Source organism: Opisthocomus hoazin, chromosome 1 (genome assembly GCF_030867145.1).
Source record: "Opisthocomus hoazin isolate bOpiHoa1 chromosome 1, bOpiHoa1.hap1, whole genome shotgun sequence".
In the NCBI taxonomy this organism is placed as follows: Eukaryota; Metazoa; Chordata; class Aves; order Opisthocomiformes; family Opisthocomidae; genus Opisthocomus; species Opisthocomus hoazin.
The window spans coordinates 91,402,279-91,474,367 of record NC_134414.1 but is presented as its reverse complement, the minus strand read 5'-3'; the positions used below and the strand labels follow the sequence as shown (position 1 = coordinate 91,474,367).

Below are 72,089 nucleotides of genomic sequence, written 5' to 3'. Positions count from 1 at the left end.
TGATACGATCACTTGCTGTCCAGTGTGGGCAGAGTTCAACACTGCAAAACAGGGGAATAAATTATAGAGTTACACTGGGGGAAGGAAATCTCTCCTTTGATACATCAAAACCAGGTTGCCTTCCTTGCTGATCCTCAAAACGTGATGGCTTCTCACATTTTACTCTGCCTGCCACCACCTACCTCTTCTTTTACAGCTGAGATGCATGTACTTTGTCTGAAAGATACAGCAAAGCCAAGAACGGAGTTTAGACAGGACAATTATGAATGCAAGTTTTCCCCTTAAGAAAAAAAGAGAAAAAGTGTTGTCAGAGAGGAAAGGACTTGGCATGAAAGCTAAAATCCTTTCCCTAGAACATGAAAGGCACACATTGCAGACCATACATTGGAAAAGCATTCTGTAATTAAAAAAGATCCTTCTCTGTTGCTTTACAAGTTACATAGACCTGGGAAGCAGCAGGGGTACAGTAATCCCCTTGGATTTATTTTAACAGTTCATGCTATGATCAAGGTCTTACTACACAAGAGCATTTAATGTGGAATCAGTAGAGTCAGTGTAAACTTACAGAGGTTAATGCATCTTTTTGTAAATTAAATTTTTAAAAAAGAAAAAGCAAAAATGTGAAATGTTCCCAGAATGAGAATTTGCCTGCCAAGATCCACACAGACTTATTTTTTATGGACAAGTTACAACTCCTTTAAAATGTTTGTTTAATGGAAATGCAAATGTTGGTACAATTTAAAGAGGGTGAGTTCCATAAATAGAGAACTGAAAGGTCTTATAGCCTGTTCCAGGTGTTCTCTTCAGAATTGCCTTCCTTGGCAACTCTTCTTTGCAGTTTCCCATAAAGTTAGTTAGCACCTTGGTCTGGCTTTTGGGTATGTGAGCCTTTCTCCACCTTAAAGTTTTTTACAAGTTGAGGATCATTGCCCTTTGCTTGGCCAAAAGTGTATTTTTGTACTGAGGGAAAGCAGAGTGTTAGCAGCAGTTCTTCCCCCAGAGTCACAGACTGGCTGAGGCTGGAGGGCACCTCTGGAGACTGTCTAGTCCAACCTCCTGCTCAGAGCAGGGGCAGCTGCAGCAGGTTGCTCAGGACCGTATCCAGACGGCTTTTGAATATCTCCAAGGATGGAGACTCCACAACCTCTCCAGACAACCTGCTCCAGTGTTTGATCACCCTCACCACAAAAAGTTTTTTCTTACGTTTAAACAGAATTTCTTGCATTTCAGTTTGTGCTCCATTCAATTTTAACTCCAACAGGTAATAATGAACTCTCTCAACTCCACAAAAAGGAGCGTTGTATGAAAACATACACAGAGAGCAAAGCATTGAAGGTCTGGTCACCCAACAGAACAGGATGGTCATCCTGCTGCTAGCACTCACTCTTTGTATAAGTAGTATGAAATTTTGCTAAACAAAACAGAATCAAAGATTTCTCTTTTGGCCTGGGTACCTAACAGATTGCCTCCCACCTTTATCCCATTTTGGACTATAAATGCAACAGGGACACTGAGCTGGAATACAGGCCGATATGACATGGCTGTGCGTTTGTAAGCAGGAGGACCTGCATCATGGAATTCAGTAGGGCCAAATAACATAGCAAACATAAATATCAATATGTCATCAGTAACGATACAAGACACAACTCTCTAAATGTGTTTTCTTTTAAGAACTAGTGAAATGCATATTTCTTTGGTGAGTTGAAGCTTAGAAGTTAATCACAGAGATAAAGTTATTATTATTTTAATATCTTTCCTGGACCTTCAGTAGAAAAGATACTACATATTTCTTTTTTTATGAAGAAACTGCAATAGTCAAAACAAAATCTTACCCTGGGTGGTGTACTTAGTATTTGACAAAGTGCAAAATCACAGCTGGATAGACTAAACCTCCTTATTTAAAGATTACATATCTAAGAGATTTCTTTTACATATTGGTTCAGTTAACATTCAGCAAACACTGTGCTCATGGTATCCACGCCTATATGCTACTTTCTGACAAAAGAATATTAATAAGTAGTTATTCTATTAGAATGTTAGATAGGTGTATCTACCCTAAGGACTCTTTTGTAAGATATGGATTTGTTGGTCAGGCACAAATTTTGAACAGAGGCAGCCTCTTGTTCACAAACCGAGGCCTCAACTTTGTGCTAAATATGTGAAGCTTTAAGATTAGACTTAAGATCCTCCTCCCTTGGCATGTTTAACTCTTTTCAACATCACAGTTAGTCCTTACCATTTCCTTATTCTAAAATTGGCCACTTGTTTACATCTTTGCCATGCTGAAAGCAGAAAATAGACCAAAAGACACATAGATTATTTTATTTATTCTTCAGCGTTACCATCCATTTGAAAAAACACCTAACCTAGTACATGAGATTATAGAACAGAACATGAGTGACTGGGTGGGTGGGGAGCACTATGTTTCCATATTACACAGAGAAGTGTAACTGCTTCTTTGCACCTCCAGTCAGTTTCTGGTGTTCACAGAAACCTGTAATGTGGCAGCGAAGAAGACAAAACCCCACAAAATCCAGACCCACGCAAATTATCAGAAAGCTTTTTCACTTTGTTTTTAAATTGAGTAGATTTGACATAAATGGTGTTACATTACTGTGATTTATTGAAAGAGTCATTCCCCTAACTTTATGCTTAGTTCTTTCTAAAAGAATAATCAGCTTCAGTTCCCTGGGACTGACCATACACATATCACAGGGCAAAGCAACCTGCAATCCTGCACACTAGGGATAGGGAAGGAGTAGGGAGAAGAAAGCACAGGACAAGTCTGTCCCATCAAACACCTTTGTGAAACAACAGCATGCTAACTGCAGAGCATAAATGAAAAGGCAAACAGACCTCACCTTCCCCCACCACCTCTCCTCTTCCCTTTCTCTTACCGATTACTTGTGTTTTTTCCTACTGAGACATTAATTACATCACTAGAACAAGTCTCCAATTTGGATACATAAATTATAAACATGAAATGAATCCTGCAATATGTCACAGTAATGTCTTATCTCCCTAGGAGACACACATACACACACATAAATAAAGAGAGAAAGAGCTTAAAGAAAAAATAAATCTCAAACCAATTAGAAAGCATAATACGAAGCTCTGGTTAAGGTGAAGTTAATCGAAATTTAGGCACTGGCTTTCCCGGAGGCAGTGTTGGGGTTTCTACGTTCAATTTTGTTGAACACAGGTGAAAATAAAATGCTTGAATTGTCAAACCCTTGAAATCCAGGGTTTCTCTACTAGGAGGCTGCATAGCCAAACTTACGTCTACTTCAGTTTATGTATACTGGAGCATCTCTCCTACGAAGAAAGGCTGAGGGAGCTGGGCTTGTTCAGCCTGAAGAAGAGAAGGCTGAGAGGGGACCTTATAAATGTCTGCAAATATTTTAAGGGTGGGTGTCAGGAGGATGGGGCCAGAGTCTTTTCAGTGGTGCCCAGCGACAGGACAAGGGGCAATGGGCACAAATTGAAGCATAGGAAGTTCCGACTGAACACAAGGAAGAACTTCTTCCCTCTGAGGGTGATGGAGCACTGGAACAGGCTGCCCAGGGAGGTTGTGGATTCTCCTTCTCTGGAGATATTCAAGACCCGCCTGGACAAGGTCCCGTGCAGCCTGCTGTAGATGACCCTGCTTTGGCAGGGGGGTTGGACTAGATGATCCACAGAGGTCCCTTCCAACCCCGAACATTCTGTGATTCTGTATCTGTGCTATCATTTTCAAGCCCCTTGATCAGCAAATATCTGGAGAGTCTTCCAGCTTCAGGAACTATTAGTTTTATTCAAGATGTTATTAATATGATCATTTTGCATGGGGAGAGAAGATTTGCTTCCTTCTCTCCAAGGGAGTATCATTCTCTTTAACCTACGTATGTCACCTACCACTCACACTAAGCCGATGTTCAATATTGCACAAGCACACAATAAAGGAGGCATTGAGCAATTCGAATTAAGACAACACTTTTCTGGCATTTTCTCAAAAACGTGACAAAACTAATTGGACTGAAAAGTTCTTTATTGTTCAGTTATCCATGCTTGTTCCTCAGACCTGCTATAGTCTACCTTTTCTTGATAAGTGCATAGGACTTTGCCTTTGGCTTGCATGCGACACTGGCCAGATCCAGTGTAGTCCTAGAACTGTGTAGCTGCAGTACTGGTATCTGAATGAGTATAACAGATTTCATGGACTTTCCCAGCCAAGCACAGCTATAAAAATGCACGTTGGGAATGAAGTTCTTTACTTAGCCCTAGCTCCTAGGTCATGACCAATCAATCCTGTTTCATTTCTCTGTATGTTACTGGACACTAACCGGTTGTATGTAACACAGTTTAAATAAACAGATATACATTACTTACAGTGCTTTCCTTTTGTAAATTACACAGTATTTTGTCCTGATACATGAACTTGGCCTGAGTGGAAGGGTAATAGGTATCTTGAAGTAATTTCCCTGCCTGCAGTTACATTTAAATGATTGAAAATTCAGCAACTGGCTCACTTTTACCCAAAAGAATGTGTCATTTGTCAGAGGTGTTGGGTGCACAGAGCCAGTCATCTGTTTATCTCTACCCTGGTAAGTATTCACACAACAAGCAACACAGCAAGCTTACTAACCCTGCGCTGCCAACGTGTAACATGCCCAGGGGTAAGCTGGGCTTCTGTTTGTGACCTCATTCAACCTTTTTGCCTTTCTCTTTGAGACATCACTAAGCCACATTGGTAAAGCACAGTTTGTGGTTGTGTCAAAAGAGCACTGATGTAGAACCACTAGGCAAGTCTTTCAGTAGACAAACAACATTCTCGCATAACACACCCCTAGCATGAACTTCAGAACAATTTTCCTCTTCCTTATTGACCGCAGACATCCAGATCAAAAGTGAAGGAGGAGACATCATTCTCACATGTGGTGTAAGCTAGCAAGAGAATACCATTTGTGGTACATCAATGTTTGAGGAAGTTAAAGGTATTCAACTAAGCAGGGCACAGAAAGACAAATGCCTCCTGTTTTTTCCTGTGTGAGGAACTGCAAAAGCACTGGCCTTGTGTTCCACTAGATGCACACAAAAGCATCGAAAGACACCATCGATCTAAGCAAAATGAAAGAAGCCTCTTCATCTAGCCCCAACCCTTCTTTACCAATATTTCTCCATGAAATCCTGCTCATCACGCGGCCTCATCACACCCCGCACCCTCAGGAAGATCTGCCGTCTGTGCAGGTTGTGGGGTTTGTCCTTGTCTTTATCTGCAGCGACACTGAAAAAGAGTTGCTGCCCAAAGCTCCAGCCTCTGCCCCGGGACATGCAATGTGAGCTGCTCTCCCCAGCTGTGCCCTGGAGCTGATACAACCCCATGTATCAGTACAGGCTTGGGGTGGACCTGCTGGAGAGCAGCTCTGTGGAGAGGGACCTGGGAGTGCTGGTGAACGACAGGTTAACCATGAGCCAGCAGTGTGCCCTGGCTGCCAAGAATGCCAATGGTCTCCTGGGGTGCATTAAGAGGATTGTGGCCAGCAGGTCGAGGGAGGTTCTCCTTCCCCTTTACTCTGCCCTACTGAGGCCCCATCTAGAGTGCTGTGTCCAGTTCTGGGCTCCCCAGTTCAAGAAAGATGAGGAGCTACTGGAGACAATCCAGCGGAGGGCTACGAGGATGGTGAGGGGACTGGAGCATCTCCCCTACGAGAAGAGGCTGAGGGAGCTGGGCTTGTTCAGCCTGAAGAAGAGAAGGCTGAGAGAGGATCTTATAAATATCTTAAGGGTGGGTGTCAAGAGGATGGGGCCAGAGTCTTTTCAGTGGTGCCCAGTGACAGGACAAGGGACAATGGGCACAAACTGAAGCACAGGAAGTTCCATCTGAACACGAGGAAGAACTTCTTCCCTCTGAGGGTGACGGAGCACTGGAACAGGCTGCTCAGAGAGGCTGTGGATTCTCCATCTCTGGAGATATTCAAGACCCGCCTGGACGAGGTCCTGTGCAGCCTGCTCTAGGTGACCCTGCTTCGGCGGGGCTGTTGGACTAGATGCTCCCCAGAGGTCCGTTCCAACCCCTACCATTCTGTGATTCTGCGATTCTTCCCAGGGGCGACCAAACCCCCAGCCCACGCGCACAGAGCGGTTCCCAAACGTTTCAGTATATTAAGCAACTATAAAAAAAAAAGGTCATTGAAAATGCATCATTTTCAGAACATGCTTCATTGCAAGCAATTGAAAAGAGGGAAGAGAAGGGCCACGGCTGCGCCTTATGGCTGTCCTACCGATGGCGAAGTGAAGTTCGCTTACACCTTCAACAATCTGACCCGACTGAAGGTGTGAATCGCAAACGAGACTGAGCGAAGACTGCTAATTCTGAAGAACTACTTTTTCATTAAGGCTTAATGAAAGCCACCCCCCCCCCCCGTTCGTGGTCGCCGCTCCCCACGGCGGCCCGGGACGAAGCCCGCACCCGCGGGGCCGCCGGGCGGGGAGGCGCCCGCCGCCAGAGCCGGGCCCGCCTTGCGGGGGGGGCGGCGGGCCCCTCCCTGGCGGCCCCGCCGGCCGCCGCCGAGCCGGGCTCCCTCTCGCAGCGCCTCCCTCGCCTGCCTCCGCCCCCCGGCCGCGTCCAGCGGCTGCCCCAGCTGCGGGGCCGGCCGCCGCGCCTCCTGCGCCCAGTGCCGAGCGGGCAGGGCGGCGGGGCGGGCCGGGCCGGGCGGTCCCCCGGGGTCAGGTGAGCGGCTGCTGGGGTCTCGGGGGCAGGGACGGCCGGAGGCGGAGGGCGAGGAGGGGCCGGTAAGGCGGTGGGCGGCGGAGGTGAGATCGCCGTGCGCTGCCGGGCTGAGGTGAGCGACTCTCTGGGGCTGGGCGGCGGAGGTGCGCGGCTCTCCGGGGCTGGGCTTTCCCGCCCACCGTCCCCGGAGGGGCGGCCGGGGTGAGGGCAGAAGGGTCCGGCGGGAAGCTGCCTGCGCGGCTGGCGGAGGAGCGCGGGTCGGGACGCTTCGCCCTCCGCAGCCGAGCCCCGCGGCTGCCGCCCGGTCCCGGCGCCCTGAGGGATCCGGCAGCGGCACTCGCGGGTTTCGCCTGCTCGAGGGCAGCGCGGTCCGCGGCGCGGGGGGGGAGATCCCGCCTGCGCGCGCGGGGGGTGCGGTGCGACTCGCGGCCGGTCCGGTGCGGGGCGTGAGGCGGCGGTGAGAGGCTGCGGGGGACACGCTGCTGGCTGCGGCTTGTGGGGGACTGCTCCGCTTACCGGGTGCTTTTCTCGGTGCTGCCGGTGGAAAGGTTCCCAGCCCGATTCCGAGCGCTGAACCAGCGGCGGTAAAAAGTCGGCAGCGTGCTGAAACCGGCCGGAGCAGTGAACGGTTTTGACGGGTGGGTCGGCAGGGTTTGGGTGCGGTTTGCGACAGAGCGCTGGGGCTGCGTTTCGAGGCTGGGTCGGGTTTTGCTCCCTCGCACGTTTTCGGTGGGAACGGGGTGCGGAGAATGCGTTCAGCTCACCAGTTTTTGCTGCTTGTTCCTCGTACGTTCTGCGAAGTCACCTTTGTCACCGAGACTGAAATGACTTCCGAGTCTCCTGTAGTGCACAATAATTGTTTTGAGGGGGTTTTTGTCGTGTTTTTTTGTCTTATCCCTTTACACTGGCCAAGTAAGGAAGCGTCAGTGTACTGGAAGCATCCTTTCCCAGCTCCATTTATTTTTGCTTTGCAAATATATAGGTTTTGTCATTCACAGGTAGTATTTATAACAGTGCTGAATCTGTTGCTTTCACCATGTGATTGTCTTGCACTGATTGATGCAGAAACGTTGAAGAAATGTGTTTGTAAACTAATTCACTAGCCTTCCAAAGGCAAAGGCATGCCTGCCCAGCACATTAAATGTGTGATTGTACAAGCCCGGGCTGGTTTTGACTTACATGAAATTAGTTACAGTAATGCTGAAGATGCAGTAGAATGAGTCAAGTATAGAGTTTACAGCCTAAGGCATGCAGATCTAAGTGTTACTCGGTCCCAAAGTGAATTATTTGGGTCTTCAGCTCTGTCACTTGTGCTGCAAAGGTGAAGCTGACATTATGTGTCTCTGCTCAAACCACGTTTCTTCCGTTTGCTTTCATAGGCTGGCAGCGTACATCATCGTTAAAAGAGGGCTGCGCAAGTTGATATTCTTGTTCTTAAGCTTTAAGCTTGTGGCTTTAGCCCTTCCTTCCTAAGCTGGAAAGCATACTTCTGTAACTGTTGGCATGGGGGAAAGAAGCAGGAGTTGGTCCTCTGCCGGGTGACCGGAAATGTGTTCGTTGAATTAAACTAAAGAACAGAAAATGTGTCTTTGCTTAGGAGGGTCTCCAACCATTTGTCTTCACAGGGGAATTACACTTATAACTTATTGATAAAGACAGTCTCTAAAGCGAGATGCCTTAAAAGAAGATGCAGGAAAGAAATTACGTGTAAAAGTTCGCTCAGATGTGAATTGGGGCCAGAAAATTTTCTACTTACGTTGCAAGCTAGTATTATTTTATTTCTGCTGTGGCAGTCAGACACCAAGTGAACTAATACTATTAGTATCTTTATTAATTTAACTTTAGTATCTTAAGGTAATTCTGTAGATCAGGTAGAGTTTGTGAGCACATTTTTTCTCTTCAGTGCCTCCCAAATTTAATGTTAAACTTCTATTTCTATTACATTACCAGAAACTGGCTCAAATTAGATCCAGCTGGAGAGAGATGAAGGCCTAAATTCCCATTCTCAAGTTAATTGCTCCATTTATACAGTTTCTGTGCTGTGCATGCTTTTAGTCAGGTCTTCCACTCATAACTGTAGAATGTTGGCATATTGAGAAGGATTTGGACTTCATGAGAGAATAACTGCTGTTAAATTTGGACAATTTTTAGTTCTTAATATGTAACATGATCAGTGGCCTTGGCAAACACAGTACAGCTTTAAAACTGATCACTACACTAGAGTTCGGAATTTTAGGTTTTCAGTGGAATAGTAGATTAGATTATTTGAAGGCCAAAATCAGGGTAGCTGATGGAATTAATCTTGTTGACTTCAGTGGAAGAATTGGCATGAATAAGGCATACTATTTGGCCTGAAATGTTAGCTTTCTGATAAATGGTAAGTTTAGTAGTAGTATTGTATCTAGGTTCAATTAAAAGCTTTGCTTTTTTTCCAGATGCATGGATGTAGAGAATATTGATTTATTGCAGGATACTGGTAGGCGCTACTCAGCCTGTGAACAAGAAGGGAGCAGAGTGAATCGTTTCATGTTTAGCAGATAGGTGCTCATGATTATGAGGGTCTTATTCTTTCCAGTCATAAATTCCTAGTGGAATTACAATTTGGAAAGAATCAATACTTGCTCTATGAAAAGATAGGCTTGTGTAACTATACGGTAGTTAATAGGACTCAATTATTTGGGACCCTTGCATTCCTTTTGTGCCAAAATATCTTTGAAATGTATTGTTGTTCAGGGCAGACAAAGGATCCTTTGTAGTTGGTGTTAAATCAAAGACGAAAAAATGGATCTCAGACTCCTCCCTGCATGAGTCACTTGAACTTCTCTCCAGCTGTGAGCTGAACATCATGTATACCACAGGTGCTCAGCCTGTGAGGGTTACTTACACTGGCTTCCGGACAGTTTTGTTGCAGGTAATATGTAGTGGAACTCATACAAGATTTTAGAAGTGTATTTGGCAGCTAAAGTCCCAGCCTCAGCATCTTCTGTTTTTGTTTTATTGATGAGCACTGTAGCACAGACATCTAATTATTATTTGACACAACAGCTGCTTTTCAGGTAGTGCCTTATGAATACAGTGATTTTCTGTTCTTCTGTTCCAGGTTCTCTTACGCTCTTACGGAAATACAGTGTTTTTGACATCTCAGAGAAAAACCTTAGTTTGTACCATGATTTACTTATTTTTACTTGCTTTAAAAGAAAACTGTAGAATGACAGTTATGCTAGATGAGACAGTGTATGGAAAAGAAACAGTTTATAAATTTCCTCAATCTACTTAAAAAACTTTTTCACTCTGTAGAATTTGGAGGAAATTACTAGAATTTATCTCATTATTTCTATTTTCTGAAATTTGCATGGGATGAGTACCACAGGTGATGTCTTTGTTGCCAAAAAAGAGCAACCACTCACAAGTTAAGCACTGTGTATATTCTTATTTATGGTGTTTCTTAAAGGAATCATTGAAGGGTTAAGGCCTAAGAGATCCATCAGTAGGTTTGCCAGAAGCTGTGTTTGACAAGATGTGACACATTTAGAAATTGTACAAGTAGCAAGAAAGTTAGTGAGTATACTGATTATGGGAACATTATTGTGCACACATAACAAAACCAACACCTTTTTACTGATGCTTTTCATGTTTTAAATATTCTCTTAAAAATCCCTTTTGTATTCCTTAGAGAAAAAATTACTGTGGCTCTCTGCCTGGATTTGTTAAACATCTGGGCATGCCTGATTGTGAATGTTGCCAAATTTCACATTTACTTTCTGAGTTCCCAACTAGACTTTGTTTCTTCTGCACCAAATTAATTATGAACATAAGCTGACTGAATGGTTTTCTGATAATACTTGTCACTTCATGTTTTGAAGTCTGGGGGACTTTGTTCCATCATTATTTATTCATAGCATAGTCCAAAGATTCATATAACTTGAATTAAAAAGTTCTTTCTTCCCCCCTCCCCCCATCTATGTTTCAGCAAGTCAGCATTGTGGTTAAGGTGGTTTATTTGTAAGAAGGCTAATAATTTTTTTTTATAGAGGTGGTGATGATGAAAGAAGCCATGTGGAGTGTAGTTGTCTGAAGTAAATTTTCTGAGCTGATACATTTGTGGGGGGTGCACACAGAAATGGTGCTGGTTTAAATAAATTATACTGAAGTTGTTTTGAAGTCATCTACTCTCTTGTGTGACCACTTTCAAGTGTTTAAGAATGATTGCTATTGATTGACTTGTTTCAGTTGTATTAGTCTAACATGGGCTCCAGTTGGAACTTTGCTTTCCCTTCTTTTGCTGACAACTGATTATGGGGCTTGTCCTAGCAATGGTGCCATCTTTGTCCTGTGCTCCATAGACTTACATGGTACCTTAATGAGGAACAGTGTTAAAAGATGCCCAGAACACTGTTCTGGCATAATGCAGTTTCCTAGTATGTCTTAATACAGGACTCCCAAATGTTTACCCCATGCGAAGACTGAGGTGCCAGTGTGACTGCATTTCCTTAGGCTGTAGAGTGTAGTGATGCTGTATTCCTGATCAGAGTTGTAATGTGGCTCTTGAAGATGCTCACTTCAGTGCATCCATCTTTCAAAACTGATGAGCTTTACTTCTTTGGTACAAACTATTTCTTTTGGTCCCTGGGCTGTTCATTGAAACAGTCAGAGAGATTGTTTAAAAGGAGAAAAAAAACAAACCCAACCAACCAACCAAAAAACTCCACCAAATATTGTGCTGCTTAACTTCCAAAGAAATTTGAACAGCTCCAAGTGCAAGATCCAAGAGACCTGTTAAGTACATAAAGTGAAGTTTAGGATGAAATCACAATATAATTTCTTTTTTAAGACTTTGGGGGAGGAGGGGGGAGGAGGCATGCTGCTGTTCAAGCCAGGAGAGCATGGAGAGCGGGGAAGGAAAGTCAAAACTGAGCAGAAACAACTGTCGTCCCCCCCCCACCCCCCCCGATAAAATAAACTTTCAGATCTCATTTTTGAAAAGCAGGAAAATTGAAAGCATGAGCTGAACAGTCTTCTTTCTGGCATGCCTGGCCCTCACTTGATTCCTTACAGCCTGGTTACGTTGTTCACTGGTTTGAATATTCTAGCTTTAGAAAAGTCTTTGTCCTTCCTCTTTCTCTCTGCATGAAATTCAAGTCCTTTTACCAAATATAAAGGTTTTGCAAAACTTTGTTTACTTTTCTATGCTTATATCTTTGTACACCCTTCCTCATCCCTTTTACGTGGCTCAAGGTGCATGTCTAGCATTCTTTTTTCTACGTGCCCACTTAAATGTAGTCTTTGTTGTACTTTGTCTTCTACTCTGCAGAACATCTCTTTTGTTATTCCTTCCTCCCATGAAACCTGTATACCTCCATATCCAAAGTAGTATTAATGAAAATGTAAACAATCTGCCTGTAGTTGAAGTAACCAGACTTGTGACAATTAGAACTACTTTATCACATCTCTGCTGCTTATACTTCATCAGTACTTTGTAAACTCTTTGAAGTGGAAACCTGTACAGGTATTGTCACTGAAGGACTTTTTAGTTTGCTCTAGAAGGTTTAATAGAGTGTGTGGATAATACTGTTCTCTTGAGGGAACACACAATGCAGAAGAGGACTTTCTGGATAGTGTAGAACTTTTTTAAGAGCTAGAAAGAGGCCTCTTGTTCATCTTCGAGGTGGCTGCTGGATATGAGGAGATGAAACATCACCAGACTGGATAAGAGGGAATAAAATTTTGCTTGAAATTGAGATTCTATTTTTGCACTATATACAGTAACACAATTAAGTATTAAAAGTGCTTTTTGTCACTAAGGTCTGTAATGGAGAGCCATCCTATAGCATATTACACTCATGAATCCACTTACATAAACCTTAGTGATTAAGCTTACACCTTTACGCTGATCTATGGGGAGATCTGTGAGTTGAACAGAGTGCAGACCTTGGCTTACACGGCTTGGTATTTGTAAAATACAAAACCCCATATTCCTTCTAATACCCGTGTCCTGCAGCAGTTGAAAGACTAGACAAAAGAATGGATTTCTTGGAGAGTTTTTCCTCCTGTTTATTTCTGTTAAGAACTGAACCAATGAACTATGAGTTTTGCAGAAGGCTGTTGTCTGTAACTAAATGATTTCTTGCTCTCTGTAAGCCAACTTATTAAAAAGTGAAATATTTAATGTCTTTGAAAACAGTTTCAGGAGGACGTGTTTGGAAGGTCATTGAACTGGCTCTACGCATTGCCATTGCAGTCTTAGAAAAAGCTGGTATTCTACACAAAGTGACTAAATTTTGGAGAACACAGTATGCCTGTTTTACAGCCATTGATAAGTACTGGAGAAAATTAATGAAAACCAAGATATTATCAGACAGTAATAATCCTATTACTGTCTTCTGGAAAAACACATTAAAAAAACCCCCATGGAACTACTTTTTTAAATCAATGGTGCTACTTCTGCTGTTAAGTCAGTGGATACTGTATGTGCCAAAATTCACAGTGACATAAGACTTTCCAACATAAGCGTCCTCCCTATTACATCTAACTTGCTTCAGCCAAAATTTTAAAATAACATAAAAAATTTACTACATTTTAGTTCCAGTCTGGAAAATATAAGGGATTGATGGAAGAAGTCTACAGTCCTATGTTTCTGAAAGTAATTAAAGACATCAAGAAGTTCTCATACCTGGGCAGTATGATGTTTCTCTTGCTTTTTTCTGCCTTTTATCACCTGGTACAGATTTGAATAATGCACACTGTCACAGAACAACAGGATGCTGTTGGCCTTCTTGGCCACCTGGGCACACTGCTGGCTCATGTTAAGTCAGCTGTCGACCAACACCCCAAGGTCATTTTCTACTGGGCAGCTTTGCAGTCACTCCTCCCCAAGCCTGTAGCGTTGCATGGGGTAGTTGTGAGCCAAGAGCAGGACCCGGGATTTGGCCTTGTTAAACCTCATACAGTTGGCCTTGGCCCATGGATCCAGTCTGTCCAGATCCCTCTGCAGAGCCTTCCTACCCTCGAGCAGATCGACACTCCCCCCCAACTTGGTGTCATCTGCAAACTTACTGAGGGAGCACTCAATCCCCTCATCCACATCATTGATAAAGATATTAAACAAGACCGGACCCAAAACTGAGCCCTGGGGAACACCACTTGTGACCAGCCGCCAGCTGGATTTAACTCCATTCACCACCACTCTCTGCACTCAGCAATTCAGCCAGTTCTTTATCCAGCCAAGAGTACACCCACCCAAACCATGAGCAGCTAGTTTCTCCAGGAGGATGCTGTGGGGCACAGTGTCAAAGCCCTTACGAAAGTCCAGGCAGACAACATCCACAGCCTTTCCCTTATCCACTGAGTGGATCACCTGGTCATAGAAGGAGATAAGGTTGGTCAAGCAGGACCTGCCTTTCATGAACCCATGCTGGCTGGGCCTGATCCCCTGGTGGTCCTTCACATGGCCGGTGAGCGCACTCAGGATGAACTGCTCCATAATCTTCCCCAGCACTGAGGTCAGGCTGACAGGCCTGTAGTTTCTAGGATCCTCCTTCCAGCCCTTCTTGTAGATGGGTGTTACACTGGCAATCCTCCAGTCACCTGGGACCTCCCCTGTTAGCCAGGACTGCTGACAGATGATGGAGAGTGGCTTGGCCATCTCCTCTGCCAGCTCCCTCAGCACTCTTGGGTGGATCCCATTTGGCCCCATAGACTTGTAAGTGTCCAGGTGGCATAGCAGGTCATTAACGGCTTCCTCCTGGATTATGGGAGGTTTGTTCCACTCTCCTTCCCTATGTTCCAGCACTGCGGGCTGACTTGATTAGATTTGCTTAATTTACAAGTGAAAATTTTTTACCCTACTGCAAAAACTATGCAGATTCATGTTGAGCTCTCCGAGTCATGATATATTCATCTATTATAATGAACAATAAAATTACTCATTTGAACAAATGAACAAAATGAATAATCAATGAAAAAAAATCACTTATGCCTAATTCTGTAATGTCCACAACTATATATTTACAATTACATTACTTTTTAGGGTCATTATTAGGAGTAGAACTTTAGAATTCCAACACAAATAAGGGCTTAAATAAGTTTAAGAGAAACATAGTGTCCAAATGTTTTGGAATGTATCATATGATCTTTATTTCAACAGATATGGTGATATCATATTTTACATCTTACTTTTTTTAAAAAAATCTGAAAAAATCTGTGAAAACTAGCAGCATTTTTTTCTTTGGTAGTGTCTAAACAGCTTTGTTGCAAAAAGAAAGAAACACTAATGTTATTTTCCTAACTCTTTTACTGTATTTTTTATCCAGACATTGGAACAAATCTTGAGCTATCATAAATGTCCAAAGTCTTGTAAAAGCTCAGCTGATCTGTGACCATGTCAGGATTTCACTTTATACATTTCCTCACTTTCCTGGTATCTGGATTTTATTGCTTTCGCTGGGACTGTTAATCTGCATTCATGGCTTTGAATAGCTTCTGAGTTCTTGATGTGACTGTATTCAGTCAACAAGAAGTTGTGCCTCTGTCCCCATTTATTTTTGCTGGGCCAATCTCAGAAGTGAGAATAACGTAAAAAAACAACAAAAACAACAGAGGGGATGAAAACGTAAATTTGCTGAAAGTATTCATTACAGCCTTTCATTTAAACACTGGACAAATATTAGCAAAGCTCACTCTAGAAGGCCTCATTTAGAGGAAGGCCTGTTCAAATTCCTCAGGGCTACACAGGATTCAGGCAGAGCTGGAGTCAAAACCAGGAATTTCTTTGGTCCTGCCCTCAAATTTAGATTCCTGGAATGCAGTTGTTATTTCTCATGGATGGGGCACTACCATGATAGCCTAATGAGGTCTACCAGACCAAACAGAAGATGGTACTGGAGTAAACCTTTGTCCTAGTCAGCTCGTTTCATGTATATCTCTTTCCAGAATTGAGGCTTAAGGAGGAAACTAAATTGCAGGGGATGTAGGAGCATTCTGAATCTGTATTATATGTGATGCAGAGAAAGCAGTTTGCTTCAGTACTTACCAGCAATGACGGCTAAACTTATGGGTGCCACTGAGTGCTTTAGGGCTCCATCCCATTCACGTTTCAACTCTCGGTGACCAGGTAGTAGAGTCAAGGAATGCTGGAATTTGTGTTTGCTTTGTTGTCTAAATAAATCAGTGTGGATAGATGATTTACGTACAAAAGATTTCCCCATAAAATGGAGGAATAGATGTGCAGCTTGGTTTTGCCAGGAAGTGACCTAGTTTGAAACTAGAATGGGAAGCATGAGTACGCAAAGAAAGGAAACACAGCGTTTAGATGGGCGTCTCTTTTAACCCTAGTAAATTATATTGTAGATGCACAATCCTTGAAGTTTCGAGTATATTTAAGCATGACAGTTTTTGTTATTGGGTTCTTAGGATAATTAACGTAATTCTGCTACTTAGTTTACTGACTGAACAACTTTATAAATACATGATGTTTAGGCATTCAAGAGAAGCAAGCTGAAGACAGGTTTGGACGAGTTTCCTGTGAATCTTTAGAAAGCTAGCCCACCTTTGACATTTCTTGCTTTTTTTATTTGTTTTTGTTTGGTTTTGGTCTGTTCCTACATAGGATTGTGTGTATTGGTTATGTCTGTTGCTTTAGCATACCGTTTATTTTCTCTCAGCTTTAGTATGCTTGCTTTTTGCATTCCTGTTATCAATAGCCTTTCTTCCTGCTGGTTAACATCTGCAGCACCCATGAAGATGTCATTCATGATATTGCCACAATTTGGCTGTTGTTTCCTTACTGTATTTCAATTTTAAATGTAGCATCCAGAATCTGCAAAGTGGAAGCAGTATATGTCATCGTCTACATTGGTCTGTTTCGATGCAATCAGTATGTTCTTAGTTTTCTTCTAGAAATATCTCATACTGTGTAATTGTTGAAAACACTGGCAACAGTGTTGCAGTGCTCAAATTTTTAAAAAGCCTTTGTGTTTTCTATGTTACGTTATTATATGTGTATAATTTGTACATTTAATCAATTTGCAAAATGTTAATTACCTAGCAACTTCACTGTTTCTCAGTTTATTCCTCTAGCACTTCTCTTGGAGAGTTCAGCCCATAGTAACCATTTTATGCTAATAAATGTTTGCACTAATGTGAATGCTCGCAAAAAATACGTCTTCGCGCTAACCTGAACACAAATTTCCAACTGCTGAAAGAGTTCACAATTTACAGTCCCTGAAAAGAAGGGAACCTATTGCAGCCTGATACAGCACGTACAAAAATACAGTGAAGTTTGTGAGCAGTATGAGTGCTAACCAATACACTCACATATGCACAAAACTTGTGATGGCAAAGTCAAACTCCAGGTGTCATGTAGAATGCTCTGGTCTACCATAAAGCTAATACATTAAAAATAAACATTACATAAAGTTTACTGCTTTGCATTTGTTTCAAGAATTAATTATAGAACCACTTGTAACTATGTATCTCTAAACCTTTTTATTTAAGAAAGAATGCATGCAAAAAGCACATGAATGTTTCACTTAATGTTTCTTTCTGCATACAAAATGTTCAGATGTACCTTTTCTGAAAAGATCTCTTTTAAAAAAATGTATCATTTCATAGGACAGTATCTCTTAGAGTAGGAAGCATGTTCTTTTTATACCACCGTGTCCGCTTGCTCACTTTAGGCAACCTTCACTAGGAAGAAATGTGGACAAAGCAGGTTTTCATGATGTTCACCATGAACTTGGTGCCCACAGTGACTTGTGGCATTTCTAATTTTTTTGCAGTAGCTTCTTGCATTGAGAATGAGATGAGGATTGGAAATTAAACTCTTGCTTCTTCCTTAGGAGTTCACAGTGTTGCTATTAAAATGTCACATGATAGAACCTGTGGGTAGGGGACAGAAGAAATGTTTTCTGTACAGTTACTGAGATTAACAAAGCTTTTGGATAAGCTCTCCAAGCTTGCTCTATGGCTGCTTTTGGTTGGGGATTCTTTAGTGTGGGGTTTTTTTTTTTGTTTGTTGTTGTTTGTTTTTCAAATATTGAAAGACTTATTTGTGCAAGGACTCATGGCCATGCTCTGATATATTTGTGAGTCTTTGGAGAATTAGAGCTGGAGTGGGTTTTTTTCTTTGTTTTGTTTTGTTTTCAGCAAAAAAATCTTACTTTCTCAGTGACTTGGCAATATACAGAGTATTTGTGCATTTCTGTACGATATACCCAAGAGTAGAACAGGGCTGAAAACATTTACACTCTCTGACTGGAAACATAATTTGTCAAAATATCTGCACACCTGCACTTTTTCTAGTCACTATGGTTTGTTTTTTTCTTCTTTTAGAATGGTTGCCTGGGGAAAACAGCACTGCTGTGTTGGCAGAATACAGGACATTTTCTTGAGATTCAGGATTGTTCTAGCAGTCCTTTTACTTCATTTGTTCCTGGCTACAGCAGGCAAAGGTAAGACAATTTTTTCCTGATTTATCTAGTGTTGGTATTCCAAATAAATAGCACTAGTCTTGATGAATAGGACTTTTGAATATATTCAGAGCAGGCAAGTTTCTGCCCTCTTGAAATCAAGAGGAAAAACTGCCATCAACAAGAAATGAAACAGTTGGTACTTAGCACTTTGGATATACAAACCGTATGTTTGCAGTATTTATTTTCATAAAAAATCATGAGTAATAACTTTTTTTGGCTATGGATGAGGAGAGAACATAAACACAATACATAATAACAGGACAAATTACTTTCTTGCTAGTTTGTTTTGAACTGGAAGTGTTACTGTTTTCAGGATGTGTTCTTAAATCTTTTACACTGCTTTTACACAAACACCCCTAGATCCTTTGAGCTTCACTCTACTTAGTGCATGTATGAGCATAGAACATCTCCTGCATTGCTCCTGATTGTGGATCTGAATATGGCTAGGGAAAAGGTAGCAAGGTCCGAAACATATAACAGAAATGATGTATTTTAATTTGACAGTCTATACTCTTTATATAACAGTAAATGAAAAATAGATTCATAAGGTTCTTGTACAAATTGGGTAGCTGATATGGTGACGCTTTTCTATGATTTACAGTAGAATCAGAAGTTTGTGGTTTCTCAGTGGCTATTCTGTAAGCTGACATAGAAGTTTGTAACTACTCGACTTCAACTGATACAGACAACAGTGCTTGTCATTTGTAAAACTTTCTTATCTCAGTATTGTGTAATACATTTATCATGCTAGTCATGCGCATAGGATATTAAAAAATTAGAAGTGTTTTTTGCCATGACTTAATGGCTAGTTTTAGAAACTGCTTACTGTGTTGTGGCATGTTAGTTTACTCTAGAAGGACAGAGTTTCTTGCAGTTCAAATGTACTGAGTAAGTACACCTGCTTAATGACATTGTGCTAGCAATGAAATTTCATAGGTTTACGGACTAGACTAATTCTGATACCAATTCTCCAAATGTAGTAATTTTCATAAAATGAAGCTTTTATTGAGACAGAATTTGAGATTCAGGTGAGAAGACTAAGGTGGTGAAGTTTTATACTCACGTACTTTGAATAGTAAAAAGGACAAGGCTGCTCAGCAGATGGGCGGATGTCATACAAGGATTTTTCCAGGGAAAATTCAGCTGCATCTAAAGTTCTGAGGAAGTAAGCAAAGAGGGATTTTGTCTTTCACCTACATATCACTTGCAAGTGTCAGTAATCCTTGAACAAAAGCTAAACTGACTCAAGGGTTTATGGGTCCACCCTTTTTTTTTTTTTTTTTTTTTTTTTTTTGTAGTTTTTAGGCTGTTAGCACTGTCAGCGGCACCTCTGCTCAGTTCTCTTCTCATCTAAGGTGCCAGAGTAGGTTTGTGTTCTCCAGGAGATATGAAGAGAGAACAACTGCCTGTGTTCTTTCTGATGTCTAGGACACTCTGGATAATGTGGCGTAGTTTATCCGCAGATATCCAAATACAACTGTGAATGAAAAGGAAGGATGAAATTCCTTACAAGGAAACAGTTCTTAGCTTCAGATTTCCAAAACATTCAGCAGAATCACATGACCCACATGTAGAAAGTTTAGAGTTTCAAGTTAAGTTTTTTAGAAATTAATGACTATTGTTACCGGTTAAAAGCCAGATTGTGCAGACATCTAAACCTGTGACTATTTTTATTCGAGAGAATACTCAACTGTATTAGTGCTCAACTATACTGATACAGTAGCTGTTAGTAATGTCAGCAAAATAACAATGATGCTTGTGTACTGAGAGGATCTGCTCCTGTGTGTCTAATTCTTGCTGCCTGTGGTTGATAATCTCTTGTAAATATATCAGTTATTACTATCTGAAAAAGTTTGAAAAAAGATTACATTTTTGTTTAACGTTTGCATTACCTTGTCATTCTCAGAAAGTTTATTCTAAATGTTTGGAAGTATGTGCATACATTTCAGGATTTCTTTTAGGGCTTAAGAAAACATGCTTATTAAGTGGCTGCTCTGAGTTTTAGCAAGGGTAAAATCCATAGTTCTTGCATCTGTTAGAGATAAATATATTAAGAAGGAGCAGTTTGCATTTCTGAAAGAGGTTAAGTGCCCCAATACAGCAAATGACATTGAAAAGTCAGCCCACAATTACTATTGCATGGAGTGTCCTTGACTCCAAATTGTGATTTTTGCTTATTTTTGCTCTGGAGATGACTTGAGCATTCTTTCTACAGTGCTACCTTTTCTGTGCTGTGGTGATAAAGGTATATTCATGGCTTTATATTGTCTGGACCCAAAGGAAGTAATTGTAAGCCAGGAATGCCACTGTCAGAGCACAGCCAGTTCCAGCTCCTCGGTTCTATGGTCAAAGGTGGGCCGCAGCCCACAAGTACCATTACTATAGAAAATAAGCGATGATTAACAGAACTTCCGAAAGCTTTACAGTAATGTCATCTCCTACTTAGGTTGCATCCCCCACATACCAAACAGACTTAGCCAAGATCATGTTGATAATTTCGAGCTAATTTAACGCTGTACTCCGTGGGTTCCACTTGGAACAGCAAAGTGCATTTTCTGACTATGGTTATGATTTCCTTTGTGCTTTTTCAGAATTCTTTGGGTAGACTAACCATATAAATTTTTCCATGCCTTTCTTGTAACAATTCAGATAGTATTGGTATCTATTCTGTTAACTTTGGCACCCCTTTTTGGCACCTTTATTTGTTTATTTTAATTGCTTGGAGCAAAGTGGGCCAGACTTTCCCGTTTCCATAAGGGTAGACCTCTCTAAGTAAACTCTGTTATTAGTTTAAATTAATTCGTCAGGCCTTGCATACTGATCAACAGCAGTTTTTTTGAATGATGCAGACTAGGAGAATCATCAGCAGAATTGATCTCATTTTGCATTATTTCTGTTGGTTACCTGCCTTAAGACTGTTTCTGCCTGCAAGTTTATGGCCACTCTGACTCCCTTGACAGCTTCATAGTGTCAACTCCTCTAAAGAATGTAATAGGGTTTTGCAGCCCTTTAATTTGTTGGCACATAAGCACAGATTTAATGCTTAACATGAAACAAAGCCTCTCTCAGAATTTGTTCATTTCCAAAATCAAGTCTGCTGATGGTACTTCAAGTTTTGATTAACATTTTTGCTCAGGAATGGAATTCCAGTCTTCCAATCTGAATAGTTAATAGTGACTTCAAGTTTTGAAGCTATGTCAGGAAATTTTCTTAACTGGTCACTTTGGCCATCTCTGCATGCTCAAGATGGCTTACAGGAATTTTGAAGGGTATATGAGTTATGCAAGTATACTTCTGACATATACTTTCTGAGGAACAGCAGCTGCATCAAATCTTTCAAAAACTTCAGCATAATTCCTACTTAATAATGAAAGACTTGAGCAGTTATTTTCCTTTGGAGAGACTGTGTTACAAGTGTTGGCATATAACTGTATATCTAGCTAGCTGTTTCCTTTATAAAATCAGTTTCCTCATGATCTGTCCAAACTGGAAGGTAGCAGATCTATTTTAATTGTAGTCATCCTTTTACTGAAAAGGGCAGGGACATTTGAGTCTGTATCTAAAAATCTCCACTTCTGTGACACTTCCACCTCCTGCCTAATCTTGCTCATCTGAGCTTTTAAGTCATGGTTTAAGTCTAGTTCTCTGTGCTGAACTGTTCTCAGCTGAGTGTCCCAGAATTTGTCTATTAGGCTCTCATAAATGGCCAAATTGAATGAGTGAATTCACGCTTTAGGGTTGGGCAGAGGAGTAGCAGTTTTACAGGTTGCTGTTCGGTCAAGTATGTTTTTCTTCTCCATTGCCATAGAACCATGCTGAGTATTACCTCACCATTCAAAATCCACTGCCTGCTAGTTAGGATTTTCACCTAATTCAGCTGCACCCCGAGAGTTTTTTATTTGGTCTATAACCTTGTGTGGCACTTTCATGATGTATGTTGAACTTCAGGAATGATTCAGGCTTGTGAAAGATGCCTACAGATTTCTGCTAATTATCATCACAAAGGAAGTCTCAAAGCCATAGTATGCAACAAGAATAGTTATCGTTGAGTTTCCGTGGAACTGGATTGATACATTTTGTGTTTTGATCTTTGTCTTATACCTAGCAAGCTGCACTTGGAAGTTAGGAACATCCTCCTGTTTTTCATTTGTGGCTATTGAGACAGAAATTTGAGAGCCTTATGGTCGAGACAGAAAAGTTAAACACATTGCTGATTCAGAATTGGCCTGATGATAGCTGGTGCTCTGGTTGGTTAAGAAGATCACGGAAGAGCTGGCTGTGACCTTGACAGCTAACTAGTACTATGAATGTAACCCATCTTGAAAAAAAACAACTGATACAAGTTGCCTGGAAATCTGTGTTTTCACAGGGGAGCTAATGGAAAAGCTTTCTTCCTACACTGACCGATCTTTTCCTGTTGTCCAACCCTGACCAATCATGAATAATCACATACCTCTTCTGGAGTGTACATAAAAGCTCTGCATATATTGATAAATAAATGCTTCCTTAAAAGTGTCAGTAATGTATTCTCTTGCACTGACTGGGCATCTAACAGGCTGTTGCATTTTTCTGTAGTTCCATTTCAGGTCCCAGAGGAGTTTTTCTTAGTTTGGATTTATTTTGTTGCTGATAGGTGCACCATAAAGCAAGCAGTAATGATTGTGCGATTGGAATGTGTGTTTTTCCACAAAATAAGAGTCAACTCCAAAGAGCGCACATCTACAGCCACAAAAGCCTGTACTTTCCTGTAGTGGGACAGTGGAGGAAGTAAGGCACCTACAAGAACTTAACAGTTATGATTAAGTTCCAGTGTTTGGGGCATTCACTGGCACTACTTAATTTACCAGACCTTGTTTTCACAAGTAAATTTGCTGTTAGCACCTAAAATTCTATTTACTGTCACAGTTGAACTCTAGGTTGCTATCATCTCAATGCCTTAGTAGATTTGAGAGTCACAGACTGGATACCTCTGCAAGTAAATGTCCTGGTTGAGAACAGGGAATGGGGGCTGGATGGGATTAAATTTAAAATAAACCAGTGGCTCCAGAACACATTTGCTGAAAGTTATCTAAATGTATTCTCTTCCAGAATATGGCTGTTTTCTACCTTTCTTGCTGAAACTCTGCCAGTATGCAGCAGGGGATTTAAGAATCTCAGTGCTGGAAAAAAATGGCATGGAGAAGCATGAACTTGTTCAGAAAAGCAGCATGCAAGGCTTGGGCATGAGAAGATAGTTAAGGGCTATAGTCCCTTCTTCTAGCTCTGTTTCTGTATTTTATCCAGTATCTGTTAAATGCAAAATACCTGTGCAGCCCTGGGAATAGGAACCGGGATCTGTGATTCTCTTTTCCCTCCCACTTGTCATTTGAGTGCTGCCTTAGAGTGCTACATGGTCATGGTTTGCTTTGTGTGTGAGTTTTACTTTAAAGCTTTCATGAGCATCTAGGATTTGTTGACTGCCTCCAAATTTGCTACTTCCCCACCACAAAAAAAGCAGAAGAGAAGGATGCAATGTTGTTTCTTAATGTGTTGTCTTGAAAACTCCTGGTAAATGCCTAGGAACAGTACTATGTGGAAGAATAACATTTGTATAGATGATCCTTTCAAAAACAAAATCGTTTTACAAATCACCTTTTCTTTATTTAGATCAGGAGTATTTCCTAGGAAAATATAAAGCCGTCTTTAAGACTGCATGTGAAGATCCTTGGATTATGTCATCAAGAATTTCTCTGCATCCCTTGAAGGAATTCATTGTCTGTGTGCACATTAAGCTATATTCCCCATATGGTCCCTGGACAGCATATGTATACAATCAAGAAACATCTCACAGCAATCTCTCTGCACACAAGTATGATCTTGGACTTACAGGAGATCATGGTAAATTGAGGATATGGTTGTTTGGAAAGCAAATATATACAACAGCAAGACTTCATGAAAACACTTGGAACAAAATATGTATCCAGTGGAAAAGTGAAGATCAGGAGATGAAGGTGTTCATAAATGAAACAACAAAAGTAACCAGGAAACTACCTGGGAAAGTTAATTTCCCTGGAAAAGGGCAGTTCTCACTTGGTTGTTCAAAGCTGCCAGGTACAGCTATGTCACGTCATCTGGGTATGACTGGGGAGCTGTACCTATTCAGAATGTGGGATAAAGCAAATATAAAGCAATCTCTGGACTGCGAAGATAGTGGTGTTATACGCTGGAGAAAGGAGGATTGGGTCTATAATAAGACAGTAGAAGAGGATAACTCTTTGCCATGTGGTAAGTACCATTGCACCCCTATTTTTAAAAAAGTATTTTGGTCAAAAGTTGATCTGAATGTGTCTAACATTTCTGTTTTAGATTTTGCAAAGTCTTCTCTGTTGGTCATTTCTAGCTAAATGCTTAATGAGATCACGTGAGAATCTGCAGCTTTCACCAGCTTTTGTGCAAATGTAAGAAGTATAGCAGTAGTCCTTTAAAGACTTTCAATTTGCTTCAGCTTTTGTGTCTGTCTGCTGCCCATGTAATGGTAATGACAGCAGGATGCATCCAATCAAAACTCGCTGGAGCACCTGGGCTTTCCATCAATGTTATCTTAAAACAATTAATTTACACACCTTCTATTCAGGTAATAAATACAGAGTAAAAGCATTGGTAGTCCTCATTTTGCACATTTGCTGGGCCAGAACTTCAGCGAGTGCAAGTTTGCGCTGCTTCACTGGCACATTACACCATGTTTAGCTGGTAGGGTCTACATCTGCAAGGATTACTGGAGGCTCTGATTTCTTCTTGTTTCTGTATCAGTAATGTATTTCTTTATAAAAATGGCCAAATGGTTTCTCACACATTTCTCAAAATTCCTGAAAAAGAGCCATAAAAAGCTTTAAGCCAAAACAAAACATGATTTTATTTTCAGATAAATTTAGTTTTAATATAGTTGAAATGGAGTGAAAGCAAGAGAATAATCTTCCTTCTAGCTTTTGCTATCATATCTGTTGACAAGAAAGACAAACTTGAATCAAGCTTGGGTGCAATCCAATTTATCAACCATAGTAAATGGTATTACTATAATAAATGGTATGACTGTAATATTATGATCGAAGACCTTCAGAAATTTTAAGGTGACTAGCTCCATTAATTCCTAAAATTCTTATATAGCATTGGTGCTGCAGTTGAACTTGGTCTTTATCACTTTTATCCTTAAAAACTGTACCTATCTATTTTGTGCAGCCTAAAAAATATCATTTAGCTATCTAATGTGACAATCAGTGCTTGACTGGGTAGATTAAAAGTGTCTTAGTAAGGTCATTAAAATAAGGTGACCAGATTTCTTTTTCTGGGAGAGAAAGAAATCTCTCTGATAAACTAGGACTCATGGAGAATGCCTCTAACACTGGGTCATAATGAATGAAATGCTTCTGCTGGTCTGATGCTGTAGTTAGGAGCACATCTTTGTTGGGTTGTGTGATTTGGGAGAGGAGCTGTCTGTCTTTTGCTCATGTGTGACTGTGTTTGAAGGAACACAGTCCAAGGGCTGAAACGGGGAATGTTCTTGCAACCAGACATAAGTTTGGTGTAAAGAAAGTCTGAGAGAGATCTGTCTGGATCGTGGGATAAATCCTGGTAGGAGTGGAGCATAACAGGACAGCTTGGTAAGGCAATGCCAATCTCCATCCCCAGCTGATTAATGAGTTTAGAATTAGTTATTCTGGGGCTTGTGGAATCCTTTGCCTAACTGCAAGAACTCTCTAGTGAGTGTGTAAGATGTGTGGTTTCCAAAGCTCTCTTAGTTAGCCAAATTGAACTTCAACTATGCTGACAGAAGTTTGTTTCACTACAGAGGCCATCTCTTCTGCCAAATAGAAGTTATCTCCTCTAGATAACTTGGAAGGATAACAGCTTTTTGAAGAAAAGTTCATTGTTTTTTTTTTAACAGTTTATTTGCCTGTTTTCAGGAGTAGATGCATTTTAGCTGATGGCACTGCCCCCCAAGTCAGCCTGTGAAAGGCATATATTTAGCAAATATCAGTCGAACAATTAAACAAAAAAAAAAAACATTGATAGCAGGACCAAATAATAGTCAGTGTCAGTGCTACTAGTCTTCCAATCTGATTTCTTTCTGTAAGTACCTGTGTACAGCTATGTAAAAATTGTCTGATTTTGAGGGCTTCTCTGTTTTTGTTCAAATAGAAGGACTTTGAGTAGTAAGTCTTCAGAAAGATCTGATTTTGTATTTGCAAAGAACATTAACTGGCAAAGGGCTAAAGCCTCCTGTGTAGGCACAAAAGGTGAAAAGGAAGTGGTTCATTACAGTCATAATTGTGCCGGAGGACAAGTTTCAGATTTTTTTTTTGTGACCTGGTTGGCATTTTGTGCCTACGTAAAAGAACAATTTGTAAAATGTTCAGTCAAAGGTTACCATGATTTCTGTGATTTCTCCTTTGCTTAACCACTCAAAATCTTTGTGCAGTGTAAGCCATTATCTAATTGGTGTCTGACAGGCAGTGCTGCACTCCATGAAGTCGTCCAGGTTTACTTAACGTCAGATTGTTAGCTTATGATTCCTTGCCTTCTTTTCCCACCTTTCTTTTTATTGACTCTTTAGATTCTTTTTCTTTTGGTTTTATTAGTTATTTTTATAATATTAATTATTCAGATTACCAAAAATGTATTTGGTTTTCTCTTAACCATATGAAGTCTAATAAGGACCAGAATCCCGAGTCTGTTAAGACTTACAGAAGTGCTTAGCACTTAAAGGTGTGCTCAACTTTAACCAAGTAGTTCGCTCCCCAGAGGTGGGTGGGATTACCTTTGCAGTAGCTACGTTTCTTATGCATCTGAAGATTTGCAAGAAAGAACATACCTGACTGCTTCCCAGTTTGTGGTGAGGGCTGATTACATTTCATGGACTAATGGAACTTAGCAATAGAAAACTTTTGGATCTGAGTTAAAGATGCAGCTCTTGCTTCTTCCGGTCACACAGTCTTCTGGTTCTCCTCTGCTTGGTGTAGCCATTGCATGCTGAACAGGCGTAAATACTGCAGGTAGGGCCAAAGAGGGAAGGAGGTCCTGCACATTGTGAATCACTAACCTTCCGCTTACACTCCTCGGGTTCCTTTGATAATTCCCCTTTTACTGAGAATGAGAAGTAGCCTAGCAGCTGTGATATGGAGAAAGAGTGCCACAGATTGAATGTATGTCACTTTAAAGATCATCTGCTGGTATTGAAAAATATGTACATGAAGAAAGATGTGTTCACTGTTCCAGATGCCAACTTTGGAAAATTTCTTTATCTTGTTCCTTGATGAATGATTCCTATTTAGCTATATACTTTAATGCGGACAATATGGGTGGTATCACTATTGTCTCTGCATAATCCAAGAAATAAGTGTACTAAGTAAATATAAAGTTCTGGGTGATTTAAGAGAATACAAAGATGGAAGAAAATACGTGAGTTTAAAATGCTAAATGCTTGAAAAGAAACTTTAGTCTGCTCTGAGCCAGCTCTTCAGTTGTCGTTTTTACATGGGATGTTTGCAAGTTGCCTTTAACTTGACAACTAGAAGAAATGTACTGTTTAAATATTAGTCATTTCAGTTACACATTAAACAGTAACATTCTTAATCCAACTATAAATATCCAAACTGTTACACTGTGCATTTATGCAAGAAGCACAGAGTTGATGGGATATCTTTTACAAATTTCAATGAATAAATAAAATAGATGTTTTATGGCATAACTGTAAATAGTATCACTGAGAGTAAAGCACTGCTATCTCATTTGTGGTATCAGTGCCCTAATTTTTAGCAGGAGTCTAGTCCCTGTTGCTTTTGTTTGCATTTTTTTGCATAAATACAATTCAGTATTTATGTTGTGGCATTTTAGATTTTTCTCAACTGTGCTGTCCAACCTTCAAGATTAAGGTGTTGCCAGCTCTTTTCCGTGTATCCTTTTCACTCCTAATATTGCTGAGGCTGCTACTGGTGTTGCTGGAGGAGATTTCCAGGCTTGTGGGAACAAAGCAGTTTAATGCTGATGTGAGAAATGGGAAGTGACCAGTGCCCTATGTGACTATTTTGCCTTTGCATACTCAAGGAAGAAGAAAACGCCAGTTTGGGCTGTTGTTCTAGTTTACAGGTGTGTGCAATAGGAGGTATGATTTAGGCTCATGTAATCTCTAAAGATTTCCCGAGCTGTGTGCACTTCTGATGACAGGATCAGCTTTCCTGGAAGGGAGGGTGGAGTCCCAAGGCTTTACCTCCTCAGGCAGAAGGTGGAAATGTAGCTGCCGCTCATCCAGTCTGCGTCGCAGTCTGCTGGGTGCCAAACTTTGGGCCATATTGTTATGTTTACTGAGCGGATCATGAAAGCTGGAGATGAAAAAATAAATTATTTGCCCCAATACCATTTTCCTTCTAAAACTGTAAGGACAGAATACTACAGAAATTTCTAGAAGCTCTTAAAGGAAGTAAATGTGATGGGAGGGGGGGAAATACCTAACTCTGGAGTGCCTATTTGATGAGTCATGTACCACTCTACTTTGTACCTATTAACAGAATTGTTTGACCTTCCCTTTCTTTGCTCTCATGTCCTCCCTATTCTATGATATCAAAGAAGTAGCTTTCTGGAAATCAGCCTGCCAGAGAAGAGGTGATTTGATTCACCGCAGTCTCTAATGTACAGCTTTATACAAACAGATAAAAATAGCCTAATTTCCTAAAAACCTGTAACATCAAAGCTGACTTAAAAACATTGCACCTAAATTTTCTGTGAGAGATACTAAAATCAGCTGGCCAAAGTGACAGAGCCTGATGTGAGCAAGCACTTTCACCATTTTCTTACATTTACTTCTGCCCAATAACCAATGATAATTCATCCTTTCTTCCATGGTGCCACCGCTAAGAGTCAGAGCAGAGACAAGGTGTCATGACAGGCACTGAAACACAAAATTAAGATTGCACTTAGTTTTATACTATAAAACTGTACAATGTGGCTCAAAATCTAACATACATAAAAAGTTGATGTGGACTAATGTCTGTAGTGGAACAATTGGGGAGGATTTTTATGTGGTGTTGTTATTAATGCCTTGTGTGATGGGATGGTTCATTTTGGCAGAATGTTTGTCCAGCTGAAAGGTTTATCAAATCCTAAAGCGACCCAATCTCTTAGTAGAAAATGTGGATTTAATTTGAATGTGAGAACTGAATGTCATATTTTCAGTGCCTATTCCTGTAAATAGATGGATTTTAGAATAGTACCATTTTGAAATTTTGCTGTATGGACTACTCAGTTTTGTCCATAAGCAAGTCCTGTGAAACATATTAATGCCAGGCATTTTCATGTGGCTGTATCCTAGTAACACTGGATACAAATGACCAGTAGGTGCTGCATAGTATTGGTAACTGATGTAATACATACAGGTAACTGTTGCCTGTGAGAATGTTTAGAAGAGAATTTGTATAAACTTAAAAATGCTGTGTGGAATCAACTCTTTGATGTAAAATGGTTTTAATTTTTTCAAGCCAGAAAGTGATGTTGTGTCTCTATTTGGAATGAAGATGTCTACTTTGGCATTTCTGATGGGAATTTTTAATGCAAATCAATTCTTCTGCCTGAATCAGTTGAATTTTTGGTGAAAAAACTTTTAGCACTAAGTTTGCATTTACATCTCATTTAGAAAATCTGATTTTTATTAATTTCCTTATATTTTTGTGTGTATTTGTAAGTCACAGAATCACAGAATGGTAGGGGTTGGAAGGGACCTCTGTGGGTCATCTAGTCCAACCCTCGAAAAGTCAAAACTGATCTTATCAGCAATACACAAGTTGTGGTTATCTAATGCCATTCTGTGGCATCAGCCAAGTACTGTGGCACGGTAAGACCATATTATGTAGCCACCAAGGTGTCCCTTGGGATTCTTCCATTTGGATTATGCTGTTGATCTGTTTGTGAGAGCTGACATGGTCGAGGGTACCTGTAGTTTGAAAGAATAGTCCTAGGTGATGATGCACACTGTTCTCATTTTTGGCATGTTTTTCAATTAATACAAGTAAAATTTTAGGCACTTCATTTCACAAATCTGTCGTCTAGGCCCCGGAACATGTAAGTCCATAAATGTATGTTTTTCTAGCTGTAATGTTGTCTGTGTTTCTACAGATTGCCAGGGATGTTGTTTGTCCTTAAGTATTCAGTGCCTATTTCGTGTCTGGACCTGACTAGAAAGCAGCTGCCCCTTGCATTCTCTCCCTCTGTTTCCTGAGAGACAGAGGCCAGCAGGCACAACCGTTCTCGCTCTACCATCCGCTGTCCCTCCACACTACACAGACTGGGCAGAGTGGGTCTCCCTGTGGAGGCTCTAGTTCCCTGCGCTTCGGACTCTTTCTCCTTCTCCTAAGAAAGCACTCTAGTTGCTGTCTCAGGCTTGCTCAAAGGGTACTTTCTGCAAAAATTTAAAGGTGATCATGAAGTGTTAGGTGAAATATTAGTCAGCAGCAACAGTGTTCCCCTGAGACAGGGGGAGCAAGAAGCAGCTGCCAGTAACTTAGTTCTTGCATAATGTTGTCATCTGCAGCCAGGTTCTAGCTGCTTCTCACTCCTGCACCCTGGAAAAACTGAACTGCTTCTGGCAGAAGGGCTTGCTTGAAGACAGGCGAATCAGAAAGGGTGTTGCCTTTCCAATAATTTTAAGAAAGAATGTACTGATCGTAAGTTAGATTGGAGGTAGGGATAAGAAAAGGATATTTTTCATTCTTCCCATTGGAGATGGAACATTATACACTGTTCATGCTTTAAGGGCTTTTTCTGTATCCTGTGACTGAAAAAAAGGCACGCTATGAGTGACAATGCCTTTGGTGCAGGGACCAGAACCATCCATCCTATCATGACCACTGTGTTACGAAGCCTCCTTCTCCCTTTCTTTCCCTTTGGCAGAATTGATATTTGAATTGTGCTATGCTTGGTGGAACAGCTGCAGCGGGACTTGTGGAGATCATTCTATCGTGAAAGAGTCAATAGACTGATAGTTAAAATCTCTCATGCTAAGGAATGCTGTAGGCACAAGGCTGTTTTGTAGACAGGGCCAGGCACGAGTCTTTCTGAGCTACATCAGTTTCTGGACCTAGCCTTAAGTACTGTTATTAACGGATTTAGTCTCCTACCAGACTGGAGGTGCTAAACTGGTTCCCATTGTCATACAAAGTCATTATGGGAAGTGAAGGTTGTCACAGTGCAAATACTGGTTCCCAGGTAAGCTTTTTGCAGCTGTGCTATGGAGCAATGGGAAGAGTTGCTGAACAGGTTTCATACCAGTGGAACAGTTTCCTCTGCCTACACGGATGCGATACCCAGGTCTTGGCTTAGCTAGCTTTTCATGTCAAGCAGTAAAAGCGATGTGAAGGCAATAAAGGACTTGTTGCTTTGTTTCTATTGATGCATGTTAGTAACAGAAACTGGTACTTATTTCATGGAGTTGCCTTTTCCTTCCAAAAAAAACCCTCAGTTCTTGTGGGGGCCTATTCTGTCTCCCTTGCAGCGAAAGCAAAGAATAATACCGAATAATCTTATTTGCCTATGTATTTGCTGTTTGGATCCACACGAATGTTCTCTAGAGAAAATGTAGAAAACTGTTACTACAATATATGATGTCTTGTCCTGGAATAGGATATTGGATATATTGATTTGATGATCCTAAACTAACAGTGTTGCAAATAAAGATGCATGGAGCAAATAAAATGAGGTTTCGTATATATAAGGATTTTCTTGCTCTTATTAATAGTGAACAACCTAAGGGAAACAAATTTTCTGTTAGCTTATAACTAGCATACCCTTATTTTACTTTCATTTTTCCATGTCAACTTTATTTTAGAATGGACTTTAATCCTTCTCCAAATAAACCCTATTCACTTTTTATTCTAGTTCTTAAATAAAACAAAGGAGGAGGATTGATAAATATAAGTGAAATTAAATCACAGAATCACAGAATGTTCGGGGTTGGAAGGGACCTCTGTGGGTTATCTAGTCCAACCCCCCTGCCGAAGCAGGGTCACCTACAGCAGGCTGCACAGGACCGCGTCCAGGCGGGTCTTCAATATCTCCAGAGAAGGAGACTCCACAACCTCCCCGGGCAGCCTGTTCCAGTGCTCTGTCACCCTCAGAGGGAAGAAGTTCTTCCTCATGTTCAGACGGAACTTCCTATGCTTCAGTTTGTGCCCATTGCCCCTTGTCCTGTCGCTGGGCACCACTGAAAAGAGTTTGGCCCCATCCTCCTGAGACCCACCCTTGAGGTATTTATAAGCATTTATAAGGTCCCCTCTCAGCCTTCTCTTCTTCAGGCTGAACAAGCACAGCTCCCTCAGCCTTTCCTGATAGGACAGATGCTCCAGTCCCGTAATCACCTTTGTAGTCCTCCGCTGGATTCTCTCCAGTAGCTCCTCATCTTTCTTGAAGTGGGGAGCCAGAACTGGACACAGCACTCCAGATGGGGCCTCACTAGGGCAGAGTAAAGGGGAAGGAGAACCTCCCTCGACCTGCTGGCCACAATTCTCTTAATGCACCCCAGGAGACCATTGGCATTCTTGGCAACGAGGGCACACTGTTGGCTCATGGTTAATTTGTTGTCCACCAGGACACCCAGGTCCCTCTCTGCAGAGCTGCTCTCCAGCAGGTCCACCCCAAGCCTGTACTGGTGCATGGGGTTGTTCCTCCCCAGGTGCAGGACCCTGCACTTGCCCTTGCTGAACTTCCATCAGGTTCCTCTCTGCCCAGTTTTCCAGCCTGTCCAGTTCTCGCTGAATGGCAGCACAGCCTTCTGGTGTATCCACCACTCCTCCCAGTTTTGTGTCATCAGCAAACTTGCTGAGGGTACATTCTAGCTCTTCATCCAGGTCATTGATGAAGAAGTTGAACAAGACTGGGCCAAGTACTGACCTCTGGGGGACACCACTAGTTACAGGCCTCCAACTAGACTCGGTGCTGCTGATGACAACCCTCTGAGTTCTGCCATTCAGCCAGTTCTCAATCCACTTCACTGACCACTCATCCAGCCCACACTTCCTGAGTTTCCCTATGAGGATGTTATGGGAGACAGTGTCAAAAGCCTTGCTGAAGTCGAGGTAGACAACATCCACGGCTCTCCCCTCATCTACCCAGCCAGTCATGTCATCGTAGAAAGCTATCAGATTGGTCAAGCATGATTTCCCCTTGGTGAATCCATGCTGACTACTCCTGATCACCTTCTTTTCCTCCACTTGCTTGTTGAAGACCTCTAGAATGAGCTGCTCCATCACCTTTCCCAGGATGGAGGTGAGGCTGACTGGCCAGTAGTTCCCTGGGTCCTCCTTCTTGCCCTTTTTGAAGATTGGAGTGACACTGGCTTTTCTCCAGTCCTCGGGCACCTCTCCTGTCCTCCAGGACCTTTCAAAGATGCTGGAGAGTGGCTCAGCAATGACAAGTGCCAGCTCCCTCAGCACTTGTGGGTGCATTCCATCAGGGCCCATGGATTTGTGGGCATCCAGATTGCTTAAGCGATCCCTCACACAGTCCTCCTCGACCAAGGGAAAGTCATCCTCTCTGTAGGCTTCCTCTCTTGCCTCCAGGACCTGGGATTCCTGAGGGCCTGCCTTGGCACTGAAGACTGAAGCAAAGAAGGCATTCAGTAACTCTGCCTTCTCTGCATCCTCCGTCACCAGGACACCCACCTTGTTCAGCAGCAGCCCCACATTGTCCCTAGTCTTCTGTTTGCTGCTGATGTAGTTGAAGAAGCCCTTCTTGTTGTTTCTGATATCCCTTGCCAGCTTCAATTCCAGGTGGGCCTTGGCCTTGCTCGTTGCATCTCTGCATGCTCTGACAACATTCCTGTATTCTTCTCAAGTGGCGTGTCCCTCTTTCCACATTCCATGGACCTTTCTCTTCCACCTGATCTCCGCTAGAAGCTCCTTGTTCATCCATGCAGGTCTCTTTTGCCTCCTTTGCTCGATTTCTTTCTCAGGGGGATGCACCGCTCCTGAGCATGGAGGAAGTGATGCTCTCTTGGAAGTTCTTTTGGACCCCCCTGCCTTCTTCCCCCTTGCTAAGTGCAAAGGTGCTTCTGATGAAAGGCTTGGTTAGTGAACTTAGTGCTGCACCTTGATCAGTGACAAGTCTCATTCTCACGGATTATTTCTAGCAACTGTAGGCATGTGAATATTGTGCTGTAAGAGAAGTCATGGTTAGATTTTTGTCCAGAAAAAGTGCCCCTCAGATTATGCGTGCCATCATCCCTTGCTGCATTTGTCATCTCGATATTCATGGCTTGTATTTAGCTTACTTTGCTCCTTGTACTGCTGGAATTGTTATTAAAAGCATTTGGCATTTTTAGAGTTCACTATCTGCTTACTAACCTACAGTACTAAACGTGTTAGTGGACAATTTTCTTACATACCTCCGTATACTATTTATATTCTCAAAAATTCACAAAGCCAGTGTAAGGGATATGGAGGATGGGAAATGCAGTTTGTCTACAGTGACTAGGTCTACACTGACTCCTCAAGAATATGTGAGAAAGACCTTGAGGTCAGGTTCCCCAGGTGGATTTTTTTATTTTTTTAGTGGGAAGAGGAAGCAGTGTGGGGGTCTTTTCTGTGACATGCTGCATACTTCAAGAGGTGGGTTCCTTTTGAGAATTTAATTTCCTTCGGGGCCCTTTGGTTGGAGATGAGGCCTTTTGCAAAAGGTGCTAACCACTTAGTAAGACAGGACCAGTGGTAGGTAAATATTTGGAGATGGAATTCACTTCCTGTGTAGGAAAACCAGTTTGTCCATCTGTGGTAGGATACTTTCTTCTCAATTGACTCAATTATTTTTATCCACCCCATCGTACCTTAAAAAACTGTTTACGGTTTAAACAATACAGAACAGTTTTATCTGACTGCTGCTTCAGTTCTGCATATTATTTAAAGTTATTATTGTATCTTAAGGGTCTTCCCTAAACCCACAGAAGGTGTTAAGAAAATAATTTTATAGTACCTAATCCCTTTACATTGTTAAAGTAACAACACTTCTAAATAGAGCTCTAGAACAGATAAGGTTATAGGATCATGTATTTTAACCAGACTTACCATATAGTGAAAAGTCCTGTTTTTCTTGAATATTGACTGTAAAAAATACGGTTATAGCCAAATTTTCATCATCTGTGAATTTCATACAGTGCTAGATGTTAAAAAGGCCAATTGTATTTCTCTGTACACAGAATCCTAGTTGTCTCAAATGAGAAGTTTGATGTGACTTGTTTTTGTCTTTACAGAAATAGTTTAAATTCAGTAGGCTGATACGTATGAAGGTGTAATCTTTTACTTACACTTTTTACCTAATGGATGCGTATTATTTTACTTAGAATATTGGTTCTCTCTCTCTCTCTCTCTCTCTCTCTCTCTCCTTCTCTTTCTCTTTTACATGAGAAAATTTCTACCCAGGATGCAAATCAAATAAAGTTAACAGTTTCTCCTAAAAACCTCCTAAAAATTAAACATAAACAAAATTAATATGATTTCCATGTATTCATCCTGCCATATTTCAGAGTTGCTGCTTTTAGCTTCATGGAGTGTAGGACATTCAAAAAAAATGAACTGACATTTCTTTACATCTCATCAAGCTCTCATGTAGTCTCTTACTCCTGATAGTTGGCCCCAGTATCCCAGCATTGGAGCAACTAGGCAGCAATCTGCTGACCTGGCTGGCAGCTGTAATCTATGCACATATCTTGCAGCTCGCTCAGGAATAGGGACTGGATGGTTTCTGTCTCTTTTATGATTTCTGTCACTTTCCCCTCCTGTTCTTGTGGCTGTCCCGCTGCAAAACAGGCTGCCTCTTCTGAGTCTTCTCCCTGCATCCCCTCGAAAGGAGCTTAGTTCTTCTTCACTAACTGGGCCAGCCTCCACTTCCATTGTTTCCTTTTGACTGCAGGAGTGACTGTTGTGGTTAGGGTTGTGTCACTGGGATAGCCACAGTATCCATTTGTATGTCCTCAGATCCAGAGACCCTCTTGCTCCTTTCAGGGTATTCGACATAGGCCTGGTAGGCATAGGCCAGACCCCAACACAGCACCAAAAGTCTCTGTCTTGTCTTTGGTGTAACCAAGACATCCTTCCTTCAAGTGGTCTGCCGTTTCAACAGGATTCCATGCCTGTTCAGGTGTAAACTCCCAGGCCATCAGAGGTGAAAACTGCTCTAGGCACCTGCCCAAATTCTCCTACCCATCTTGGTACCCAGGAGTTTGTTGCCTCCGAGCGCTTTCCTGTGTGTCATCCCCAGCTGGCTGGTTACTGAGGTCCCACAGAGATTTGAACTTGGATCACTGGATTCAGAGTCCAAGGATGGACTTGTAGACTACTGATGCAAGTGGACCACCGCTGATGGAAGAAGGAAGGTGTCCCGTATGTGAGGGAATTAGCAGTGGTGGAGGTGGTCTACAGCAACCTAGATAGACAACAACCAGGTCTCCAAAGATCTGGATGACATCCCTTGCGTGTGGGCCATGTGGCTGAGGTTAGTACAGTACGCACCAGTGTAATATGCCAATACCTTGGTGATGATGGATTGGCTGGATATCAAGGCACTAACTGTGGAGAAACTGTCCCACCAGCTCTGGCAATTCAGAGGGAATCTTCCCTTCCTCCACAACCCTGAGGGCTTGCATCTTTGCTGTGGCTAGAGTGTCCCACCAGGTTCAGTGACTTGAAGAGAATATCTCTTCCTCCTTGCCCCAACAGCCAGGGTCTCAGCAATCAAGGGTGCTTAAGTAGGTAATAGTGCCTAAATTGCATGTCATGCTGTGTTGCCATTTGTTTTTCAAGGTCCAGGATGATGTTCTGGGTGGTGGCATAGGCTGCAGTGTACGTTTGTAGCCACCTGCTAGTTGCCTCCACCACAGGAAACACATAGCACTTGCCTTGGCGACAGGTTTGCAGCAATGGTCTGATGTAACTGATCTGCTAGGCCTCCTTGTATTGATAGCCCAGCCACCATCTTCTATTCCAGGGAGACTTCAGTCACTTGGCTCACTTGATTACGGTGCATATTTCACATTCATGGGTAGCCTCTGCAATAGCTTCAGTTGTCAGATACACGCCTTGATCAAGAGTCCATCTGTATGTTGCGTGTCTCCCTAGGTGTACCTAGGGACATGTTTCATGGGCCCGTTGAGCTAGAATAGCTCACTGTTTCATTCCCAGTCCAGATCCACCTGAGCCACTTCACTTCTGGGAGTCTGATCTATCTGCTCATTGTTTAGATGTTCTTTGGTGTTCTTGGGCGTGTGAGCATCCACATGATGTATATCCATATCATGATGTAGATGTATTTTCAAAGTACATCTCATGTAATTTGTAAATACATGTGGAATAAAGCATCCCTGTCTTACCCAACTCTCCTGGCTCCTGCTTTCTGTTGTTGTTGTTGTTTAATTTCTCTTCTTCTCTTTCTACTAATAAAATTTCACTTTCTCAATAATTCATCAGCATTTCTTTTCCACATTTTTGCAAAAATAGCTGTGTGAAAGCACAGTTGTGTGTACCTGTTACTGCTGTTTAGTCTACTTCACCTTCACTCAAGCAAATGTGTTGAAAGGGTTTCTGAAGACATTGGCAATGGAAAGGCAATGGGAAAGCTCACTGCCTAATCTGTGTCTTCCATGAGTATAAAAGGGATAAACCGAGTAAAAAATTGAAATCAAAATAGTTCAACTTCCCGCTTCCAAAAAGACCCAACACACATTTCTCAATGGACGCAAAGTAGTTTTATAGACCAGCTTGAACTGAGTAGCACATCTAAAATGCTTGTGTTTAAAAAAGTGTGTGTATGTATGCTTGTGTACAATTATATATAAAACTTGCTGCTCCTAAAAAATCTTCTTGCTTTGTAGTTGAAACCTCTGCTACGTTGCCTGGCAGAAAACTGGTAACAGGTATGTAGGGGTTCTGTGTAATTTTTTCCCCATTGTTCTTCTATTTTAGAAAGTGCATAGGAAGATTGCTGCTGCTATTACTTTTTAATTCATGGAGATAGTTAAGAATATGGAAATATTTACAAATTAATTATCCATATCATCCTTGTGGCTTAGTAGCGTATTTAATAGTGCAAATAGCATCAGTAATTTTCCAGAGAAAATGGAAATAAGGTCACTGGGATGACTCCGATTCTCCCTTCATTGCAGAAATTGTATTTACAATTATCCTTTGGAAAGAAAGTATTACTAGTTTTCAGTAAGGTGAGCAAAATAGTCTGAGCAAGGAATCATGTGAATGATTAGCATTTCAGAAACTCCTTGTTTACTATGTTTAACCAAAAAAATATGGTTTTCCTTAGAGACTTTTGCTATCTGTGACTTACTCTTCTACAACAGTAGGAAAGGCTTTACAGTATAATGTATTGTAAGTACCATTATAGGATGACTTGAGTTTTGAGAGACGATGTTGAAATACCTTATATATATTTTTTTAAATAGTGTTTTGTATTTGTAGCCAACTGTTCTTAAGATTATAATTCTGTGATAACTGTGACGATTTGTCTGTGGCACTGTCAAAAACCACTAAGTCAATGAAAGGGCTTACTGTGAAGTTGCTATGTGAACCAGATATCATATTTCCTAATTTATTTTTGATCAGAATACTGACTGTAACAACATCAAAGATTTAGTGGCTAGTGTTTGCTATGTAAATAGTTGGCTGGCTCCTGTCAAGATCAGAGGTTCAAACTTGAACTGGCTTTTTGTAATGCTGCTTTTTGGACGATGGAAAAGAGACCAGATCCATAGGACATAAATTTTAAATGGCAAGTCTCACTGTTTTACGCAAAGTTTGAGAAGATTTCTTCATACCCAGCTACAGGCATTTTGTTATGTATGCTTGATTCCCATTCCCAGAATTAGCAAGACACTCAGGGTAAGCATGTGGCGTTCTGGCTAGCGTGGCACATATCTTGGGTCAATGATTTTTGTTTTCTTAGCATTATACAATGCAAACTGTCCAGTATTTGTTGAAAGGAAATCGTCTTGAATTGAATTCTATGTGAGTTCATAAAAATTCTAATTTTTTTTAATGAAAGGTAGTTATATCTGACTTTTTTGACAACCTGGAAGTGTTGTTCTGACAAGCAGGTGTTGCCCTCTTCTGGTGAATGCAGTAAACTTTTGATAATATAAGGAAAGACTGCTGAGGATGCTTATGTATGTGCATGAAACTTCATTATGGTCCTTTTTTTCCCCTCTTGTGTTTTTCTGTCTGAAACAAAAGATGCAAATTCAGGAGAATCGGCTGCAACAACCATTTCTGGTAAGAAAATCAGGACTTTACTGATTACTGCAATGTTTGTTATTTCGTGTTAGATAAATCTTCTGTTTTTATCTGAGGTAATGCAGAAAAGTTGTGAATAAATTCCAAAATTTAATGTTTTCATTGTTTATTTTTTGAAGAGAAAATTGATTTCTTCGTTGTGCTTTGTAATGAAATAACTTACCTTGTAGGATCACTCATGGTTTATGGCAGTGATGCTTGGGGATGAAGTAGGTGCAAGTTGCTTAATCAAGAGGATTTTGTCCAGTAACCTGAACACTGAACAGTGCGGAAAGATGGCAGAGGAGGAAGACTGTAGTGAGAGAGCTCTCTTACATCTCCTCCCACCCTAGCAGATGTGTGCATACACACACACACTCTCTAATAACTTCTGGGACCAGAAGTGATGAACACCATCTATGAAAGCATTTTTTAAAAATGAGGAATGTAGACATACAGAAACAGCTGTGTGAACGCCAGCTGCTTTCTCGCTTAATGTATACTGACATATCGTGCTCTGGAGAAAAGAAATCATACAGACACAAACACACATGCTTTTGTTCTTTCACAGATACAGTCTTTCTCTGGGAATGGTTCACCTTTAACAACTGCAGCCAATTCAGTATTTCTTGTAGTTTATACCGAGCCAAATAATGCAGATGAAATCAGCACTTAGTTTTCACTTTGGTTCCTCAAATTTTGGCTGCTTGTTACTTACCTTAGAAAATCAGTTGTCTACACTTAGCTTTTACTCTGAGTATGGAATTAAGAGGGCACTCTTGAAAAGGCTCAGAATAGGTAGTGTAGCTGAAATAAACATATCAGAAAAGCTCCCTTTCCCTTTGTACTGAAGTAGGGTGCTTTTTATTTCTTGATATGCAACTATCTTTATGCAGAGCCACCAACTTTTCTTTATTATACTTAAGATATTGTTTCTGCTAATGACAGTGATGCTTTTAGTAAAGAAGTCTGGAAAGCATGATGTTCTTCTATTATGAAGCTGCTCTGGCCCATTTTAAAAAAAGGCACTAAGTTGTCTTATTGGAGTGGTCCTCTTTGTGGTTTGTATTCCTGCACTGACACCTAAAATATGCTTACTAAGCACATCCTTCTTGAGCAATCTTTAAATTTTCTTCTATTGTCTTAATTTAATTTTCTTTTGATGTAGCTGAAAAAAACTTGCATCCTCATTCTGTTTTATTTCTGTATGGTTACTGGCAAAAATGGCTTTTCTGGAGAGAGAGTTTTCCAAACCCAGTATGTCATCTCTGCTCATGAGTGTTGTGAGTTGGTGCAGGAAAAGGTCCTGGGGGCTATTGAGTATGCCAAATTCATCTGCATCTTCTAAAAGAATGAAAACAATAAAAGGAACTTATCTGAAGGAACTTGATTACCAGCTGTTCATATTCAGATACTCAGATTTTTGAAATAATGTGAACATTATTTCAAATATTTATATTGAAATACTGTGAACCTTCCTAACAAGCACTGCAGTTGTTCTCAAAATGGAACTTAGATAGCTAAAATTCAGTTCCTGTTCAAAGTTTTGCATGCTTCTCCAAAATTCATAGAAATAAAATATGAATACAGTTTCTACTTATTTTCTCTTTTTTTTTTTTTTCAGAATCCTCTATTGTTACTTTTATCACCTATCCTATTAATTCTTCAGGCAAGATTTTGTTCATGTTTCTCTTACTTAGATTTAGTTAGATTTAGATTTTTTTAGAATTTTATTTAATTTTTTTTTTTTTACTGTTATTAATTTTTCTTCTTCAGATATGACTTCAGAGGAGACTACACAAACTACAGGTGAGAATTAGCATGAAGAGATTAGGGTCTGAAGGGAGATGTTTGCTGCATTCATGAAAATGTGCTTTTTTTTTTCCTTTAATAATGGGGTTTCATTTAGTCCAAATTATTTTCTTACCTGATCTTAAAATTTATATTTATCTCCAATCTGTACTTTAAGTCTGCATAGGTAGGGTTTTGGAGTGCATTAAACCGACACTGAGCTGTTAACCTTTCTTTTTTATTCAAAGTATTACATTGCTTACCAAACTTGGTATATTTATTTTTAGCAAGTATGGAGTTTTTTTGGTATATCTATAGATAGAATGTTTTCTATATTTTCTGATACCATTGGAAGTATTCTACAGAACTAAAATGTACACACCATTCCTTAAAGACACTTACATGATATATGTTTTTGCAATGAGTTGCCAGATACTATCAGTAAAGACTGAATCAGAAGGACTTGCTACCCCTTTTTTTCCTGATCTTTCCATTTGAAAACCAGGAGTAGGTTCATCCCATATCAGTACAGATTCCTACACATCTGTATATGAGCCAGACATCCTGCTATTCTTCATAGCTAATGGAGAGAAAGACACGTTTTCAGAACATGATTCATCTTGTGCTGAAGTGTCCATGTAGAATAGGTTAAATGGGAATCACACCTTAAAAGCACCACTGTCTCCATGGAATAATAGGGAGCCTAGAGTAACTGGCTCACATGAGGGACATAAACATTTGATTGTATGGATCTCGCTCCAAATGCTGCTTTTTCATTTCCCATCTTGAAAGTGACTTAATTTCCTTGTGAATGATCATGTGTTTACACTTCTCCTCCTGGGAAAATAGAGACTAAAGTAGAAATCAAGAAACTTATTTTTGTGACATGTATTTCACAGGCTTTTTAAATTAAAATGTGAAAACTTAATTTTGAAACTTTTTTTTTTTTTTTAACAGGAGCTCTTAGCATCACTGATTATTACTCCACCATAACACCAGGTAGGAGTCATATATCATCACTGATCTTCTTTTATGCTCCTCGAAATTTGTGTGTGTGAGTTCAGGAAGTCTGCTTCCAAACAGTTTGAAGAAGTCTTTTTTCTTGGTGTTATGGTGTGTCCTATTAGCAGTCTGTCTTACTTGGCATTGATCTCCAGTCTGGTCGAAGGTCTCATTCTGCAGTGCTTGCCTAGATGGCCACATATAGAAGAGTTTTGTTATTTTGTAAGTCAGAGCAGCAGGTTACCACAAAGATGTAAGAAATACAATCTCAGGGACCGTGTTTACTTTAAAAAAAAAAAAATCCTTATGCTTTTTAGTAGGCTGAAGCAGACTGAATCCAGTCATGATGTCCTCAGAGCAGGTCCAGTCTATACGAGTAGACTGAATTTAATTTTTTTTCTTATCCATGTAGGAGCCTCGTAGGCCAATTAGAATGTATTTGCACTGAATTAGTAAAAGTGATAGAAGAAATGGCTTGGAGTCATACTGGCTAGTATAATTTGACTGTGTGAATGTGACCTGCAGTAAGTTTGCAGCTATGTTATCTGATGATCTTTGGGGGCTGGCAGCACTAGTGATTTTTGATCAGTCTTTTATCATCCACAGTGCTTATGTATGTTGTGCATTTTAGTGGCACACAAAGATCCTAAGCAAGACTAGGTGGCACACAAATGGGTGCTCTGTAAAGAAAAAGAGGCTGGTGTTACTCTTTACTTCTGTGTCACTCCTGGGTTTTGTATTGGGCTTTTGTAAGTGTTGTTCTTTATGTAGTTAATAATTTTGACAAATTCAGTTATTTACGAACATGTTATTTCTTTAAGGATTTTTTTTTTAAAATGTGCTGGTACAATTTTCATAATTATTTCACTGACAACTGCCAATACAAAAGGGAAGGAAAATTTACTTGAATCTAAATTGCTTTCTGAAAATTTTTTTTTTTCTAATAATTTGAATATTGCCACCATCTCACCATCCATATCCTCTGATGGCTGTTTCATAGACACATAGAATCATTAATGTTGGAAAAGACCTCCAAGATCATCAAGTCCAACCGTCAACCCAACACCACCATGCCTGCTAAACCATGTCCCTAAATGCCACATCTACACATTTTTTGAACATCTCCAGGGATGGTGACTCCACCACTTGCCCAGGCAGCTTGTTCCCATGCTTTACAGCACTTCCAGTAAAGAACTTTTCTAATATCCGATCTAAACCTCCCCTGATGCAACTTGAGGCCATTTCTGCTCATCCTGTTGCGTGTTACTTGGGAGAAGAGACCAACACTCCTGCCTCACTACAGCCTCCTTTCAGGTAGTTGTAGAGAGCAATAAGGTCCCCCCCCCTCAGCCTCCTCTTCTCCAGACTAAACAGTCCCAGTTTCCTCAGCCGCTCCTCATAAGGCTTGTTCTCCAGACCCCTCACCAGCCTCGTTGCCCTTCTCTGGACACACTCCAGCAACTCAATGTCCTTCTTGTAGTGAGGGGCCCAAAAGTGAACACAGTACTCAAGGTGCAGCCTCACCAGTGCCGAGTACAGGGGCACGACCACCTCCCTGCTCCTGCTGGCCACACTATTCCTGATACAAGCCAGGATGCCGTTGGCCTTCTTGGCCACCTGGGCACAGTGCTGGCTCATGTTAAGCCAGCTGTCGACCAACACCCCCAGGTCCTTTTCTGCCAAGCAGCTTTCCAGCCACTCCTCCCCAAGCCTGTAGCATTGCATGGGGTTGTTGTGACCCAAGTGCAGGACCTGGCACTTGGCTTTGTTAAACCTCATACAATTGGCCTTGGCCCATGGATCCAGCCTGTTTGTTGATGGTGAGAAAATTCATGCAGCATCAAATTATAAAAGGCAAATGTTTGTACCACAGAAAAAGTAAAAAAATAAAAACATTCCCATCTCATTTGATACTAACTAATGATAACAGCAGAGAAAATAGGATTTTTTTTACCATTAATGGAGGCCAGTCTTTTTTCTTGTACCAAAACGTAGTTTATTTTGAACCATTTTGCTGTTCCTCAGCATAATTGAGGAATCTGCTTAAGTAATGTAGAGAATGTTGTGCTGTCACGTTGTTTTTATGAACAAGTGTAGGAGTTTTGTCTTGGTTGCAAATATCATTCTGGTCCTTTATTTTGATTTTATACAACACAGCCATCTGTTTACAGTGCCCTTAATTTGGGATCGGTGTTATTTCTTTGCAGTGCAGGTAGTGTTAAAAATACAGGAGCAGCAAAAAAGCTTGCTGCAACTCACTAAAGACATGTTCTACTAGATGAGAGTATACATATTTTCTATCATCATAGTTTGAATTCTGTCAGGTGGAACAGTTTTAGTTTCATGCTATCGTAAGTAGCCATAGTGGGATCGTTAGAAGCAGGTACTATGCTACCTGGTGATTGAATACTGTGAAATTTGAAGAGCTTATTTATGATATGCTGATTCCTGTTTTATTTGGGTTTAAATTAAAAAATAGAGACCACTTGCATGTAAGTCTTCTGTGGAAACTGTTACAGAAAATTATTCAAAATTAGTTAATCAAAACCAACATGTCTCACTCTGAATACAAAGTCTTGGAAAATGTCATGGCAAGTACCCTAGAGAAGTAAAGCCTAGACAGTATGTGAAATATTTGTAAAAGGTAAAGAACTTTACAATTAAAACATTGAAATAATTGTAGATATGTATGTTTGTCAGTACTGGGTTTAAATTCAACTTTTTTACTCACTAGAGGTGTGTTTTTTTTTTTTTCCCAAAAAAGCTATAGCAGGAGAAACCATTGTGTGCAACGTAACAAATGTCTGTAACTTTTCAGGTTAGTGGTCTTCTTTTTTCTTTTTTTCTTATGAAAACCATGTTCGACTATTTTCTATTCTGAGCAATAAGGCAACTTCTAGTTGCTATGTAAAAGCTAGCTCTGTAATTAATTTTCTTGTTAACTTAGATTTTGTATAACTGCTAAAAAAATAAAATGTGTGGATTTTCATTTAAAAGTAATGTTTAGTCTATTGTATTGTTGATCTTTGGTTTCTTATCAGAGGATACACAGTTGCAGATAAGAATTACAAACCTGAGAAAATAAAGAAACTAGTATGTTCTGGCAGACACTAATGTCTGCCATATTAAGCCTAACTCTGTGTCAGGAATACAAGTTGAAATAGCCTATAGAATAATTATTGTAAAAGCCTGTGTGTATTTTTAAAGTGTAACGTGACAATACACCAACAAAGGAAAATGGAGAGGGCAGTGATGTTCTCTTTATATGCGTAAAGCACATAGTAAAGGAAGATTTTTTTGATACATGTAGCTGCCTTTCAAAACACTTTGATAAACGGCTTCTGTGAGAAACACTTAAGAAAATTAAGTCACTTCTGCCAAGTAGCCAAATGCTGAGTACTTTATAGGTTAGAAAGAGGTAGAATAAATATCTTCCCCCCCCCCGCCCATAAAGTTTCCCTACTGTTTGACACAGTAAACTGCTAGATGGGTGAGGTGATGTCATGTATGCATTCCTGTATGGGTCTTTCTTTATAGCCTGCACTGAATGTGTGGCTGCAGGAAGAGAAGTGTCATAGAAGTTCCTTTTTGTTTCCAAAATGGGCCTATGAGCTCTCAAGGACTGTTGAATGATGCTCTGAATTACGGTATCCTGAAAGTTCTTTAATCCCCAAAGCAATAATTTTCAGAGTATCACTTTGCCTTTACCCACACGTTATTCTCGTTGTGGGAGTTGGAGTTGTATTAATAGTAATGTGCGGTGCAGTTTTTCTATTTTGGGAAAAAAACCCAACCCAAACTAGAAGGAATTTAGAGGCAGCCAGCAAAAATAAATATATGGAAAGTAATGAAGCTATCGGACTTGTTCATTTGTGGAAATAGTAAGTCAAGAGATGGAAGAACAATTGCAAAAATAGTGAATGATCAGAAAAGCTAGTGTAAGTGTTCTTATTTCCCTTTTATTGTAACACAAGACAGTGAATTTTTAAATTCTCAATCAATTTTACATCATGTGGTTTAGCATTGATTTTCTTAACTTTTTTTCCTTTTGGTTTTAGTGTTCTATGTGGGCAAGGTAAAACTTCAGGCAAGTGAAGAAAGTAACAAGTCACTAAATGTAGAAATAGTAAGTATTCTGTCTTTTAAAACTTCATTGTAAGGAAGGTTGAAACGTGTTTGTCTACTTAAAATACTGATATCTTGACATGATTCTTATTGTGCTTTTTATAGTTTTATTTCATTTCAAATACAGTTGGCAGTGCAAGTTATTATTTGCAGTGGATGGATCTAGTCTCTCTCTCTTAAACAGCTGCTTTGCAGCTAAATTTAAGATTTCAGCTAAGTAAACTTCCTACAGTAAGGGCCTATATTCTCAATATAGCCACTGAAAGGAGGAGGAGGAAGCCCCAGGAAGTCTGGAGAGAGGAACTGTCTAATTAAGAATCTACATTTAGGCATACAGGATCTTCCTTTGGAGATTAATTCAGGCACTTTACTTTAGAAAGCAAATGTCATTAGATGGCAACAGTGTGGGCATAAATTAAGTTGGGTTGCATCCTGGGGATAACTCATTTTGAGACAGAGTATCATTCTATGCTTTTTGGCATGTGGTTAATCAGTTATTAATTTTGCAACAGGCCTGTGTGACATGAGTACGTCCACTTAATACAACACAACAGAGGTTTAAGAGAACAACATAATGCAAACCAAGAACCATATAGATTATACAGTATCGAGGTAATGCTATGAGGATGAGAATATTCAGTTGTTATAGATGGAAAACTGAAGGGAGGAAAAAAAAAGGATATTGGCTTGTAAAGGACCTTTCCTACACATCCTTTTCTGCACTCTGTCTGAGATTTCACATGCCAGTCTCTGCAAGCATGAGAGTAGTCAGCAAAATCACCGCAGAGGGCTACTGCACAGGTGCACATTGCGCATTGAGTTTTGGGCAGGGACAGGCTCCTGGCAAAAGCCACCTCTGCATTGTGTTGTGTTTCAGTGGTGATAATGCCTACTGAAGCCCTCCTAGTGTATTAACATTATGCCTACAGCTACTAGAAAAACAGGTTTCCTGCCTCTTGAAACTCTCTTTAGCAGAATATTTCTTAGGTAATGTCCATACCATATATGTTAGATGATGTTTTCATCATGGTGCTCACTGCTTGCTTGAAATGTAAAAATAACCAGTAACGGTGGCAACTAGAAGAACACAGGAATGCAGATCTATAAAGGGCCTTTAGATAAACCTTAGTGTATACCCTGGCCCTAAGGCTAGATCGTATCTATTTATGTAATTCCTACCATGTCTTTCACCTGAGTTCTTGACTTGTCACTCCCAGTGTTCGATGTTGTCTCTTACTTATGTCTATTATGGAGCTTGTCCCATTGCTGCACTTACAGTTAGAAAGTTTGTTCAGTGTCTGATCTAAGCTGTCTTTGTTGGAAACTAAGCCAAATTCCTCTTTTTGATAATGTGAGATAAGGTAAGGTCACTGTCCTCTTGCCCATATCTTTCACAAATTGGATCCTGTTATTATGTGTATACTAGATGAGCCAACTCCTTCCATGAGCTGTGACAACAATGTCATGGTAAATACTTTCTGAAGTGTCTTCATGAGAAAATGCTTCTTATCTTTGGAATTTCAGACTGTTAAAATGTATGAAATGAACATGTTTCTTTTAAGGCTAAAAATTACTGGTTTTGCTTAGCCGTGGAATCTTTGTTTCTGACAGATTAATAACGTAACCATCAACAATCAAGTTACAAAAATTATTGCAATTCCAGCACCTACCCCACAAGAATTAAGGTAAGTAATAAATAATGAATAAAGATTGAAATCTTTGTTATATTTGAAAAAGATGTATGGAGACCTTCCATGTGGTTAGCAGACTCTTCACTTTGCATTATTCCTGCACTTTCTAAATTAAAAATTTCAGGAGCTGTTAGTTACTGTTCTTTATGTTAGATTACTCCTAGTTTTGTTTTATGGACCACTGGAGTTTATTTTAAGAAATGGTACATTTCCTGATTTCCTTTTAGGTCCTTCAGTTTCCTTGGGGCTCAACAGGGCCCAAAGACCTTGTTTATATGCTGATGATCTTAATGATAGTAATAGTAATAATAATAATACTAATAACGATAGTACCTGAGGACATGAGCTGTGGATTGTTCAGAATGCCAGTTTGGCTCCTGCTCTTCATGAATAAATGGTTTTTAAAATTTCAGGGATTTGGTCTGTCTTGTAGGAAGTTACTAAGAGAACTTTCATAGCTGCGTGTTTTTTAATACATATTCTTGGAGTCATATGTATATTTTTATTTTGATGTTGTTTCTTTTTACACAGTGTTTATAAGGAGAAGTTTGAATGAGTGAATATTTACTGCTATTCCCAAAACTTACACTGAAAATCAAAAAGATGTAATTGGCCAACAGGTCTTACTTATAGAAAAAACCCGTATTTCTTACTCATTCTATTTCTGTGGCTTTGAGTATAAATTTAAAATTCTGTTCCATATGCTTGCTTGTCAAAAGACAACATTAAGATTTATTGTTTGCTCTTTTAAATAGCTTTTAAAGAACTGGATTGATGTTACAATTTGTGATGACAGAGGTTTAAACTTAGTTTGTGGAGTGACTAATAAAAGGCAACATCAAAAATGTGTAAACATTTGAGAAGTGGTTTTACAGTATTAGAACTGGCATAATTTTAACAAAATCACTGATCAGCTGGAAATTTTTGTTTCTCAGTAATTGCTTGCTATTTTCATTATATTGTTGCAATTGATGAAATTGATAGAAATCCTCCATAATGATAACTTTTTATTTTTAAGAATTTCAGAGTTCAACAAAACCTTGCAAGCAGTAAGTGAGGTAAGATTTCTAATTCTTGTTACTGTTGGGAAAACTTTTTTTTCAACTGATTTCTGATAATATCATTATCTAAGTAGCAGTCCTGTTCTCTCCTCCTGACAAAACAATTTTTTTCTATTTTCACTTGTCATTACAGTCCTCTGTTATGGAATGCCATACAGAAAACCAGAGGTTTGTCATGAATTTTTTAAATGCTCATATATTGTCTTGTGATATATCAAGTATGAATGGCTATGTAACAGAAGAAAAAACAAATTTTCTGGAAGTTAAGTTTGAGAAACAGGCTGGAGAAAGAAATTCTGATCCCATTATTCCCTTAGCATTAGTGATATTTAAAATATTTTTTTAGATTTTTTTTTAAACCAAACTTTATTGCTTTTCATTAATCTTCTGGTGAAGCACAGGCTTGCCTGCTGTATTTCTTCTGCATGTTTGTATTAGCTGAGTCACAGGGCAACTTAACTGCTAAGGCTATGGGATTTGGGACCACCAAACTTCAGAGCTTGTGAATACAGTGCAATATTTATGAGGAAGTTGCTTCAGATATCCCAAGGTGCTGTTATTCAGCTTGGAAAACCAGCCATCCTCAGGGTAGGGGAAGCCTGAGAAGGTAACCAGTTCAGTTTGGAAGCCATGGGGCATCAGAATGGCAACGCTGTGCAACAGAGGTGATCCTGGAAACCCTGAAATGTAGATAATGTCTGTCAATTTAATTGCTACTCACCACTAAATTGCAGGTCCTTTAAACTGATCAGCTTGGAAACACTATATTGTAAAACAAAACATGGAACTTTATTTCCCCAAATACTTGAATTTGGGGTTGATCTTTCTGGGTTAGGATGAAAGAAAAGTCCAAACCACTCAAATAGCAATAAAGTCAGATCACACCTTCATGCCATATACTGGCAGTACTTAGGGTACTCTTTTCATTCTTGTTAGATGGAAAGAAGCTTCACTTCATCTTTTATGTGTTGCCTTTTCATTCACCTGTGTGTCTGAGTTTGCGGAACATGGAGAATGCTTACTGTAGGTTTGCTAGTATAGGCAGAGTTTCATGTTATCAAACCATAATTGTAAATGTGTAGTTACACGCTTAAGTGGGTCATCTGAGTTCTCTCTAAAGTCAAGAGAGAGAACACTGGCTTTCCCCAGGTGATGGCGATTTCATATGCACTGACATAGCCACCTAGGACACTTGCTAGTTCCTCTCTGGAGTTTCTTTACAGTAACAGTTATTACCTTAAAAAATTACCAACTCTTTAATGGCTAACATTAATTAGGGAGGATCCCATTTAAGAATCAACAGTGTCTGTAGAGAAAAGAGAAAAGAAGCTGCCACAAACTGATGTATTACTCTTTAGCCTGGCATAGTGTTTTATGTGTATTAAAAATAGCCCCAAATCTGAAAGAGCCTAGGAAAAATGTGCTTTCACACTTAGTGTTTGTGCTAATGTGCTTTCACTTAGCATTTGATGTTAATTTAATGTGTTGTAAGGACGAAGCCCTTCTATTTGTTGAGTCTAGAGCTTTTTCTTCTCATTATAGTATGCACTGCAATTTCATAGTGAAGCTGGCTGAGAGAGAGAATATAAGCAGTTTAACAGACAAAGCAGAAATAAGCCAACTTGGTAAGTTATGCTTTAAACACAGTCTTGTCACAGTTACCCTTTCAGATTAAATTTCATATCTTTACAACTGACCTCCAAGTAGCTAAAATAGCATATTTTTACTTACTTTTATATAAAAATAATTTTTTTGTTGAGCAAGATAAATACATCAAAAATGCAGTTTTCTGAATTTTGGGTGGGGAGGGGGAAGATAGAATATATGTTAAAAAAACTTTGGTATAAAGTTGCTGACTACATTAATAAAGCAGACTTTGCAAGGATTAGGTGTAAAATTACTTGAGAACATAAATGTGTTACAGAAATGGCAATCTGAATGGAAAAGTATATAAAGTAGCCAAGCTTTCTTAGTGATATTGTGATAGTAGGGAGAGATGACTCATACCATTTATCCCTGTATTTCAAAAGATGTAGCTTTTCATTTGGTTTGTTTACAGTAGCAAAAAGAGAAATCTGTACTTGTTCAGGCACTGAGCAAAAATCTGGGGGTACTGCAGTATTCTGACTGGTCAAGATCTGTTTTGCAAAAGTCATTTCAGAAAAAAACCTCAAAATCAATTATGCAATATGCACTATTGTTTAAAAATCGTAACCCACACACTTATTTGTATATCCTACTTCACAGTATTAGCAATTTTTATGCTTCAGGATAAACTAGGTTAATGCTTCTTTGTCATCTCAGAATCGTGCTGCTGTTCATCAATCAAGTATTGTTCCTTGACTGCTGAAGAATTACAAATGTAGTAAGTATAAATACAAAATTTGACTTGCTTATTTCCCAAATTTCCTAATGCATTAATAAAGCTGACTTCCATGTTGCAGTGCCATAACTAGGAAGGACTGCACAAGAACAACCTGACAGGCATTTTCCTACATAGCTCCCTCCCCGTTCCTCCCTCTGCCCCTCCACTCCCTTCTCTTCACTTTCTTCCCTCTTCCCCACCCCCCCTTTTTTTTTTCCTGATGCAGATAACTTTTGTGTTCAGCATCAAGTCACCTCCAGAATAGGCAGCAAAGGCAGTAGTAGTATTTAAGGACTTGCTAGTTAACAACTACAGCAAAATAGAATGTAAGAACCCTCAAAATGTTATGAAATTTGTATTTATTACTAAAGCATGAAACACCCGATCTGATTGATTTTAAAGTGTACATTATTAGTAGTATGTCCATATCATTCATATATATTCCTCTATTATAACTCATTTTCTTTAAGATATAAATTATGTTATATTTAACATGCATTTCTGTGCTTTTTTTTTTAACAGTACTATACAATTGCGACCACATTCTATATGGATTCCTTTCCCTCGTTCTCCTTCTCTCCCTAAAAAGACTGCCCCCAAATCTAATACTTTTATTTCCCCCACTAAGCTTTCTACCAAACAAAGCCCTACAGTTAGACCACTGATCCCACCATTCACAGAAATTTATTTTTCTGGAGCTTTGACATCTCCCACTACAAATCCTCTCTCTGAAACTTCTGCCACATATACTACTGAAACTTCTGTGTCTTCCACCAGTGTTACCACTACACTTTCCTCTTCTGAGTCGCTTGCTCAGCCTACTATGCAAACTTTTCCTTCCATAGCTTCTACTAAATCTGTCACCATTTCCACACCTGCAACAAAATCTACCAGTAATGCTGCTTTCTCAGTTAAATCTGATGCTGCATACCTTAGCAAGCCTATTACCATAATTTCTCCTTCTGTAGGTTTCAATAAACGTTCTGAAGTTTCCTCTTCTGAGCTTCCCCCCAAACCTGCAATAGCAATTCCTCCCGTTGAGACTACCACAAAATCTATTGCACAAATTCATCCTGCTACAGATTTGACCCAACCTCCTTCTGGTAACAAAAATGTTACTACAGCACCTATTCTTCCCCTTACTCCTTTCACAATAACTTTGACCCCTACTGTTAGTCCTGTCAACCATTCTGTCTCAGGTTCTCATCCTCATTCTACTGCTGGTGGCCACGGTAGTCTGCATAACGAGAGCACAGGTAATATGACAAATAAAATAATTTTTTTTTCAATTTGAATGCCATATACTGAATTTGCTCTTAAACTTTATTAAATGAGATTATCTATCTGAGCTGTGACCTTCCAATTATTGTGAAAAGCCGGAGACAACTCTCACAAGGTGTATACTTCTTTCTAAAATACATTCTGATGCCTTTGGTCATGATGATACCTCACCCTACAATTTGGTTGGCAACAGTGATAGACAGGTACTGTGCTAAGTTCCCAACAGGTACCTGTGGCAGAAAAAAATTAAGTCATAGAGCCAGGTAGCTATTTTTTTTACTGAGCTAGTATTTAAAATATTGCAAGTCAATGTTGGATCTTCCTTAAAATATTGTTATTGATCAGGAATATTCTTGGTGGCTGTGTATTTTGTTATGAAGATTATACACATCTTCACAAGCTTCTTTTCAAATTGCAGATCTTACTTTCATTTTATTCTACTTTCAGCCATCCAGTGGCTAAAAATCCAAAATAATAGATTATTTAACATCACTAATGGTCTGATGTGAGAAACTTTGTAATCAAAAAAAAGTGCAATTAATGCTGGCCATTTGAAACCTTGCTTTATGTTTTCGGAAGATTTAAGGTATTGCTATCTGCAAAGTAGCTGACAGGGAGAAAAAGGAATTCTGTCTCACATAACATGTTGAGAGACTTTACAAGCTGTGAGAAGGTTTGTTGGTCAAGAGAACTCCTGAATATTTCTGCTTCTCAAAGCTTACTTCATTTGTTGAACACAGTGTTTGAATAAATGCACAACTTTTCTTTTGTCACAGGAAAGGTGCTATCAGCTACCACATACACAGCTTCTGTATACACCACCATTAATGTCACCACAGCTGAGCAAATCGTGTCCAAAATAGAAAATGATTTAGCCGCTGGAAAAGTAGAGCCAAAAGATGTGGAAAGGATGGTTAGTGAGGTTAGCAAAGTCCTGACTGCTTCTCAACCATTACCACCCCGAATTTCTAACAGGTAGGTCATTGTAGCAATAGATTAAAGATGTGTTGTATTGACTATCTTGATAAATTGGCTTCAGCAAGTTTCATTTTTTATAATCGTAATCCACAAAAATATTTCGTGTTCTTTAATGTACTTATACAAAATGGAAGGAGTATCATTCTAGTGTTAGCAGCTCTACTATAATATAATGCCATGGAAAACAGTGTAATTTTTTGTGTTGACGCGACAATAAGTAAGCAGATTCAGCTGTATTTTACAGTACGCTTGGATTACTGCTCCATAACCACAACTTGCCTGAGAATTTTGGGTGTATGTGTTTGGTAATACTAAGTATCTCTTTTTCTTAACAGAGTTATAAAACTGGTGGATTCTATTGGCTTAAAACTGAACTTTTCAGCAACGTCTGCTGATTTTACCTCCCCTTCCTTGGCTCTGGCAGTTGTCAAAACCAATAGCACCCGCTCCAACCAAATGTCTTTTGCTGTCCAGGACTCAGCTGATCTCCAGGTTAAATACTGATAATTCTAAATACTTACAAATTCTCAAACATTTATTTTTAAGTATTTATATTTATGTTTTATATTTATATGTAACATCAGTTTGTTCTGTGTTTATGTCACAATTTCAGGATCTTTTGTTCATGTTAGTTTCAGAGAAAAAAAATACTTTGTTTTTGAATCCCTTCATAGCTTTTGCTTTCATTTTGTATTATGGTGTAAATAAGCAACAGACTTGGCAAAAACTGGCATTCGACTAATAGGCCGTTAGAGAGAGTACAGCCAGAACACTGGAATGGACAGAGTGCTTTGTGGAATAACTTTGCCTCAAAAACCCTGAATCGAGAGTCACTTAATCACCCACCCTGACGGTGCTGAAATTTGTCAAGGAGTGTTGCCAGATGGCTTCATCTGTTAAAAGAATATTATTTGCAGAGTGTTCCATGAAAGAACTATTTACATTGCTTGGATAATGACATTCATACATTTGTCACTCTTGACTAGTTGGTCTCACCACAAAAGAAGTGTTTAGAAAGTTTGGATCCACTTTGTCTCACTCAAAACCTCCCTCCTCATTGACGAAATAATAATTTAGACAATATCAGCCTTGGAGGCTTAAGCAAAGAGAGCTAGAAAGTTCTGGACAAATTTTGGCACATTCTGTCTTCTCAGAGCAGGAAATAGCTTAATCTAGCATGAGCCATAAATTGTACTGGAACTGTTCTGTGGTACTGAAAATGGGATGATATGTTAACATTTGACTTCTTTTCTGTTTTCTTAGAAATATGTGGTGCATGAATGTAAGGTGACTAGGAGGTGGTAGTGCTGGAAAAACAGAAATTTGCTAAGTAATGATTTTCTGGAAATCTCAAGGCACTGGCAATGAAATGCATAGAATTTTCCAACAAGTATGGTCTAGTTAAAATCAGAGCATCAGCAATGCTTTTGTGGAATTGATGTGGAATTTCTTTGGTGGCTGTCTAAACCGATGATCTCCAAAGTGGGGTGTGAATACCCCAGGGTGTGCACATGACAGTCCATTGGGGTGCAGCAAGAAAATATTTTTTATATGATTAATAAATAAAAAATACATTTAAAAAAATAATGTTTAGCCTTTACCTCACTCTTTTAAAATTTCTGGATTTGTGTATGTTTTATAAGGCGTGTAATATATTAGTACAGTAGTACATGCATATAACATAAATAGATGTATTTTGGGGTGCATGCTCAAAAAATTATTAGAGGTTGCATGATCAAAAAAATTTGGAAACCACTGGTCTAAACAGAAGAGTTAAACCATGTTGTTAGGGCACTGTGGAGAGCTTACACTGTTATTCCTATTACAACCATTCTTTGAATATACAGAGAAGTTCTTTCTTCAGTTCTGCTGATGTTTCACATCTCTCAGGAACTCTGAGATGATGTTTGTATGTAAAGTGACTGATGTGCAACAAGAAAATGTGAGAGATTTCATACTAAACAAAGCTCTTTGTCCTGTAAGTACAGCACAGAAAACTGGGTGAAAGGTCAGATCTTTTTTTTATAATGTTAGATCACTAAGCTCTTGAAATACCTGAATTGTAGCTTATCCAGTTTATTTTTGTCATTTTTGCAGATGATCATAAAGTTAGGATTTACGTTCTTATGTTATGCTTAGCCTACTATGCTTAAAAATCTATTGACAAATAATGGTGATTTACAGTTTTTCTGAATACTGACATACTTCATATGAGGTATAAAAATTCTTTGTCTTTGCAGGCTTCCATGCTGTGAAATGTTAATCTCCCTAGGTTGTTGCTCTTCATCTTTGTCAAATCAGTATTATCCACCACAGTGATATGTTTTGTCTGTGTAGGCAAATGGGTAAAGCCAGAGTATTTTGAATGGTAGGCAGACCTAAAATGAGTTGCATCCTTTTCAGGCCTGCAGATGCTATTTATTCATTGAAGCAGGGGAGGAATGAGAAAGCAGCAGTGAGTTCCTGACAGTGATTAGAGAGATACCTATTTTGAAGTTTTAAACTGAAAATAAGTCACAATTTAGTTTTTCTTTAGTGACTGAAGTGAAGCATAATCCTTGCGTTTATTTTTCAGATCTCTCTAGGCATTAATGCAATTTATGATTTAAATAATCTTGGATCAATTACACTTCCTTCATCATTGCTGTCAAATTTACCCCCTGAAGAGTTGGACTTGGCCTCTAGAATCATATTCAACTTCTTTAAAAAGACCACTGTGTTCCAGGTATCTTTTTGATCCTCTGTTCATAAGGCTTTTAAAATCAAGCCTAGAGTAAAATAAAATATGAATATGAGTGGACTTTCTTCCCACAAAACACATTTCAAAACTTCCTAATTTAAAAAATAATTTTTTGTCCAGTGCTCGCACTGCATAACAACTGAACTTGTAGTTGCTGTACTCCACTATTGTTTCCTTTAAGAATTTAAAATCTGATTATTTCTGTCGTTCCAGGATCTTTCCTTGAAGAATGCATCTTTAATCAGCAATGTTATATCATCAAGTGTTGGTAACCTCACAATTAGCAACTTAAAGGCGAATGTTACTGTCACTTTACAGAATACCAAACCTAATCAGGTATGGTTTACATTTTGGCAAACTTAAAGTATGATTTCATTGCCTCCATTGGAGTTGTAGTAAAAGAAATACAGATCGGTTGGTTCTGCTTTACTAGTGTGGACATTTTATCTCCATCTGTGCTTTAAAAATCACTCACCTTTGCGTATTTATCACTGGTATAAATTTTTATTCTCAAATGGTTTCAGGTAATTTTGGTCTATCACTTATCCATATAGTTTTTATCTTTCCTACCCACCCTTTTGTTTTATTTTTCAAATAATAAAAACACTTGGATGAAAGCCTGGCAGTGGGGGTTGCTAAGGAGATGCTGCAGTCATGACATTTGTAGGTGCAATACAAGTCTTCTTTCTTAGGGGGAATGTTGTTCCTTGAACTGGAACACAGGATTGTGTCACTGGAACTATTAGGGCTCATATACAGCATCTCTTTCCTAAATGAGCATCAAGGATTCAAATGTTATATCCCATATCTTAAAATTGTTCAAAATATTAAAATATTATAAACTGAAAAATATAGGGATTCCACTAATGTATCTGAAGCTTTTTTTTTAGAGCTGGCTTAGTGTAGTCTTTGCTTGTATTGATATAATACTGAGTTTTGAAATAGAACTGTAGAAGTATTAGTGTATTACTGCAACTATTTTTAGGATTTTGATGTGTGTGTGATATCTGCATGTAAACCTTTAACACTGTAGTAATATAAAGTGATCAAATGTTTGGAAATGAAAAAGAGTTTTTCTGTGTGGTTGTTTTCTTGATACTTAACAAAATCAGGAAGGATGAGAAATCTGAAGAATTCATACAGTGTGGGAAGACAATGAAAGAGCATTCATAATGTTTTACCAGGGACAGAATCATAAGCCTGAGAGCTAGCTCCTGTATGGTGACTTCAAGTTTGTTCAGCATATTTTCACTGCACATTGCATATTAATATTGCATATTGCATATTGCAATATTAATCCATTCTATGCACCTAAATTCATTTTGTGTTCATGTAAAACAGGTATATTTTCTGTATACAATATTTATTCTTGCCTGCGTTTCGTAGATAATTCGTAAATTGTGTGATCATAAACTCATAGTTTAGTATAACATCTTTTTTTTTTTTTATTTTACCTCCCAAACAGGATAATTCAACAGTTAGGTGTGTATTTTGGGACTTCAATAAAAACGGTAAGTACTTGATATCACCCAAGATATCATGCTGGTTTAGCTGTGTTAACCCGTGTTAATATAAGTAAGAGCTTTTGTGAATAACAGTGCTGTTTTCTTTAACAGGTGGACATGGAGGCTGGTCGTATGAAGGCTGCATAGTTAAAGAAAGTAGAGTAAATGAAACAGTCTGTTCATGCAACCACCTCACAAGCTTTGCAGTTTTGATGGTAATTATTTTAAAAATTGGGCAATCTTACCCTGATTCAAGAGAACATTTAAGCATGTATTATCTTAAACAAATTAGGATTCAGTAAGCACGTACCACCTATGAAATACTACTTGGGTTCTGTTTGCTTCAGTGTTAGTACATGCAGCTGCAAAACTAGTCATGTACTTAAACTGCATGTTGAATGGGGGTCCATGAGTTCCACTGAAATAAAAAATTCCTTACGTGCTTATTAAACTGCAGCTTTTACATTTAGGCAGTTTATATTTTAGGGAATAAAAATTAGGATAAATAAAATTTAAAACAAGTTTTTAATCAAATGGGATTTCACAGTTAGAATCATAAAATATCTCAAGTTGGAGGTAACGCATAAGGATCATCGAATCCAACTCCCTGCTCCTTGCAGGACTAGACTAGCTTTTCTGTTTTTCAGTTAATCTTTTATAAGATCCATGATGAAAAGAACTGTTTCCTTTTTTTTCTAACTGCAGAGGAAAAGGTGCATTTTGGGTTTTTTTGATCCTTTTGCATTTAACAAACATGTTCTCTGAAATTAAATTCTGTTTCCATTTCAGAACTTGTATGGAAAAACTCCTTTGAATCCCACACAAGAATTGGTACTGACTTTTATATCTTATATAGGCTGTGGCCTCTCTGCAATTTTTCTTTCTGTTACTCTTGTGACCTACATAGCCTTTGAGTAAGTACCTGTTCAACTACGCTCCCATTATTACTCAATTATAAGTAATATTCATGGCAAAGTCCTTTTCAATAGTTATGGATTCTGTCTCCATTAATAATGCACGAATTTGTCCAGTTTACCAGGAAGGTGTTGATTCAGTCTTCAGGAATGTTCATCCTGTGGACAACTGAATCAATCTTGAGGCTCTATGCAGTAAGAAGTGAAGAAGTAGCACTCTTAAATATTTTATAACGGATTGTCATAATAGAAGTGTGAAGGAATGTGTTTAAGATACAACATATATAGATCAGTGCAGAATGATAGCATTTTTAAATGCATTTGTATTCTTTGGTGTTTGTTGGAACGTTTTCTTACGTTTGAACCTTAACTATTGAATCCTCCATACTATGTTTTGAAAATCCTCCTCAAAGTTATTCGGCACACGTTTGTTCTCTCATTATCCTGTCATCAAGGATTTACTTGTCTCTATCAAGGCTTTAGAAGCCCAGTCAAAAGCCTAATCTAGCTTAGCAATGAAGAACAGTCACATTTTGGTTTTGGAAGTAGTATAACAAGGGGAAGTCCAACATACAACGTAAAAAAAATAATCATGGTACTAAATTCTAAGAATCCAAGTTATTGTTTGTATTTGTATAACCTTATTATAACAAATTTTATTCATACAGACCATTAATTTGGAAACCTTTTGTAAATTACTCTTTCAATGCATAAATGCATTGTATATGAATGATAATATAGAATTTTTTTTCTTGGCATTTGTGCAATAAGAACTAGAGAGGAAGTAAGCCAGGGATCCACGGACAATTGATGTCATATCACTAATTTGCTTTCTTAGGAAAATCCGGAGAGACTACCCCTCCAAAATCCTTATTCAGCTCTGTGCTGCGTTACTTCTACTCAACTTAGTTTTCCTCCTTGACTCATGGATCGCACTGTATGATTCACGAAGCCTGTGCATTGCAGTTGCAGTATTTCTTCACTATTTCCTCTTGGCTTCCTTCACTTGGATGGGCCTAGAAGCTTTCCACATGTATCTGGCCCTCGTGAAAGTCTTCAATACCTATGTACGGAAATATATTCTTAAATTTTGCGTTGTTGGTTGGGGTATGTATTTTTTATTGTTTGTTTGGTTTTTTTTTTTCCTTTTGGATGGTAAATAGATAAATCTTCTTATCAAGTATTTCAGTGAATGTAACACAGTTCAGAAATGAAAATGAAGCAGTCATTAAATGTTATGACCTTGCAGTGACCAGATATTCATCATCAGTAAACCTGATCCTATCTATATATTCCACCTTTTTGAGGTGGGCCACTCCCCCGTAACTGCAGAACTGAGGCTGCTGTGATGCAAATTGATAATGAATTTCCCTTGTGCAAGTATGATAGAACCAATTTTGAATGCGCATACTTCCATTTCAATTTACCAGATCGATGGCATCAGTTCTCTTTGGAAAATAAATGCCAATAAGTATGTATACTCCATTTCTGGGATAGCACTGTTGCTAACAAAAAGCAGCAAAACAGATCTAACTGGATAAAGGATGGAGATATTCTGGACCTGATTACCCTCTCTGGCCACTTGAGTAAACATGAGTGAAGGCACTAAAATAAACAGAATTGTTTTCTTAAAACAGTTGTAAGAAAGAAAATCAGGTATCTTGTATTTGATGTTTTAATGGTTTGATGAGTGATGGTATTTGTTTCCTTATTCAGAAAGGTTTGGAGCTAGCTGTGGAGAACTCTTGTTTCTTTGCAAGCTACGTTCCTGAGTGAATACTCAATTTTTTAGATTTTTTTCAAACAGCTAGTCATCAACAGAATTCAACAGACACACGTCAGAAACAAGTTGTAGATTTCACAGAAAAATATCATCATTTCAAGTAATCATAATGCTGTCTTTGTAATGATTTTCATGTATGTGTTTGCTCATAATCTTTTAGGGTTACCAGCAGTAGTTGTGTCCATTGTGTTGGCAGTATCACCTGATAATTATGGACTTATAACCACTGGAAAGGTTTCAGTAAACAGACCTGATGAATTGTGAGTTAAAGGGAGGTGCTTTTTTGGGGGATGGGTGGGAGGGAAGTGCTACAAAATTGATTTTCTTTAAAGGTGGGGAAGGGAAGGAAGCAATGGGAGAGCTTTGAAATGGTATAGTTCTACAGTATGTCATATGTTTTGTGGTTATTGCCTATATGAAGGCTCTTATCCTTAGGCCAAAAAAATACTTTTTACTAAAGAGGCAAAATTAATTTGCATGTGCAACAAACTAGACATTTATTTCATGTTTATTTTGCTTAATTTCTGTTTCTCATAACGGTTGACAGACTGTTCTTGTGTTCTAGCTGCTGGATTAAAAATAGAATTGTCTTCTATATTACTGCGGTGGGATACTTTTGCCTGATATTCCTGATCAATATCAGCATGTTCATTGTTGTGCTGATCCAGCTCTGTCGTATCAAAAAGAAAAAACAACTTGGTACTCAAAGAAAAACCAGTATTCAAGACCTTAGGAGTGTTGCTGGCCTCACATTCTTGTTGGGAATTACTTGGGGATTCGCTTTCTTCACAGTAAATGAGGTATTTACTTACCTCTTCACCATTTTCAACACTTTGCAAGGTAAATTCATCCTTCATGTGATAGCCCATTGCGTACAACATAATGAACAAAACATTTGGAAATGGCATTTTCTTGATTCAGCAATAAAGATGTAATTTTGATACATGCTGTAATGTCTTAAATAAATTAGAGATGATACTGCTTTACTGTAACCTTGACTTACAGTTATGTTACAGTAGGGTACAGGGAAGCTAGTTACTATTTATATGTATAGTATACTTATAGCTATAAATATTATAATTTTTAAAATGTATGCAAAGCAGAGACCACTGGAAGTGACTGTATTTCTCTAGTCAACAGATCAATTGTAAATACTGAGTTACTGTAAGTATTCACATAATAATGCAATTAATGTAGTGAAAAGTGTATCATTTCTCCTCTTGTGACATTGTGTGACATTCAACAAAGGGCCACTGGGACAGGCAAAGCTGCAATATCTTAAAGTTAGTGGTCTAACTCTTAAGCATGGCCTTGAGTAGTTAAGAACATACAGGAAGTGGATATGAAGGCATGCAGCTTTGCAAAGGCCAGGATGCTACTGGACATATCCAAAAGCAGAGTTTCAGAGGCTGCAAAAGCTTTCATATAAATATGAGGTAGTATAAGTGCCTGCAGTTATCTAAGTATACCTGAATTGCCCTGAAGTTTGGATCTAAACTTCTGCTTAAAAGGCACTTCAGATGACTGGCTAGATGATTTCCCAGAGAGACTAAAGCAATGAAAATTGCAGTTCAGTGTATATACCCCTCCTCCTTTTGCTATTTTGATTTTTGAGTACCTTACTCTTCGTTAACTTGAGGGGTTGAACCAACATCTTCCCAGCTCTTGCGTGAGATTGTGTTGAACTAACACAAGACTAGATTCTGTGTGATCAGAGTAATCTGTTATGTGAAATTAAGTTCCCCTTTTGCCCAGTTTTAAGTTAGGTGCTGGGCAAATTTTGATATTAGAAGTAATAAAGGTGTATAAATTGTACTGACTTCAATTAAACTTATGCCAATGTTTCAGAACTGTACTTGAAAGTGGTATAGAACCATCTGTGTAGAGCAACACTTGGTTACATACAAAAATTCATCCTAAAAGCCAAAGTTAAGAAAGATACGTAAGCAAAGAAAGATGTGAGTAATCTCTTGTGGGATTTTACATGCTTAACTGGCCTTAAAAGCAGTGTAAACATAACATACATACATGTCTGCACCAGTCTGATAATTTAGTTTTCCTTCATGTTATTTTCTATTCATTTTAAGCCTAAAATCTGTTCTTAGAGATGCATTGCAGCTGGAAAATCGTGCAAAGACTGAGTGCCGCTTTTCCTTAAAGGGGGACAGTGACAATGGACTTGTAAGCAGGAAAAGTTAAGTCCCACCCTATTTCAGAACTGAGTGAGAAGCAGACAATGAGTCTGTAATGTGGCACTGACAAGAGACAGGGATGAGCTTCATCCCTTCTAGAAAATATTTGCCTTTGAATTTGTGGTAAAGGGGGTACTATTTATTATTATTTTAGATAAGACTTATTTTCTTTGTATTGGTGCTCAAAATTTTGTAGTATTACTAGTTCTGTTACAGTTGGTGGTATCACATTAGATGCTAATAAAAGATGGGACAGTGTCATACCATGTGCTAACAGCTGCAAAGCCTGACAGTGTTGTATAGTACCCTCTGTTTGACATTGCTTTGAATTCTTTTCCGAAAGTCTTAAGTAAATTTCAAGATCCACGGAATTTTTGTCTTCTTATTTGATAGAAGGAAACTTTATGTACTTTGTGGATTTGGTTGTGTTTGTTGTTCTAGCATTTGTTTGTATGATTCCTCTCATCTATGTAAGGTAAAAATACTCTTCAGTGTTCAGAGTTGTAAACTTTTTCACCAAAGAAAGGTGTCATTACTTTTGATTAGAAATTTAAAAGAAATGAAAGAAAACCAAAACATTGTTTGTTAAGAAGTAGCAAAAGTCAATTTTGAAACATTCTCTAACGTTACTGCTTTTCAGGGTTCTTCATTTTTATCTTCTATTGTGTAACAAAGGAGAATGTCCGTAAACAGTGGAGAAGATACCTCTGTTGTGGGAAATTCAGGCTGGCTGAAAACTCTGGTAAATATGAATTTTTTTTTTCTTTTACTTCTGAATACTTAAACTTGGTGTTAAGTTCCTACTATTTTGTAATACTTCTTTTTTAAAAAAATAATAAATCATGTTACTGCAGTTGCAGGTCTAATTTATTATCCAAGATATAATAAACCTCCAAAATTATAGTCTTTAAAGTTGGTAGTTGATGCCGTTTTTAGATGCTTACATGCTGCTGCATTAAGCTGTTAACTGCAGTTCATGTCTTCCACTGCAGTATAAAGGCATGTCTTTGCAGAAGAGTTTTGATCGTAGTTAGAATCTGCAAGATTTGTTCCAGCTTCTGAGTCAACTGTAGTTTTACCAGTAAATTCCACAAAACAAGGTGAAGCATAGTTTAAACAAACAAACAAAAAAGCTAAATGATTTTATGTTATTTTCTTATTCAGCAGTTGACCTCTCATAAAGCTATATACTTTTTATACACTTTAACTTAGAGGATCAACTGTACTTTAGTTATTTTTCTGATCTGGTCTATAGTCAGAAAACTGTGACAGTTGGCTACTGTCACAAGTGCACTGTTCAGGCCGCTTAAAGAATCACTGTCAAAGGTATTAGCAAAAGTGATCTTAATAGGAATTTGTAAAAGTGTGACTTAACAAAGTTTGATGGCAAGGTTCGCTCTATTACTCACTGTATGAATAAGGCATACATGGAAAATCGAGTTAAAAATCAGTTAGCATATGCTATATATATGCAGGTACCAACAATCTAAGGTTCATTCATAGTTTTAAGGTGGATCACAAGATTTTTAGCAGCACTTAATCGTTGATTAATTTAACATTTACAAAGTGATTCAATCAAATTTACTTTAATCACAACAGTGACTTAATTACATATTTGAGATGGCAATATTTATACTATGCTTGCTATCAGGTACCTAAATCAATTCACACATGCACGCACACAGACACAAAGATATATAAATGTGTAAAGGTATACCTGTTAAAAATTCCCCTTGAGTTCAGTGAAATACTCACATCAAATGTCTCGGCATTTCTTGGCGGGCGAGGGTTGAGCCTCAAGGAGTGAAGGGTTTCAGCCCAGGTCCCATCATCGGTCTTTGATGGTGGTCCTCTGAACTTCGCGAACTTGAGAGTTCGTGAGCTCTGAGAGGCGTCCCACTGAGAGGGACACGGTGGCTGCAGCCCATTGCAGTCCAGGAGAGCTCAGAGCGCCGATCTTAGGTCCGCTGTTTGTAGGGTCATGAGATGATTGACTTAGTCATCAATAAATTTCCATCCTGGCCACAATCTGTGTTAGGTGATTCTGGTATCTTTAGCAGCAAACGTACAATTCCAGTATTTTCCAGAATGTACAGCTCTGGCATCTGCCACATAGGGCTGTGAACCAGGCAGCAGGAGTTCCAGGCATGGTTAGGGAGTGCCTCATCATCCCAACTCACTGCTCTTGGAACAAAGACAAGAAAAGTGCCGGGTCCTCCCCACTCACTGCTCTTGTAATCAAGGCAAGAACACAATGTTGGCTGAATCTGAAATCACCGCGTGGCCTGAGGGGGGAGGGGGTGGGACAAGGCTGCACCGCCACAGCTACTAGTATTAAAAAAGGGCCAAGAGAAATAGGAATTATATTTAAATAACTTTAAATGTCAAGAATCATGAAATTTTTAGGAGGATATAATTCTGTCTAGAATACTGTGAGGAGAGCGGCTAAAGCCTAGTTTTAATTTTAATTCAGTTGCATTATTAAATATGTTTTAATATTTTGCTTGTATGAGTTGTGCTATTTTCTGTAACACATGTATTGTAGACTGGAGTAGAACTGCTACTAATGGTTTGAAGAAGCAGACTGTAAATCAAGGTGTATCCAGTTCTTCCAATTCCTTACAATCAAACAGTAACTCCACTAACTCTACAACACTGCTAATGAATAATGATTACTCAGTGCACGCGAATGGAAATGGTATGTATAATGTAAAATAGTATTTCTCAACTTTTTTTTTTCTTTTCTTAAAATGGAAGTGCTATGCTCTTTCGTGGTTATGTAAAATGAAGCACTGACAAAATATTATTCAGAAGTGTAGTGTCAGAACATGTCAGGATGTCCTCACAAATGTTTTAGGGGACTATAGAAACAAAAGTTTTAAAATATCCATTTCTCCTACTCAGTGGGAACTCTTGACTTATGTATCCAATAGTAGGTAGTATTTGCTGTTGGAGCAATTACTTATCAGAAGCTGCTGTTAACACTTGTCGTCTGAATATATGACAATAAACTTCAAGCATGTTTTAAAACAGCTCCTATTTTAAACCTTATTAAAACAAAGATTGCCTGAAGAAAAAAGAAATACAGCATAATAGTATAGCTTGAAAGTATGAAAGAAATCATGTAGGAGGTAATGATGAAGAACGTTAATAGAATGCTTACATGGAAGCTGCTTATGAGAGGAGAAGTAAGAGAAAATGGAGACTAACTTATAAAATCATCTCAGTGAACACAGCACTGCTGAGAGGGCTGCCTCACTATTGGCTACAGAGTAAGTATTGAAACTGAAATTCTCTATAGCTCTGTATTTCCCCTGTGGGTTTTTAAGGATGGTTTTGCCTAACAGAAATCTATCTTTGTTGCAGAAAACAACTCTTCAGAAGTGAAATTCTGTGTCCTTCCTGTTCTAACACAGTACTATCCTCTGAACTGTTACCCTTTGCTCTGTCCCTGAGAAGCTGAAATGCAGGTGTATACTTGCAAATTGGTGTGACTTATTTGTCTATTGAGAAAACTAGATACGAATCTCCACTAAATGTACTTATTAAAAAATGATCATTTTGCAGTGGACACAATCTTAATTTTTCACACTCTTGCGGGACATACGTCATGCTGCTGATTTGAGCTCTCAGTCAGTTTTTCAAACAGAAAAATAGCCTATAAATATGTAATGTATAAAAGCCTAAGCTGAGCAAAATTTACAGGACGTTGATCCTCTGTGCCTCAGGTATTTTCCCAGTTGATCCGGAGTTGAGGCTAAGAAGTTATGCCATCAGCTAGATTGTTTAGTGTGAAGTTGCAGAACATGCTCACAGAGGCTGTTGTCCTCGTTTCCTGGCCTATGCTGTCAGAAGACAGCAGATGATCAGCGGGATAATCTCAGCAGATAATCGCTCAGATGTACAAAGCAAAAGCTATGGAATTCGTGTGTGTTGCCCCCTTAATAGGTTACCATCTATTTGGATGTACTAGCTGCATATTGTGAAGAAATCACTTCACGAAATGGCATTTGGACATGCCCTGAACAGCTTTCCAGACTGAGCTTGTAAAATTAGTTAATTCTTCTTTTTAGTCATTGCTTTGTAAAACCTCTCTGTTTGGATACCACACAATGCAATAATTAACATACTTTGTATCTAACAGGTCAGTTGAGAACCAGAATCCAGTAACTCACTGCCATCAAATACAAAGCAAGGCAATATTTTTAGGTAGAAGTAATACCTTTCAAAGAGAAAGACATTTTCAGGCATAAAAGCCTGCATGTCTTGTAGGGGTTTTTTTCCAGCTATGTTAGTTATTCTGATGAATGATACCACCTCTCCATGCACTATTTGACATGCTTACACATAGCTACAAAAGCGTTTTGGCTACTTTTCTCAACAGAAAGAAAGATAGCAGAAATGTTTTATTGAACTTGTTTGTTGTAGCAACTGAGTGAATGGTCCTGTTTGGCTTTCCGGAACAGGTTTTTGTTCGTTTGGATAAAATGAGATGCAAAATTGATGGTCTAAACCATTGAGCGATGCCAGTTCTGTGTGACGTGCTCCAGTTCTGTCCTATTTTATTCACATAATTAGATCTTTCCAGTGTGAGAGTCTGTATGAGGTTCAACAAGGCCAAGTGCAAGGTCCTACACCTGGGTCGGGGTAATCCCCGGTATCAATACAGGCTGGGGGATGAAAGGATCAAGAGCAGCCCTGCTGAGAGGGACTTGGGGGTACTGATAGACGAAAGGCTGGACATGAGCCGGCAATGTGCGCTGGCAGCCCACAGGGCCAACCGTGTCCTGGGACGCATCAAGAGAAGCTTGGCCAGCAGGTCGAGAGAGATGATTCTGCCCCTCTACTCTGCTCTGGTGAGACCTCACCTGCAGTCCTGCATCCAGCTCTGGAGCCCTCAGCACAAGAAGGACATGGAACTGTTGGAGAGGGTCCAAAGGAGGGCTACAAAAATGATCCGAGGACTGGAGCACCTCTCCTATGAGGACAGGCTGAGAGAGTTGGGCTTGTTCAGCCTGGAGAAGAGAAGGCTGCGGGGAGACCTGATTGCAGCATTTCAGTACTTAAAGGGAGCCTATTGGAAAGATGGGGACAATCTTTTTAGTAGAGACAACAGTGACAGGACGAGGGGTAATGGTTTTAAACTAAAACAGGGTAGGTTTAGGCTGGATATAAGGAAGAAATTCTTTACAATGAGGGTTGTGAAACACTGGAATGGGTTGCCCAGAGAGGTAGTGGAGGCCCCATCCTGGAAACATTCAAGACCAGGTTGGACAGGGCTCTGAGCAACCTGATCTAGTTAGTGGTGTCCCTGCTCGCTGCGGGGGGGTTGGACTAGATGACCTCTAGGGGTCCCTTCCAACCCAAAACTTTCTATGATTCTATGATGATTCTATGACTTCTGCAAGAAGAGGCTAAACTTACACTTGGACAGAGTTGGTCCTCCCAGAAAAGCTCTTTGAGGCAATTCTTTGCACTTACTCTTCCAAACATGGGTCAGTTTTATCTCAGAAGAGCTGGGCAAATGCCTCCAAAAGGTAGTTGACTGGTGTTAGATGGGAACATGGGATTTTATAATTTGCTGGACTTGATTTCCCTGCTATCGCAGCTAGAACTTCAAAATAACATTTCAATACTTTTAAACATTTTAAAAGGTGAGCTGCAGAAATAAAACACTCTAGAAATTAAGACCTATGTCATAAATGTACTGAGCTGTAAACACTTAACAGTTTTGGTCTCGCTATTTCCACTGAAATGCTATTCCAGATGCAGGATTGAATGGCTTGCCATGGTAAGTTTGGGATGTCCTTACAGCCTGTGGCTTTGCTTGCCTACTGGACTGTGTAACTTCCTTTTTTCATGGCATACTAATATTTCCTTCTTTTCAGTTTTTTTTCTTATAATTTTACATGTTTGGAAAACTACCATTAGGTATCACATGGCTCATGTGATTTCCTCACTGAGGAACAGAAACCAGCTTTCTGAATTTGTTTATGGAATAGCCTTATTTTCTTCTTGGATTTTGCCCTAACTATAGGGAACACCTCTTTTGAACACTCCTCCTAAAATAAAACAGTTGTAGTCAGGCAGGGGGTTAGACAACTATATATGCACAATTACAGTGTCAGCAAGTATGGTTATTTTCTGTCATTTCAGTTTTCACCTGACTGGAATTGATTAACAGAGCTCTTCTGCTTGTCTTACCCTGTTGACGTTTGTGCCTGTTTTACTGCTTGATGGCCTTTTAAGTTAAGAATTAAATATTAGACTTTAAGAGGCTTTGCATAATCTTCTGGGCCGTCGCTTCCATTTTGTGGGTCCAGTGGCCACTCAGTAGTTTGGCATGGAATTTGTAATCTTTGTTTGACAGGCCATCACCACAAATCCACTTCCTTAAACTCCCATCCTGAGATGTTGAAATTATATGCATTACATTTTCAAACTGATAGTAAGCTTTATCAGCTAGAAATACATGTTCACGTCTTATTTAAAAAATGCCATCTCTCATTCCAAAGAAAATTTGCCAGTGAGACTTTGGTGCAACTGATACACTGACATCTGCTTGAATCAGTAGCCCTGTAACAGAGTCATCTTTCACTGCCTAGAGATTTCTCACCAGTGTTTCTCCTCCTCCCAAAAGCATAAACTCCAAGCAGTTTCTACCTTCACTGTTGTGTCTTTTCAGCAGATTTACTGAAATCTACTGAATCATGATGATGTTTGTATATGAAGTGTTGTAAATATTAACACAAATAGCAAATTTGCTGTTTTATGTTTTTTATTAATGGTGTTTCTGGTATAAATGTATCTGTGTTTGTGAACTCATTTCTTAGAGTTTAACAAAACGATCCCCTTCCAAAAGCAATACTAGTTCTGGTGTTGGTTTCCGCATGATGGTATTCCTTACAGTTTACTCCTACTGATACGATACATATGATACCAGCATCCTGGCAGATCTTTTAAACTTGACTGCTTTGGGGGAAAAAAAAATCCAGCCAGAAACATTTGCACAAATACTTACAATAAAAAATTCCTAATTCTCATAAAAATTATCTAGAACGTGGTGCATAGAGGTAGGAGATTCTATCCAGTTAATTGAGCATTTGTGGAGGATTTCATTAGGCTGCAGTCAGCAGTGGTATTACACATGTTCATTGTAGATTCACTTCAACGCGTGAGATTCTGAGTCTAAATATGGCTTAGACCTATGATCGGACCTAGGCCATATTGTGATTGTCCTCCAGAAATAAATGCTGCAAGTTGAGTGCCTTTCAAAGGAAAAAATATCCTTGCTTTCTCAGACACTTTCTTGTTTCAGATGCATGGCAAACCTGAGAAACCTTTTAAACTTAACTCGTTAAAGCAAAACTAGAATGAGCAGCATTTTGTATCTTATCTAGTGATATTTATTCCAAGTCAAAGTCTACATTCTGAGAGTTGTGGCCTTCACTGCTTAAAATATGGGATCCTGTTGCACATAAATACATTAACATCTCTGAAATCTCTTACTAATTTCACCTAGGAAAAGAAATATATCCAGAATATGTACAGAAAAATCCACATTTTGAAATTGTTGCAGGGGTAAAATGAGAGTGCATGAATGCCCCTGCAGTGACTTGAAAAAGCATGGGAGACTTGATTCCGAACCTTTCTGATAGGGGTGCACTTTTTTTGTTTCAGCAGGCCATCTTTCCAGTGAGAAGAATGGTGTTTCTTTCGTCGTGCAGAATGGTGATGTGTGTCTCCATGACTTTTCAGGCAAACAACTTGTATTTCAAGAAAAGGATGATACAAGCAGCCAGAAAAACCATGTCTCGCTCAGAAGGACCTCAAAGAGGGGAAGCCTAACTTTTATTGAGAAAATGTGATTTTCTTTTAAACGGCTCTTTGTTTTACAGTGTGAAGTAGAGATTTACTTTAACAGTTTTACATAATGTGAGCAAACCAAGAACTGATTTTATTTAATATATGGTACTGGAACTTCAAGGCAGCCATACAAGGGATTGACAAGGACAATTATTAAAAAAAAAACAAAAAGGAAAAGGAAGCTACTGTTTTGACAAGGTGTCTCGGATGTCAAAGTACAGCTTGCACATTTCCATTATGGTTGTTCATTAGAGGTTTTTTTGATGGTTTTTTACATTTAAAGGGAAGATTTATTTAGACTTTTTTTCCTTACAAATAAGTATCTGGATATAATGCATAGTAGTATTGTATAAATGTAGGAAGTTACAACTTGTGTGTACAAACGATGTTATCTTTAAAAACGTTAGCTACACTGTCTTCAACTTTTTGTACATTATAGTAGCAAGCTCTATAGTGATGTACATAAGCAGAAAAATATCAACCTTTAAGCATCTTAATGATACTTTTATATTTATTTCTTGTAATATAAGTTTAAATATTCCTATGTATAGAATAATAATTGGTATTTTGTTTTAACTTCTATTGTAAGTTTGCATTTGTCTTTCATTCAAATAATTAACAGAATTTTACAGAAGTTAATTTGTTCAGTAAGTGAAATCACTTACAGTGGTTTGAATATATTCACTAGATACAGAACTGTAAATGCAAACACTATCCATCTTGAACCTTTAGCAACCTCTTAGTACACCACAGAGGGCTAGAAACAGGGTAATAAATAAAGGTGATAAATAGTCAGTAGATTATTAAATACAACTAAGTTATGTTAGTGGCTTGAGTAAGTCAATGGGAGCTTTTGCCATTGATTTCAGCAGGGTCAATATTTTATCTTGAGGGGTGGTTCCAGTGATTAAACACACTGCCATTTCTCATTTGCAATGATAAAGAAGAGTAGAGAAGTGTTACTTTTTTGAAGAAAAAATACGAAGAATAGATGCTAGCTGCTATATTTAGTGGCTGAGAAATTGTCTGTTTCATTGTGTGGCTGTTTTTTAAGGTGCAGCTCTTGAGCTATTCTAATGAGTATTTCTGCTTGTACTTTGGCCCTTGGTTGGCAAGCCAAATCCTGAGGCCCTAGCTCGGTAATTCCTGAAGCAAAACGTCATTCACTTTGTGATACTTGGCTGAAAAAGCTGGATTTTGGCTTTTCATGCACAACAGCTGAAACAAAATAGAGCCCATACAACATTGTGAAGATTCTTCATGAACAGAAATTAGCGTGAGCCCTGGTTGTGCCTCTTCTTCCTCACACAGGTGTGCCGCTGTGGCCATTG

The 72,089-nt window shown here is 39.2% G+C and overlaps 1 protein-coding gene across 1 annotated transcript; it reads left to right on the top strand.

The window, feature by feature from the left end:
- Positions 1-18,038: 18,038 nt before the first annotated feature.
- Positions 18,039-71,232, top strand: ADGRG2 (adhesion G protein-coupled receptor G2). Its single transcript, XM_075442287.1, has 27 exons — positions 18,039-18,156; positions 23,824-24,441; positions 38,057-38,098; positions 39,426-39,464; positions 41,241-41,273; positions 42,213-42,254; positions 45,022-45,075; positions 46,316-46,383; positions 47,994-48,067; positions 49,092-49,131; positions 49,268-49,302; positions 50,677-50,759; positions 51,439-51,499; positions 52,022-52,755; positions 53,557-53,755; positions 54,094-54,250; positions 56,334-56,483; positions 56,712-56,834; positions 57,964-58,009; positions 58,115-58,218; positions 58,793-58,917; positions 59,756-60,024; positions 60,861-60,960; positions 61,266-61,540; positions 63,533-63,634; positions 65,438-65,590; positions 70,573-71,232. The coding sequence occupies exons 1-27, from the start codon at positions 18,039-18,041 to the stop codon at positions 70,758-70,760; spliced, it is 4,032 nt and encodes a 1,343-aa protein (XP_075298402.1). The 3' UTR covers positions 70,761-71,232.
- The last annotated feature ends 857 nt before the right edge of the window (positions 71,233-72,089 follow it).

What these genes read in the sequence shown, in the direction of transcription:
- ADGRG2 (XM_075442287.1), top strand. Translation starts at nt 18,039, where the DNA reads ATGGTTGCCTGGGGAAAACAGCACTGCTGTGTTGGCAGAATACAGGAC. An exon ending in GGATAACTCTTTGCCATGTG is followed by an intron (nt 24,442 to 38,056) that starts GTAAGTACCATT and finishes CTTGCTTTGTAG; the next exon opens with TTGAAACCTCTGCTACGTTG. An exon ending in CATTTTCAACACTTTGCAAG is followed by an intron (nt 61,541 to 63,532) that starts GTAAATTCATCC and finishes ACTGCTTTTCAG; the next exon opens with GGTTCTTCATTTTTATCTTC.